General features: G+C 38.3%; 2 protein-coding genes across 51 annotated transcripts; both read left to right on the top strand.

The window, feature by feature from the left end:
• The first annotated feature begins 17,546 nt into the window (after positions 1-17,546).
• LOC104100155 (uncharacterized) lies at positions 17,547-56,000 on the top strand. 50 transcript variants are annotated; one of them, XM_070174903.1, is made up of 24 exons: positions 17,550-17,858; positions 27,053-27,115; positions 29,597-29,665; positions 30,578-30,640; positions 34,031-34,092; positions 36,426-36,494; positions 37,407-37,469; positions 39,940-40,007; positions 40,860-40,922; positions 43,407-43,475; positions 44,389-44,451; positions 47,841-47,903; positions 49,003-49,055; positions 49,422-49,694; positions 50,626-50,834; positions 50,923-51,099; positions 51,189-51,455; positions 52,133-52,414; positions 52,496-52,727; positions 53,275-53,469; positions 53,572-53,664; positions 53,736-53,834; positions 53,914-54,225; positions 55,756-56,000. In XM_070174903.1, exons 14-20 carry the CDS (start codon positions 49,471-49,473, stop codon positions 53,330-53,332), a joined length of 1,449 nt encoding a protein of 482 aa, XP_070031004.1. In that variant the 5' UTR covers positions 17,550-17,858; positions 27,053-27,115; positions 29,597-29,665; positions 30,578-30,640; positions 34,031-34,092; positions 36,426-36,494; positions 37,407-37,469; positions 39,940-40,007; positions 40,860-40,922; positions 43,407-43,475; positions 44,389-44,451; positions 47,841-47,903; positions 49,003-49,055; positions 49,422-49,470; the 3' UTR covers positions 53,333-53,469; positions 53,572-53,664; positions 53,736-53,834; positions 53,914-54,225; positions 55,756-56,000. The 50 variants fall into 50 exon arrangements, with proteins under 50 accessions (XP_070031024.1, XP_070031025.1, XP_070031004.1 ...); XM_070174881.1 differs by adding an exon at positions 46,922-46,989 and having other exon boundaries at positions 52,496-53,469; XM_070174887.1 differs by adding an exon at positions 26,133-26,200 and having other exon boundaries at positions 52,496-53,469.
• On the top strand, positions 20,769-21,761 carry LOC138892342 (uncharacterized). Its single transcript, XM_070176049.1, has one exon. It carries the CDS (start codon positions 20,769-20,771, stop codon positions 21,759-21,761), a length of 993 nt encoding a protein of 330 aa, XP_070032150.1.
• Positions 56,001-72,089: the final 16,089 nt, after the last annotated feature.

Raw genomic sequence — 72,089 nt, 5'->3', positions numbered from 1 at the left:
CTTCCTCATTCAAGAATGTGCTCACACCCTCAAGTCGGTGCCGAATCAATCCAAATTAATCAAATAATATACAAACTAATAAATACGTGCTCAAGAGTTCGTATTCAAACTATTAAAGAGGTTACCCAACCCTAAATGCAAGATTTTAAAATTTTACCCCTGGGCCCACATGCCCCGATTGCGGAAAGTTTCAAAGAAAGTTACCCATAATCTTAGAAACATAAATATATGATTTTCACTAAGTTCAATAACCATTTTCGTGGTAAAATCTTATTTTTATCAAAACCTAAGTTTTTCATCTAAACCCATGATTTTCACAAATATTCATGTTAAAATCTATCCATAATCTATGTATTAAACTCACATTAGGTAGAAATTACTTACCTTCAAAATCTAGGTCCAGATCCCCTCCTTAAAATCTCTCAAATCTCCCAAGAGTGAAAGACAATGTGTTAGAAATGGCCTAAGTCCCGTATTAAATGAACCCTTCTGCCCAGGCTCCGCATCTGCGGATCATTGGGGCCGCTTCTGCGAGCCCGTCCGCTCCTGCGATCAGGTCCCTCGCACATGTGGTCACGCAGGTGCGCCAAATATTTTGCATATGCAGTGGCTAGACTACCCTTAATGGTTTGCTTCTACGTCTCTTGGCTCGCACCTGCGAGCTCGCACCTGCGGCTAGCCAAGCGTAGGTGCGATTATGACAGAACTGGAGCATCATCAGCTGCTTCAAACTTTCAACTTGGTCCGAGCCTCGTCCGATTGACACTTGGGGCCCCCAGGGCCCCGCCCGAACATACCAACAAGTTTGGAATCATAAAACGGACACGCTCGAACTCTCGGAACGCCCGAAACAATATTAAAATTAAGAATCGCACCCAAAACCAATTGAATCAAACTTATGAACTTCAAGTTCTTCAATTTACTCCCAATGCGCCAAAAAATACTTAAACTACTCGGATTGACACCAAATTTTTCGTGCAAGTCTTAAATGACATTACGGAACTATCCTTAGTCTCAGAATTCCGTTTGGACCTCGATATTACCAAAACCCACTCCAAACCAAATTTAAAGAACTTCTAAACCTTCAAAGAACCAACCTTCACTATTAGGCGCCAAAATGCTGCCGAATCATCCAAAACCCGATTCGAACATACGCCCAAGTCCGAAATTATCATACGAACATATTGTGATTGTCAAATCCCAATTCCGAGGTCGTTTACTCAAAATATTGACCGAAGTCAAACTTAGCCTTTTAAGGCCAACTTAAGGAACCAATTGTCCCGATTTCAACCCGAACCCTTCCAAATCTCAAACTAACCACTTTCGTAAGTCATAAAATAATAAAAATATATACGGAGAGTCTTATTTAGGGGAATAGGATTTTAGGAAGTAAAACAACCGGTCGACTCGTTACAATTAGCATGCAGTACATTGCTATTGTTGTTCTTTCTTAGAAGGTAATAAAAAAAACTGATATCTTCTTTTTTTTGGTTGATCTTACACTTCACTTTAACCGACCTAATAGGAATATCAGTATAAACCTTTAGCACAGTTTTGCAAATTGGTACATGGGAGGGTATCGGTTATCCAATTCTCTTTTTCTGTTAAATAATTATATTGTCATACATTATGTCTTTCTTAAAATACTTGTATAATAAAATCATCTAGAATTAAGGATTTTACTCTTCTCAAGAATTTATTTTAAAATATAAAAGCCTAAAGCAAGTTGTCCAAAGATCTCATAAATCCTATTCTAATACATATCTATATTGTACTTGCCAGTCGATACACAACTTGCATCATAAACAATATTAAATAGAGATAATTTTAAAGACCTCCCTCTAGGTTTGGCTTCATAACACTAACCTCCCCTGTGATTCACGATATTACGTTTACCTAACTTCTTTCATATTTGGTATAACAAAACTATTAATTGACTAAAATAGAAAAGTTTGCCCCTAACGAGTTAATTTTGTTTTTCTTCTATTTTCTATGACAAAGCTTCTTTTACTTTTTTTAGTAACCACTTCTACGAACAAATAATACATTCATACTACTCCATTTTTTAAAACGATATCCATGAATATTAAGTGATAAAACATAATCGCATACGTATTTAGAGGCCCTGCAATCGGAAATTCAAAGATTTTAGCGATCAAACATCAACGTGACATTGTTATCGTGCAACGCACGTTCAAAGAAACTAGTTATATTAAAAGCACGAAGGCCCTTAACGAAATATTGTTCGTAGTTTTTACCCTTTAAAAATAAATTTTATAATAAATAAAATAGTCATTTAACTATATTCCTAATTTTTAGGAATGGTCATTTAATTAATTTGTTAATATTTAAGACTTCAAAATCAACTAGATTTAGTGTATTAAATCCTTTCTTATTTAATTTTCCGAGTGTAAAAGAATAACTAATAAGCAAAGTTTGTAAATTTAGTTATCAAATCATTCGACAACTTTCAACTCCTTTTATGCTTAGGAGTATTCTTTGTTCGATCGGTTATAGAATCTTAGGTTACGAAGAGTAAGGCCACTAAACTATTCACTCTTTTTTCTTATTGACATTTATCAACTCTATTACTATATAAAGAAGGGTTATAAATTATTATTTTTTTCAATTGCAATTGATAATTTTTCGTGAACAATCTTAAATTATATTTATTAAATATTTACTGCAACTCATAATATTTGAAACTTTAAAAGAAATTCTGATTTAACCTTATATAAATTCTTTTCTTATTTTGTAACGATCCGACAAGTCGTTTTGAGCTTTATCATGTCGTTCGGCGGTTTGACGTCTTGAGTAGCTTCTCTTCGGGTATTATGACTTGTATGTGTGGTCAGAATTGAATTTCGGGAAGTTCGGAGTTGATTTGGAAAGAAAATTATAAATTCGGAAGCTTTAAGTTGGGAGAGTTGACTAAGGTTTGATTTTTGAGTAAACGACCTCGGAATCGGGATTTGAAGGTTTCAATAGGATTGTGTGATGATTTCGGACATGGGCATATGTTCGGGTTGCCCGGGAGCATTTCAGCGCTTATTATGGAAAATTGGTATTTTGAAGGTTTTAGAATTTCCTAAGTTTGATTTGAGGTGTACTTTGGTGTTATCGATGTCCGCTTAGGGTTCCGAGCCTTGGAATAGGTTCGTATTGTCATTTATGACTTGTGCGTAAAGTTTTGCGTCATTCCAGAATGTTTAAGTATGAATCGGACGCGTTCGTCAAAGTTTGAAGTTCTAAAGTTTATTAAGCTTGAACTTGGGATGAGATTCGTAGTTTTAATATTGTTTGATGTGATTTGAATACTCAACTAACTCTGTATTATATTTTGGGGCGTGTTTGTATATTTGGTAAAGGTCCCGAGGGCCTCGGGTGAATTCCGGATGGTTAACAGTTTGGTTTTTGGACTTGAGAAATGTTGAAGCTGGGCAGCAGCTGGTGTAATCGCTTATGTGATGTCTTGGTCGAAGAAGTGACATCGCAGAAGTGAGGCCGGGCTTGCAGAAGCAAAATGGGAAGGGACAAGGCAGTGGTTACAGGTGCGAAGAAATTCCCGCACCTGCGGAATCGCATAAGCGAGAAATGAAGACGCAGAAGAGGCTGGTCCGCCGATGCGCGATTGGCCATCGCAGAAGCGCCTGCGGAGAAGCGAAAATGCTTTCGCAGATGCAAGGTCTCAACTGGGCAATTTACTCCGCATGTGCGCATTTTAGCTCGCAAAAGCAAGGTCGCAGATGCACAAATAGGTCCGCAGAAGCGGAAACTGGGCAGAACATAAGGGGATCGAACTTGGTCATTTTGTCATTTCTATTTGGGATTTTTGGAGCTCGGTTCTTGGACGATTTTGAGGAGTTTTCATCATGTAACACAAGGTAAGTAATTTCCTACTTGTTGTGAGCTAAATGTAAGGTTTAGATGTGGATTTAAGGAGGAAAATTTAGGAAAATTATGGGATTTTGGTAGAAAATCTAGAATTGATAATTTTGGATTTTGACCACGATTTTGAAATGGAATTAAGAATAAATTATATATATGAGTTAGTAATGTTATGGGTAAGGTTTATCTTCGAAAACCTTTGGAATTCTGGCGCGTGGGCCCGAATGTTGACTTTATTGGTTTTTCGAGCGGAGTTGGGAATTGTCTAAATTGATTAATTATGGGTATTAGAGTATATTTTGATTGGTTTGCACCTTATTTGACTATTTTTAGATAGACGGGCATCAATTTAAGATGTTAGAGAGGCTTTGGAGCCTGTTATAGAGCTTCGGAGCTAGGTAAGTCTCCTATCTAACCTCGTGAGAGAGAAACTACTCCTAGGTGATATTCATTGTTATGTGCAACTAGTTGTGGGTGCTACGTAAGGTGACGAGAGTGCGTACGTAGCTAAAGCATATTCATGTCCGGGTAGAATAAGGATCTTATTTTGTAGTATTTGAATTAGTTGAACTCATGTTTCAGGCTTAATTAATTAAAGTTATAAATGAAATTGATTTAGAAATAAATATATGTATAATAGGTCAAGCCTTAACACTTTGAGTTGTGGGCGAGCTATTTGAGAAACGGTAAAGATTATATTCATTTTGTACCCATGTACGGTATTGTAAATATGTATCTCGTAATTCAGTTACTTCCTTCCTTTTCTTGTGGAGTGGGCCGAATACCTTGGCAGTATATAGATGCATCTATAGTTCGTACTGCACGACCCTCGGCAGTGTACACATTATTCTAGATTGGGCCGAACGACCTCGGCAGTATCGTGCGTTATATCGCTAGTCGCCCGAATATTCACGAGCTAATATTTCCACTAATGCCCGTCATTTTATGGTATTTCTTATTTATTTGGTATTGAAAGCATGTTCTGAGATATTAAGAAAGAATACAAGATTGAAACAATTTATGCTTTAAAGGGAATAAATTGGAAAATTATGAGATTACAAATTTACTTCACTACAGCTGTACACTTCATATCTGCTATGAAATATCATATTATTTATTTGGACCTCTAGTAAGTGTCGATGTCACCCCTCGTCACTACTTCTCCGGGGTTAGGCTAGATACTTACTAGGTACGCGTTAATTTACGTACTCATGCTGCACTTTTGCACTAAATGTGCAGGATCAGACATGTTCATTGATGATCACCTTGGCGCGTAGGCGCACCTGTTGAGGAGAGTTTATGTGAGCTGCATTTCAAGCTACTCATCGCAGTCCACCGAATCTCCATTGTACTATTTATTTTATTCTGCCTTATTACATTCGGGACAGATATTGTATTATTATTATAATCCTTAGAAAATACTCATGCACTTGTGACACCGGGTTTTGGGGGTTCCTACGGGTTGTTCGTTGTTGTAATTGTGTAAATATTATCACTTACTCTATAAACATCTATTTCATATGATTTAATTAGTAAAAGTTAGGACTTTAAAGTACTAGAATGAGTAACTAAATTGATCAATCACTGTTAGTTTGTCTAACGGCGGTGTTAGGCACCATCACGACCTTTAGCGGACTTTGGGTCGTGACAGCTTGGTATCAGAGTGTTAGTTTTACTTAGGTCTCACGGGTCATGAGCTAGACTAGTAGAGTCTTGCGGATCGGTACAGAGACGTCTGCGCTTATCTTTAAGAGGTTACAGGGCTGTTTGAAGAACTTTCCTTCTTGATTTCCTCATCGTGCGGTTTGATTCCATTGAGGCTTGTGCCTTTATTTCCTTCCTACTCAATCTTATGCGACGTGAAGCGCTTGTTATCAATTGGGCGTCGAATAGTTTTGGTATTGATACTGCAGATGTGGTGCAGGATGTTTTTTTCCTACGTGTTCAGGCTAGCTATTATCGTCGCCTTGCGGAAGGATGTTATGTCATTTCAGTTCAGTATATGTGCTTCCTGTGGTTTTGAGGCTATGCATGGATTGCTATGTTGTTCATGAGTTGTTATCGCACCGTGTTGGTGTAATGGTAGAGTGCTTATGTATGGATCGCAATAGTGAATGGCCCGGAAGGAGGATTTCGCAGTACATGATTTAGAGGTTAAACATTTAATTCCAGCAAAGGAAAGGCAATCGTAAGATGGATGTTCAGGTTTTGTTTTATGGAGTAATGAGACTTGGTATCTTCGAGCGTGGTAGAATTTTTGTTGTGATACGGTGTCGTCGTCCTTGTTTGAATGCATTACGGTTCGCCGGTGTTATGGTCTTCTTTGATTTTGCCTTCGGAGTAGGGTGATGTGAAATGGTGCTTGAGGGGCGGTTGTCATAGATAGCGGTGTGCAGCGGTTCGGAATCGAATTGGTATTTCTAATGTTGATGGCTAGAGAAAGATGATCTTCGAAGAGGCTTAGAGTCGGTAACAATTTATTGGTTCAGGTGCTACAGAGATGGATTTTTGATTTGACGCAACATTTGAGTAGCTAAGTATGAGGAAGGACATGGCGGGAAGTGTTTCGCGGTGGTTGATTTACTAGCAGGTCAAGCATGCGAAGCAGAGGTCGAGAGGTTGCTTAAAGGAGATGGTTTGACCGAAGTGGGTATGGCAGAGTAGCATACGGATTCTGTGGTAGGACAACCACGTACCTTGAGGAAGATTAGAGCAATTTGGGAGGTATGGTGGAAAGTGACTAGGTCCATGGATTTTAATTGGAATGGTGGCTACCATACGGAGAAAGATTGAATATGGCAAAAAGGAGTCTGCTTGAAATAAAGAAGGGTGTGAAGATTTGATTATCGTTTCGGATGCAACATGGCTTTGAGTTTGGAAGGCATTGTTGTACTTTCAGTTGATGTCAACGGGGAAGGAACAAACTTGTACAGCTGGCGGACGAGCATGGGCTCGGGAGGGTTTACTGAACTCGTGGTAGTTGTACCCAGTGCAACGTCGTTGGAGGATGTCGATAAGGAATTCCACAGGTGAGTCATCTCCTGTGAGCAGGTTAGCAGCTGCGTGATGTTGATGAAGCTTATGTGAAGAATACTACTTGCTACTCGGTATGAGGTCGAATATGTGATTGTGACTGATTATTCAGAATGTTCATGAAAGGCTTAACAAAATACTTCGAGAAATTTGGTGGGTTAACGGTACGGGATCATGGTAATTGAGAAGGAGGAATCGCTGTGGGCTCTACATTATGTGATGGTAGCTTAAAGCTAAGTGGGGGAGCCCCACCGTCTACGATTGGATCGCATGGTTGTCTGCTTGTGCGGTTTCTAGTTATCAATGCGTTGGTGGATTATTTATGACTAAGAAAAGAAAATATCAGGAGTAATTCGAACAAGGAACTTGATAAATATGTGTTATACTTTGCCTTATCGATTTAGGTACAGGTTTTGGGAAGACTCAGAGTTTATGCTTCTAATGGATGTGATGTAGAAGGGAAGAATTCAACCGGTTGCTTCTTTGAGAGGGTGTTCATGTGTTAGCAGAGCGTTGGCATTTGGTTATGTTCGGGATCAGGTCATAGTGGGTGACTCTCAACAAGCGGTCCTAGTGGGTTCAATAATTTAAGTGCAGTGCCTAAGGATTTCGTATCCGTTGTGTGGTTAAGGACCAAGTTTTCGTAGTGGATTGCGAACGAAACTTGGAATGTTCTATGTCATCAATGGGTATGCGGTGCAGTATTAGAATAAAGGAAGAAATAACATCGGATTCGCAAAAGGTCTTGCAAAATGGGTGTACTAGTTAGAGATGCTATTGTGCGCTTGAGAAGGGTATGAGATGGTTCTTGGGCATTGAAATGATGTGGTCTCACGATTTGGGTCACTCGGGATGAGTGCAGATTTGGTTCATAAGTTTTGAATGGAGAAACTATTATTTCTTAGGCAAGTCCAGAGTAAATGGAAGGAAGTTGGGGCAGTTAGTAGTGGTTGAATTAACATGATTGTGACAATGATCAATTCCTTCAGTGTGTGGAGTTTTACATGTGGTTTGTGGATGTACGTGCGGTCTTGACAACTATCGTAACTTGATTAAATTGGGAGGTATTTGATTCAAATGGCCTTGTTGTGTAAATGGACTCCGGAAGAGTCATGACGGTCTAGATCACGACTTGAGGTTTGTATTTTCTGCGGTTTGGGAATTCGGTTGCGTTTTGCATTGGTTCTTCTGAAATGAGTTAAGTGAAAGGTTTCTAGCCAATGAAGTATTGATTCTACTGGTAATTCAGGGGTTATGATGAATTCTTGTATTCTCGCGTAGCGGCGTGATGGGTGCAGTGAGCGACATGGGAGTTTGAAAGTTGAGGATCAAGGTTGCGGTTCGGTGTCGACAAGAATGTCACGAGCTCGGATAATCAGGGGTGAATTCAGATGTTCAGAGTAAGCTGGCATTTTCTTTAGTGTCACATGAGAATGGTGTTCTGTGGAAGGGACATTGAGTATTGATTTGTGGGTTCTGGAATTTCTTTACAGATTAGAACGGTTGGTGGTATGGGTGTGAAGACTTTGCTACCTGGTGCGAAAGGTCGTGTGAGAGTATCCCATGGGGAAATCTGTATAAGTGTGGCATATTAGTCACTTGATTGTTAAAGATTGAAACCAAGTATGAAGATTATGGTAATATTGTTAATGCGAGAGTTTATGCCTGAGAGGCGTCATGTTCCTTGGCCTGTGGACCGCGTGAGCTTGTTTCGGATTTGACGATTGTTCTTATGTGTCATGAATAAGTCCATTGTGGATCTTTGGAAGATTATTGGCCCAGTATGGTATGATCCGAATTGGTGTGAGATCCGTTGGTGGGCCTAATATGAATGTGTGCTTTACGTCAGGTCAGATGTGTTCATTCATCATAGCATTTCTACGGAGGAGTCGTCGGGCATTGGATGTTATTCCCATCGTCAGCTATTCCATGTAATCTCTATTGTGCCATGTGGGTTGTGAGATGGTTTGGTTATTCGCACATGTGTTCAGGTCCCGTGTAGCTTGTGGTGTTATATGAGCAGGATGGCTCTCGAGATGCATATCATATATCGCACCTTAGTTGTGCTTGGGTTTTGTAGCGTATGGTGCTATCCGTCTCCCCAAGATTTGTAGTGTGCACTTAGCGTGCTTGTGGTCGATATTCGGGCATTTCGTAAGTATAAGCGTTACATCTTGGCGTGTGTTTTCTTCTTAATTGTTATGTGCGGATCAGGTGGCACGCCGCCGAGGGTATATTGTTGGATCGAATTGCATGTTGCAACAGTGAGATGTTGAGCCTAGTTCCTTACACTTATTTTTTTTGTCCCTTGTTTTCATCCTTGAGGTAGGTTCATGGTATCTCTTCGGCCGTTTTATTCGTTCCGCGGGCCGGGTGGTTCTTTTTCCAGAGTTCATTTTCCATGTGTATCGCATTCGAGTTTGTAGCTTGTTGGTGCTTTGATGTCGTCATATGAGATTCTGGACAGTGTTTGAGGTGGCTTATTGCCTGAGCATCTTGTACTATGTGAGACGAGATGTTTGGACCAGAAATTTGTGCAATCAGATTTACATGAGGTACATTAAAGAGAAAATAACATTATTCAGTTCAGAATGAGGTAATGGTTCTTGTCAGAATGAGAGACTATGAATTATTGATTCGGCAGATGGTTATGAGTTTCTACACGTCTTTTTCATCGTGGAAGTATTGCGAGATTTGTAATAGGATTTATATGTGTCGTGAGATGTATTGCGGGCACCGGATTCGTGAAATTACAACTATTGTGGTCGGAGGATGTTATCATGGGCAACCGACTTATGTGGTACATGGTGTGATTTTAGCATAGGTGTATGATCATGTTTTGGTACAGTGTGTGGTGATGGGTACGGTGTTCGTGTGTTAGAATCAGGCCTTGTAAAGAAATTCGAAAGTTGGAACTTGGTTCTTAAGCTTGTTAGCTAAGGTTATAGGGAGGGTTTTCAGTCTGGCTCAAGCTAATGTGTTCAACTTGATTGTGGTGGCACGGGTAGGTGCACGAAGTGTTAAACAGAGATTTTGGACAATTCTGGAGAAGTCCTTAGCACGTTCGAGGATGAAAGTACGTTTAAGTGGGGGAGAATGTAACGACCCGACCAGTCGTTTTGAGATTTAGTGCGTCATTTGGCAGTTTGAGGCCTTGAGTAGCTTCACTTCGGGTATTATGACTTGTACGTGTGGTCAGAATTGAATTTCGGGAGTTCAGAGTTGATTTGGAAAGAAAATTCTAAATTTGGAAGCTTTAAGTTGAGAGAGTTCACTAAGGTTTGACTTTTGAGTAAACGACCTCGAAATCGGGACTCGAAGGTTCCAATAGGTTCGTATGATGATTTCGGACATGTACATATGTTCGGGTTGAGTATCAGGTTGCCCGGGAGCATTTCGGCGCTTATTATGGAAAGTTGGCATTTTGAAGGTTTTAGAATTTTCTTAGTTTGGTTTGAGGTGGACTTTGGTCTTATCGATGTCCGTTTGGGGTTCCGAGCCTTGAAATAGGTTTATATCGTAATTTATGACTTGTCCATAAGTTTGGCGTCATTCCAAAATGTTTAAGTATGAATCGGATGCGTTCGTCGAAGTTTGAAGTTCTAAAATTTATTAACCTTGAATTGGGATGCGATTCGTGATTTTAGCATTGTTTGATGTGATTTGAAGGCTCGATTAAGTTCGTATTATATTTTGGGGCATGTTGGTATATTTGGTAAAGGTTCCGAGGGCCTCGAGTAAATTTTGGATGGTTAACGGATTGATTTTTGGACTTAAGAAATGCTGAAGCTGGGCAGCAGCTGGTGTGCTCGCTTATGCGATGTCTTGGTCACAGAAGCGACATCGCAGAAGTGAGGTCGAGATCACAGAAGCAAAATGGGAAGGGACAAGGCAGTGGTCGCAGGTGCGAAGAAATTCCCGCACCTGCGGAATCGAAAAAGCGAGAAATGAAGACGCAGAAGCGGCTGGTCCGCAGATGCGCGATTGGCCATCGCAGAAGCGCCTACGTAGAAGCGAAAATGCTTCCGCAGATGCGCATTTTGGCTCGCAAAAGCGAGGCCGCAGATGCACAAATAGGTCCGTAGAAGCGGAAACTGGGCAGAACATAAGGGGATCGAACTTGGTCATTTCGTCATTTTTGTTTGAGATTTTGGGAGCTCAATTTTTCGACGATTTTGAGGAGTTTTCATTATGTAACACAAGGTAAGTAATTTTTCACTTGTTGTGAGCTAAATGTAAGGTTTAAATGTGTATTTAAGGAGGAAAATTTAGGAAAATTGTGGGATTTTGGTAGAAAATCTAGAATTGATAATTTTGGATTTTGACCACGATTTTGGAAATAGAATTAAGAATAAATTATATATATGAGTTAGTAATGTTATGGATAAGGTTTATCTTCGAAAACGTTTGAAATCCGGGCACGTGGGCCCGAGAGTTTACTTTATTGACTTTTCGAGCGGAGTTGAAAATTGTCTAAATTGATAAATTATGGATATTAGAGTATATTTTGATTGATTTGCACCTTGTTTGACTAGTTTTGCATCGACAGGCATTGGTTTAAGGTGTTAGAGAGGCTTTGGAGACGGTTATGGAGCTTCGGAGCGAGGTAAGTCTCCTGTCTAACCTTGTAAGGGGGAAACTACCCCTAGGTGATATTTATTGTTATGTGCAACTAGTTGTGGGAGCTACGTACGCACGAGGTGACGAGAGTACGTACATAACTAAAGCATGTTCATGTCCGGGGAGACTTAGGATCTTATTTTACAGTATTTGAATTATTTGAACTCATGTTGTTGGCTTTATTGATTGAAGTTATAAATGAATTGATTTAGAAATAAATATATGTATACTAGGCCAAGCCTTAACAGTTTGAGTTGTGGGCGAGTTATTTGAGAAACGGTAAAGATTATATTTATTTTGTACCCATGTACGGTATTGTAAATACGTGTCTCGTAATTCGATAACTTCCTTGCTTTTCTTGTGGAGCGGGCCGAATGCCTCGGCAGTATATAAATGCATCTATGGTTCATGCTGCACGACTCTCGGCAGTGTACACATTATTCCGAATCGGGCCGAACGACCTCGACAATATCGTGCGTTATATCGTTACTAGCCCGAATATTCACGAGCTAATCTTTCCACTGATGCCCGTCATTTTATGGTATTTCTTATTTATTTGGTATTGACACTTGGCATGTTCTGAGATATTAAGGAAGAATACAAGATAGAAAAAATTTATGCTTTAAAGGGAATAAATTGGAAAATTATGAGATTACAAATTTACTTCACTATAGCTGTACACTTCATATCTGCTATGAAATATCCTATTATTTATTTGGACCTCTAGTAAGTGTCGATGTCGACCCCTCGTCACTATTTCTCTGGGATTAGGCTAGATACTTACTGGGTACACGTTGATTTACGTACTCATGCTGCACTTCTGCACTAAATGTGCAGGATCTGACAGGTTCATTGATGAACACCTTGGCGCGTAGGCGCACCTGTTGAGGAGACTTTATGTGAGCTGCATTCCAGGCTACGCATCGCAGTCCACCGAGTCTCCATTATACTATTTATTTTATTTTGTCTTATTACATTCGGGACAGATGTTGTATTATTATTATATTCCTTAAAAAATACTCATGCACTTGTGACATCAGGTTTTGGGGGTTCCTACGGGTTGTTCGTTATTGTAATTGTGTAAATATTATCACTTACTCTGTAAAAATCTATTTCATACGATTTAATTAGTAAAAATTAGGACTTTAAAGTACTAGAATGAGTAATTAAATTGATCAATCACTATTGACTTGTCTAACGGCGGTGTTAGGCGCCATCACGATCTTTAGCGGATTTTGGGTCATGACATATTTGATCATGAGAACATTCTTTAAAGGAAAACTAGGAAATTATCGTTTTCACATATGGTATTGTAGGTTTCTTAGTTTGTATTATAGAATTATAATAGATTAGTATTCATAGTTGTTATTATTCATAGGTATTTTTGAATGCAATTGAACAAAGTCTCCGTTTTTTAAGTTAAACTCCTAGTTCACGCGCTGCAAACCCTGAGAAAATATTGCTTCTTTTTAGTAATTTGAAGTCAATTATGAACATGCCACTTTGAATTCTATATATATATAATCTTGATCATTAAATCAACACAAAGAAAAATAAGGAAAAGAGGCTCTAAATTAGTTTCCATCCACGTCAGAACTCAGGACTCCTATTCCTATGGTTTTGTTGGCAACTTTGTTAAGTGTCTAATAATAAATAAAATTGAATTAATTTTTTTAAGAAATATATTTGTTGTTAAATACTATCTCCGAATTTTAGCTGCAAATAAAATCCTATTATGATTGTAAAAATGCATATGTCTATAAAGAATTCCAGCGATGGGCGGAATAAAAAAAAACACCTTAAGACCATGCTCAATAATTTTCTCTTTTGAGATTGTATTCTTTTTAAATTATACAATCTATTATAACTTACGTAGACTATGGTTTGCACATAGTTAATAGATCCTTCCATAGATTTGGTTGATTCATGGCACAATAATTCATGCCATAAATTGTATTACTTCGTACTACTAAAGGCAAAGAAAGATTTTTAATCTTTAGAGGTCTATTTGCATACATATCTTTACTTGTACATATTTATTGATATGTATACATACATGTGTAATGCATAAGGCCAATTAGTGAAAGTTGATTGTCAAAATTTTCTTCAAAATATTTACCATGTATTATTCCTCTACATATGAGCAATAATCTTAACATAAATTTATGTATAAACAGAGTTATCACTGTCAAGGATAATATTAATTTTCGTATGTCCCTACTAGAGAAGATTAATTTAATTTCCTCCACTCTCTTTTCTCTCATACTACAGAGACGCGTGCCAGCATTTTTACTTAAAGAAATATGGGAACATGGTCTCTCGTGTTTTCTTATAGATCTTCAAGGCGTCACTATACATTATTTTCTTTTAATCGTATAAGTCAAGGTATTACTGTACTTTTTTTTAATCGTATAATTAAAACTTGAAAGACTTGTCTTAGCCTTTTAATTAGATTGATAGTATTTTTCCTTTCATTTCAGTTGAATATTTTAGGTGCATAATAAAATTTTCTAACATATCAAAAATAGATTACACAATATGTAGAGTTAGCAAGTTGCTATATTCGTTATTAATATCTATAAATCTTTATTTTTAACGAAAGTAGTGCTATAACTTTTTAGAAAGAAAACAAAAAGCTATGCGGAGGTGTTTCGAGTATTTAGTTTTTGATAAGTAGTTCATTATATTTTTTGTGCAGCTTTGTAAAGAATAGAATGCCATAGTGACAATCTCAAAGGTAAGCCTCATAAATTTTCTTCGAGTTGAATTTTGTCATAGCATGTGAACTTATTTCTTTAACTGCTTTTGAGATTCTAAAGTTTGCATAATATGACATGACTTCGGCTTTCAGACTTTTAATCGCTATGCAATACTAATTTACTTTTGGATAATGTCAGTTATTATGAGGAAATTCTAGGACAAAATTGTTAACTGTAAGAATCATGCAATTTCATAGATGAGACTTTTATGTAATTACTGTAGTATAAATATTGTATAACTAATTTAACTAAATACGTCATTTTGATGATATTGAATTCATCTACCGTATCAATGTAATAACATTATATATATATATATATATATATATATATATATATATATATATATATATATATATATATATATATATATAATGTATGTATATGATAAATATGTGCAATGCACCTACACTAAAACTAGTACTATATTAAAAGCACGAAGGCCATTAGTGAAATGTCGTTCGCCTTTTTTACCCTTATAAAATAGGGTTCGCACTATACAAAATAGTAATTCAATTAATTGCCTAATACTTAGGAATAGTCATTTATTATTTTTTTAATACTTAAAAATAATCATTTAATTATTTTTCTAAAATTTAGAAATAGTCATTAAATTAATTTCCTATTATATCGAATTATACAAAGTTTTGCCACTTTGTATTCCTTTTAGGTTTAGACTGTATTAATTAGTTGATATTCTTTTCTATGCTAAATAAAAACATTGTTATTCTATTGGGTATTTAAAAATCAAGTATATTAATTTATAAAGTAAATGTGGTTGATAGTCTAAGAAGAGTAACCTTCTGCCAACGATTAATATATTGTACGAATTATAAAGAAATTTTTGTATTGTTAATGTTTGTTCTAAATCCTTCTAAAATATATAAACACATACATGTGCAACATATATTAGAGTTCTAAATCTTTGATTATGGACACTACTCACTAGACAAAATAGTTGTTTATTATTTTTTAATATTTAAGAATAGTAATTTAATTATTTTTCAAACAATTAAGATTCTAAACCTTTTTATTTGAAAAATGTACGAATACCTAATTTTAAAATTTTAAAATCAAATATGATTTTACTTTTATAAATCCTAATAAACATTGAAAAATTTCTCGAGGTCGGCGGCTTATTATGTCTTCTCGGGGTTTTCCATCAACATTGTTTGGTGTAGATCAGTATTGAAAAATTATTAGTTTCTTTTTTTCTTTTCGTGCTTTCTTACAAAAAATATATGAAATCTGGCTCCAAATAATATATCAATTTAAAGCAAGGTATTGGGCAGAAAAATATTTTTTGACTATTCTTTTCTCTTTCTTCATCTTTTTATTTTCATATGGCCAAATACTAGCAATTTTAATTCTTTTCATTTATTAAAAATTACTTTATCAACAAATATAGACGTTAAGCAAAATACAAAATATCAAATAACATATTCGCCTAATAAAAAAATAATATAATTATAACATCAACATGCGTAATATGTCCTAGAATTTAACATCATTACAAAAAGCTAAGAAAACGTATTTATCACAAGATGATGAGAATTTTAGCTTTTGAAAAAGTTAATTAGTGTGGGTTGAAAGAATTATCTTTGGAAAGCATATTTTTGCTAATTTTTATTTGTCACAAATATCTTTTAAATATACCATTTATATATTTTTTTATTAACATGGGTACACGCGCAACACGCGTATTCTAAGACTAGTATATATATATATATATATATATATATATATTCAAATTTAGGAGTAATAGTTTTCTAATATGATAGTCTATATCAATATCAATATCTATATATTTAGAATATGAGAAGCAAATCAATGTGATGATGTCAAGTGTAATAATAGTTTTTTAATAATTGACATGTTTTAGGACAAACTTCCTACAAATTTGGAGATTCAAAAATTATTTACAAACAAAACAAAAGAGAAAATATAAAAACATACATAAAGAAATTAACTACCTAAAATTAACTACTCAAACATGGTTGAGTGTTGGTTTAAGTTAGTTAATGTCATTATTTCTTTTGTTTAAATCATTTTTCATTTTTAATAAATAAAAAGTGCATTTATTCATTAAAATTCAGACAATATTATTGAAAATAATAAAATAAATTTTAAAGTAAAAACAATTTATATTTATATCTATATATTATTAAAAGCCAAAGAAAAATGTACCACATTAAGCCAAGTGGTAACTTAGATAAAAGCCACGTGTCATAATTAGTTATTAGTTATTTAGTTAAAAATTAGTTATTGGTAATTTATTTTGAATTTAAATATATGTAAAATTTGAAAATAAGAAACAAATAACTACCAATTCAAATTGGGGAGTAGTTTTTTCCTAATATATATATATATATATATATATATATATATATATATTAATGCCAAGTGGCATAACCATACTACAACAAGTGTAGATTTTTAGGACAAAGCTTCGACAAAGCTGGAGTTTTAAAATTATTTTAAAATAAAAGATGAAAAACTAAAAAATAAATCAATTCAAATTGGGGAGTAGTTTTAAGTTGGAGTTTTAAAATTATTTAAAAAAAATAAAAATTAAATCAATGTGATGATGCAAGTGTAACAAAAAATATTTAATAATTGCCATATTTTAGGACAAACCTCCTATAAATGGGAGATTCAAAAAATATTTAAAAAGAAAAAAAAAAGACATGAAAAAATTAACTACTCAAACATAGGTGAGTGTTGACTTAAGTTAGTTAATTTCATTGTTTCTTTTGCTTAAATCATTTTCCTTTTTTATAAATAAAAAGTGCATTTATTCATTAAAGTTTAGACAATATTATTGAGAACAATAAAATAAAATTTAAAACAAATATATATATATATATATATATATATATATATATATATATATATATATATATATATATATAATAGGAAGGGCAAATCAATATAATGATACCAAGTTTAAGAACAAAAATTTAATAAGTGTCACGTTTTAGGACAAATCTCCTATAAATTTGGAGATTCAAAATTTATTTTAAAATAAACTTTTAAAAAAAAATTAATAAATAAATTAACTACTCAAACATGCACTACAAGAAAAAGACTTATTAGGGACCAATATTTAGCGACAAATTTTTTATATGGTACCTAAAAGTGTACTTATAGGGATAAATTTTTATTTTGGTATCTAATACCCAATTTTATTTTCTAAATACACTAGCAGACTTATTCTGGTCTATATAAAATTTAATATATGGTCTCTAATAGTCAATTTTAGCGGGATAGGAGCGGGAATCTGAAAGTAAAGTAAAAAAAACCCTCCAAAAATATATTTTCACTGTGAAATCCCGCTAGAAATTCACTTTCACCCTAAAATCTCCCCCAAAAAATCACTTTCACGCTACAATTCCAGCAACTTCAATTCTCTTCAAAGTTCACAAAGGTTGCAAAATTCATCGGTCAGACCTCAGAAGCTTGCAAGATTCATCACTCCGAACTTTGGCGTCAAAAGTCTAATCTCTCTCCGAGGGACTTTACACAAACTCTACTATTGGATTATCTGCCTAATCAAGAGTAAGTTTAATTTCTTTCTCTTTTATCTGTTTCGTTTCCTTTTTTCTTCTTCTTGCATTTTTTTTTTATTGAGCCAGAAATCGTAAATCGGGTTTTGTAATTTTCTGCTTCTTTAGTTGTTTTCTGCAATTGGGTTGTTTAGAGTACTGATAGTTATTGTGTGAGCGATAAAAGTGAGAGTATTGGTTTAAAGATGGGGCTCGTAGGTCAAGGAGGAGAAATTTGAGTTTTTCTTGTAGTGTTTCGTCTCTGCGATAGTTTTCTCCTTTGCGATTTGCATTATACAATTCTTCCGGGGACTTGCTTGAAGGGTCATGAGTTTGGCTCCCAGTAGGGTCGCTGCTAGCAGCAACCCTACGTTAAAAAATCTTGTTATCCCCTAATTCCATCGCTATGGGCTTATTCAATAAATAAAACCTGCAATTTAAAGAAAAAGATGGAGACTTTAGTTGGAATTCAAATGATTTGAGATAAAATCTAGCAAAAATGGACTGAATCACATTGCAGAATTTAATGATAAAAAAATTTATATGTACACGCACTATGGGAAAGGGATGATAAGACGATCTACTAGTTCAGAAAAAGAGATGAATGGTGGTACTAGAAAAAAGAAAAGGAGAACCTGTGGTTTTGGTGGAAAGATTGATCGATAACTGCATCAAGAAAGATCCTTCACATTGCCCTGGTATGGATGAGATTGTCCAATCTCTTTCAACAATTATGACAGCCACATACTCTTGGGAAATGACATTTAGCATTTCAGTATCACTGCGTAGATTTTCCTAGATCAACTGAATGTAAGGTTTTCTTTTGTTTTTTGTTTTTCCTCCTCCCACGTCTCTCAACGAGTACGATTTGCCATGTTATTACTTTATTTATGGATTTTGAAGAGTTATTGCACCATTTACCCTACATAAATATCAGTTTAACATTTCAATCAAGCCACCTTGTTTTCTCTTGTTATGTTCTTTCTTGCTCTGTGTAATGCATGTAGTCCTCCTCATGTTCTAGAGATATTGCAGGGATAAATAGGTCCTGGTCCAGTAAGGCAGTTCCTTTTGCTTTAAACTAACAAACTAGCGCGACTTCATATATAATAAAGGTCTTGCTAACTGATAAACCCCTCAAACAAAATAGCAAAAAGGACTAAACTTGCCTTAAAACATGGATGTAGGAAGCAACTTGCTGGCTTTCCTTGCAGTGGCAATGTATCACTGGCTCTGTCTTTTGTTTTTTGCATCTCATATTGTTGGTAGCTATACAACTCGTGAACACAATAGAGCAACCTGGTTGTCAAGCCATCGTGTGTTGTGTTGAAGCCGTGGATTCAGTAAAACATCCATCAAGTATAAAGAAATGATAACTACTTAAAGGAATATACCTGTTTGTACGTTCCACTGATGCCACAACAATGGACTAGTCTAGCCGTATGAAAACCATTTATTAATAAGATCATCTTTGGGTTCTAAAATTCGTAGATGAAGAACCATAAGGTATATGAAGACCTTTTGCACATGATGATGGCATAGGTACGGGGTCAACCTGTGGAAAAAGTGGAAACACTGACAATAGCTTTCAAATCCAATGAGTAAATAAATATCTAGGAACACAATGAAGGCAAGGCCGGCTGCCTAGTTGTTTTATTTTTTAAACTTTATTTTATCTTATGTAAAGACCAAAAGGCTAGTGGTATTATTTTATTCATATTATTATTATTATTATTATTATTATTATTATTATTATTAGTAGAAAGCGAGCACCCATGGAAATTTAGGTACCGTAATTAATACATATTCGAGCCTCTTGTAATAATGGATCTATGGGTGGTATATTAAGTTATGATCATTTTGGACTGAGACGGTCTTAAATGGCATGGGATGGATAGTGAGGATACAAATAGCCGATCCTAATTTGGTTGTGACGAAGCGTAGTAGTTTTTTTTACATTAAGTTGTGATAAGTTACAGTCTGCTATCTTTGTTGGCTTTAGTTAAACAGTACCATTTGGCATATAATGATTTCAATTATCAGTTATCTATTCCCGGATTTATTGCAGAGGATGCCTTTAATAAGCAGCTGCATCTTAGTTTCTTGCAAGACTTAACAAAGTAGTAAACATGCACTAGACCCGCTCATCAAGCTAGGTCAACAACTGATGATGCAATTCAAAAGTTTCTTAGACAATATTGCAAATAGACCATGAATCACCATTTTGAAACTTCCTTTATATGCTAGTAATTGTTTAATACTCGTTAAGTGTGGAAGGCTGTAATGGTTGTTAGATGAAAAGATCGTTTAACTAGAAAATTACTCCAGTTTATAAGTGGTCTACATCAGTGTGGTAGCATCAGTTTTTCAATGACATATGATGTTTGAATTTATACAGAAGACCATTTTAAGTTTTCACTTAATTTACAGAGCCCATAAGAGCATGAACCTTAACTTACTCAGTTGCCACTGCATCACTCTGAACCAATAGAATACTATGGAAAATTTTCTGCTTATTCTTTTCTTAAGTTTAAAGCACCTGAAGTAACAAGTATGCACCAATCTATTAAAATAAAAATCACATATCTTTGGCCTTCTAGTTGTACGAACTGACTTATCCTTGCTGCAATGCAAGCTTTCTATGCATCTAACCTTTAAGATAGAAACTCAGTAATTTAGCTATGAAGTATCTTATGTGTTTTAATTTCTCATTTTCTTAAGCAATTGTGTGTTATATGTTATGCATATCAACTTGTAGTTTATCTCATTCTTGTGAAATCGTAGGAAGTTTAATCATAAAGATGAGTGTAACAAGTTTGATAACAAGTAATGTGCATCTTAGTACTCTTTTTTAAAGTAATGTGCATCTTAATACTTTTGTTATCTTAATTATTTAAATTTTTTTTTATTTACTTCCAAGGTTATGTCACCAAGTAAGCAATGGATGCAACTTGTTGATAATCGACTTGATGAACCCTATTTAATTGGGGTGCAAAAATTTTTGGATTATGCCTTTAGAAGAACAGGAGAATTGTATGAAATACGTTGTCCGTGTGTCAAATGTTGTAACACAACATTGGGAACACGTGAGACAGTCGAGATACATTTAAAAGTCTATGGAATAATTCGAAATTATACCTTTTGGTATTATCATGGTGAAGTTTTGGGTGAGCCACAGTCGGAATGCGAAGTTGAAGATGATAATGAAGTAGAAGATTATGAGGATGAGGATGAAATACATGAAATGCTGAGGGATTTGTATCCTAATCATGATGGAGGTACTGCAGACGTTAATTATAATAATTTACTTGTAGAGGAACAGAATGTTGAAGCCAAAAAGTTTTACAACCTATCGAAAGATTTCGAAAAGCCACTATACCAAAATTCGAAAATTTCAAAACTTTCCACTTTGATTAAACTGCTTCACATAAAAAGTATGGGTCGTTGGAGCAATGAGTTATTTACAATGTTATTAAAAATGTTGAAGGATGAGTTGTTGCCTGATGGAGCGAATGTGTCAAATTCATATTATAAGGCAAAGAAGGTGATTCGGGACCTTGGGTTGTCCTACAAAAAAATTGATGCTTGTATAAATGATTGCATGTTATATTGGAAGGAAAATAACTTACTTAATTCCTGTAGAGTCTGTGGTGCATCCAGATGGAAAACAGATAAACATAGCGGGGAAGCAAAGAATAAGAATGGTAAAAAAATAGCATCAAAGACGTTACTCTATTTTCCATTGAAGCCTAGGCTTCAAAGGTTGTTTATGTCTACAAAGACATCTTCTCTAATGACATGGCATCATAATGAAAGAGTTGATGATGGAACAATGAGGCACCCAGCTGATTCAATGGCATGGAAATCATTTGATGAATTTCATTCTTCATTTGCGGCCGAGCCTCATAATGTTTGACTTGGACTTGCTAGTAATGGATTCCAGCCATTTAGGAATTCAAAAACCTCATATAGTATTTGGCCTGTGGTACTTATTCCTTATAATTTACCACCTTGGTTGTGTATGAAACATGAAAATTTTATTATGTCCATGCTTATTCCTGGTCCCGATAGTCCAGGTGATGTAATTGACACATATCTTCAACCCTTGTTAGAGGAATTAAATGAGTTATGGGAAATTGGTATTGAGACATTTGATGCATCAACTCGACAGAATTTTAAGTTACATGCTTCTTTGTTATGGACCATCAATGACTTTCCAGCATATGAAAATTTATCTGGATGGAGTACAAAAGGTAAATTGGCATGTCCATGTTGCAACATTGACACTTCCTCAATCAGATTGAAAAATGGTAAGAAACAATGTTTTATGGGTCATCAGCGTTACCTTTCTCTTAATCACAAATGGAGGAATGATAAGGAATCATTTGATGGCACAAAAGAGAAAAGGCTCCCATCAAAAATGCGTTCTGGTATTGAGATACTTAATCAAGTTGAAGATCTTAAAGGGTTCCAATTGACAAAGGATCCAAAGAAAAGGATCAAGATATCACATGATGTTCGAAAAGATAATTGGAATAAGAGGAGTATCTTTTTTGAACTTCCATACTGGAAATCTCTCTTGTTGCGATATAATTTGGATGTTATGCATATCGAAAAAAATATTTGTGATAATATTTTGGGGACGATAATGAATGCCAAAGGAAAGACCAAGGATACCATTAAAACTCGACTAGATTTGCAAGAAATGAACATTAGACCGGAATTGCACCCTATTAAAAATGGAGAAAAATATGAAGTTCCAACTGCATGTTATATATTATCTCCCCAAGAAAAGCACAACATATGCCTTTTCTTAAAGAATTTAAAGGTTCCATATGGATTTTCATCTAATATTTCTCAATGTGTTAACTTGAAAGAGCATAAGATTTCTGGCTTAAAGAGTCATGATTGTCATGTTCTTCTACAACATTTACTCCCTCTTGCACTACGTGGTATGTTGTCTAAAACTGTGTGTGAACCCCTTATCGAGTTGTCTTTATTTTTTAATGTGTTGGGAGCAAAGGTATTAAGGACTAATGACTTGGATCAGATTGAAGCTCAAATTCCTATAACTCTTTGTAAGTTAGAAAAGGTCTCCCCTCCTTCATTTTTTGTTATCATGGTGCACTTGCCTACTCACTTAGCTAATGAAGCTAAGCTTGCTGGACCTGTTCAGTATCGGTTGATATATCTGTAATGACCCGATCGATAGTTTTAAGCATTTATACTCCTTTCAACTATTTGAGGTCTTGCATAACTTCCCATGAGGTATTATGACTTGTGTAAATTATCGGTTTTGGTTTTAAGGTATTTCGGAGTTAGCTTGAAAGAATGAATTTCATGTTGGAAGCTTAAGTTGAAATAGTTGACCGAATATCGACTTATGTGTAAACGATCTCGGATTTGAATTCTGATAGTTCGGTTAGCTCCGTTAGGTGATTTTGGACTTGGGAGTGCGTCCGGAATGTGATTTGGAAGTCCGTAGTAGAATTACGCTTGAATTGGCGAAATTGGAAATTTGGCAATTTCGGTCGGCAGTGAAAAAAAAATTAATATCGGGGTCAGAATAGAATTCCGGAAGTTGGAGTAGGTTCGTAGTGTCATTTGTGATGTGTGTGCAAAATTTGAAGTCATTCGGACGCGGTTTGGTTGGTTTCGGCACCGGGTGCCGAATTTGAAAATTTAGAAGTTCTTAGGCTTGAATCCGAGGGTAATTTGATGATTTGGTGTTGTTTTGAGTGATTCGAAGGTTCGACTAAGTTGGTATGTTGATATATGACTTGTTGGTATTTTTGGTTGAGGTCCCGAGGGGCTCGGGATGATTTCGGATGGGTATCGGGGAGTTTGGAAGTTGGAAAATACAGCTGGAGCTGCTATTCTGGTGTGTCCGCACCTGCGGATTGGGAACCGCAGGTGCGATGATCGCAGGTGCGTGGGAGGCTCGCAGATGCGGAGATGGTCGCAGATGCGAATAGTGGATCGCACCTACGGGCTCGCAGGTGCGAGGAGACTTCCGTAGGTGCGAAGTCTGGCCAGTTAAGTGGAATGCGCAGGTGCGCACCGGAGTCCGCAGATGCGGAAGCGCAGGTGCAAGAAAGGGTCCGCAGGTGCGGAATCCCTGGGGCAGACCCTATATATCACACTTCGCGAATTTTGGTGCGTTCTTCACCATTTCTATTCGGTTTTTGGAGCTTTTGGGAGAGATTTGAAGAGGGAATCAAGGGGGTTTCGTAGAGGTAAGTTACTTGAGCCCTAATACTTTAGCTTTGGGAGCCCCTCCGGAGTCATGATTCAACTTGAAGTGTAACTCTTTGAATTCTTTCACGCATTCGTATGCGCACATGAGCGCTCAGTATCAGTTGTGCCTCGATGGCTTGTGAGTCCCTGGATGAGGTGCGAGATGTGATTTCTGTGTGTTGATGTTGGGCCAGTCTGGAGGACTCGAGGCCGGGGTTTGACTATAGCTTGAGCACTTAGGTGTTGATTGTGTGAGCGCATGCTTGTGGTACTTTTGGGGATATTTAAGAGAGTATTCAGCGGCTTATGAGCCTTAGGACGGTGTGATTTTATGCTTGGGTCTCATGTGGTGAGTCTGGGTTGAGGATTGTGGTGTTATGGCGGGGAAAAGTATCAATTTGAAGGTAATTTAGAAGGAACTCGGATAGATAGGATATCTTGGTGGCAGGTTGGATTGGCATGATAATGGGTATGATTAGTTCTTTGGGTGTGTATGAGGTAATGAGTTTTACAGGTATTTTCTGGCAATGTCCTTGGGTTTTTGGTGGTCTGCGTAGCTTGGTTGAGTTAGAAGGATTCAGTCCTGACGGATTTATTTTGTGCCACTGGGGTTCGGAGAGAGTTCTTGATGGTTTTGAGAACAACTCTTGGCACGTTCGAGGACGAACGTATGTTTAAGTGGGTTAGATTGTAACGATCCAACCGGTTATTTTAAGCATTTACACTCCTTTCAACTATTTGAGGTCTTGCATAACTTCCTATGAGGTATTATGACTTGTGTAAATTATCTGTTTTGGTTTTAAGGTATTTCGGAGTTAGCTTGGAAGAATGAATTTCATGTTGGAAGCTTAAGTTGAAATAGTTGACCGGATGTCGACTTATGTGTAAACGATCTCGGATTTAAATTCTGATGGTGCCATTAGCTCCGTTAGGTATTTTGGACTTAGGAGTGCGTCCGGAATGTGATTTGGAGGTCCGTGATAGAATTAGACTTGAATTGGCGAAATTGAAAATTTGGCGATTTCGGTCGGCAGTGGAAACAAAATTTGATATCGGGGTCGGAATGGAATTCCGGAAGTTGGAGTAGGTTCGTAGTGTCATCTGTGATGTGTGTGCAAAATTTGAGGTCATTCGGACGCAGTTTGGTTGGTTTCGGCATCGGGTGCCGAATTTGGAAATTTAGAAGTTCTTAGGCTTGAATCCGAGGGTAATTTGATGATTTGGTGTTGTTTTGAGTGATTCAAAGGTTCGACTAAGTTGGTATGTTGATATATGACTTGTTGGTATTTTTGGTTGAGGTCCCGAGGGGCTCGGGATGATTTCGGATGGGTATCGGGGAGTTTGGAAGTTGGAAAATGCAGCTGGAGCTGCTATTCTGGTGTGTCCGCACCTGCGGATTGGGAACCGCAGGTGCGATGATCGCAGGTGCGTGGGAGGCTCGCAGATGCGGAGATGGTTGCAGATGCGAAGAGTGGATTGCACCTGCGGGCTCGCAGGTGCGAGGAGACTTCCGCAGGTGCGAAGTCTGGCCAGTTAAGTGGAATGCGCAGGTGCACACCGGAGTTCGCAGATGCGGAAGCGCAGGTGAGAGAAAGGGTCCGCAGGTGCGGAATCCCTGGGGCAGATCCTATATATCACACTTCGCGAATTTTTGTGCGTTCTTCACCATTTCTATTCGGTTTTTGGAGCTTTTGGGAGAGATTTGAAGAGGGAATCAAGGGGGTTTCGTAGAGGTAAGTTACTTGAGCCCTAATACTTGTATATATGGTGATTTTCCGTTGTTTAATCATGGTAATTAGTATAAATGAGGGGTTAGGGCTTCGAAATTTTAGAAAGTAATTTAAGGATTTTGAGGGACCAAACGGAGTCCGATTTATGGTTAGACTCGGGCGAGGACAAGGTTATTATTCTGCCATTTTTGACTAATTTCGAGATGTGGGCTCGGGGGTCAGGTTTTGGTCGGTTTCAGATTTTTGGCATATTTTGTAGTTTTTCTTGTGGAATTCATTCCATTATCGTATATTGATGGTATTGTACTGATTGCGATTAGATTCAGAGCATTTGGAGACTGGGTCCAGAGACGAGGGCATTCCGGAGTAGGATGTTTACGTTGTTAAGGTAAGTAACAGTTTTAACTCTGACTTTGAGGGTATTAACCCGGAGATTTGACATCACGTGATTGTTTGGAAGTGATACCCACACTAGGTGACAAGCGTGTGGGTGTGCACCGCGAGTGATTGAGACTTGGTCCGTTCTGTGAGGCTATGAGGCCTAATTGGCTATTATCTGTGGTTATGTGTTTCTTTGTTGTTGAACTTGTTTGCCTTCATGTTAGAGATAATGCTTAGGCTTTAATTCATGCTCACATTATTTGTACTGAGTTATAGAAATTATTGTACATGTTACCTCAATCCTTATTATTTGCTAATATGCGGTGGTACTTGATGTGGGCTATGTTCCCTTATTTGTTGGTGATGATGAGGCTAGTGAGGTACATGATTGAGTGAGGCTGAGGGCCTGGTTGTGAGGATATTAATACCATAGCGCGTGAGTTGTCCGCGTAGCACGTGAGTTGACCGTGCGGATCCAGGTATTGATATGATGGCATGTGAGTTGTCCGTGCTTAGCGCTTGGGCTTTGGGAGCCCCTCCGGAGTCTGTACACACCCCCAGTGAGCGCAGAGTGTTGAGTGTTTTGAGTATTGAGTGCTGAGTACGAGTGATGAGTGATGGAGTGACACTGCTGTGAGGTTGTATTTATTTGTGTTGTTGCTGCATTTATCTGTTAAACTTCTTTGTGGCATTTAATGAGTAATGGAATTTACCCGTTTATTTCTATTTATTTTTAAATTGTGAAAAATAAATAATTGAACTGTTTTACTTAGCTCGTCACTATTGCTCAGTTCCTTAGTTATTTCTGTTACTTGCTGAGGTGGTTGTACTCATGCTACACCCTGCACTTTATGTGCAGATTCAGGTGAGTTAAAGCGCGACGATCATTGAATTCAGGCCGGCTATCTGTGGAGATTGCAAGGTAGCTGCTAGCATCCGCAGGACCTTGTTACTCCTTTTATTATTTCTTCTTTTGAATTGTATTGACAGTTAGACAGTTTTATTTCTTAGTTCATAGATTTAGACGCTCATGACTTAGTGACACCCCGATGTTTGGGTTCGTTTCCGTATTTTCTATAATTATATTTAGAGTTAATTTAGTTTATGAAAAATTCAAATATTGAAATGTTTTATTAAATTCTTATAATCGGTTTAGTAGAAATATTTTGGGAAGTAGGCTTGCCTTGTAACACGATAGGTGCCATCACGGCCATGGTTAGATTTTGTGTCGTGCCAAGTTAGTAACAGAGCTCTAGGTAACATAGGTCTCACGAGTCATGAGCAGGTTTAGTAAAGTCTTACGGATCGGTACGGAGACGTCTGTACTTATCTTCGAGAGGCTGCAGAACCCTTACGAAATTTCACATTCTTGGATTCTTATCGTGCTGTAATGATTCAACTTGAAGTGTAACTCTTTGAATTCCTTTCACGCATTCGTATGCGCACATGAGCGCTCAGTATCAGTTGTGCCTCGATGGCTTGTGATTCCCTGGATGAGGTGCGAGATGTGATTTTTGTGTGTTGATGTTGGGCCAGTCTGGAGGACTCGAGGCCGGGGTTTGACTATAGCTTGAGCACTGAGGTGTTTGTGTGAGCGCATGCTTGTGGTACTTTTGGGGATATTTAAGAGAGTATTCAGCGGCTTATGAGCCTTAGGACGGTGTGATTTTATGCTTGGGTCTCATGTGGTGAGTCTGGGTTGAGGATTGTGGTGTTATGGCGGGGAAAAGTATCAATTTGAAGGTAATTTAGAAGGAACTCGGATAGATAGGATATCTTGGTGGCAGGTTGGATTGGCATGATAATGGGTATGATTAGTTCTTTGGGTGTGTATGAGGTAATGAGTTTTACAGGTATTTTATGGCAATGTCCTTGGGTTTTTGGTGGTCTGCGTAGCTTGGTTGAGTTAGAAGGATTCAGTCCTGACGGATTTATTTTGTGCCACTGGGGTTCGGAGAGAGTTCTTGATGGTTTTGAGAACAACTCTTGGCACGTTCGAGGACGAACGTATGTTTAAGTGGGTTAGATTGTAACGATCCAACCGGTTATTTTAAGCATTTACACTCCTTTCAACTATTTGAGGTCTTGCATAACTTCCTATGAGGTATTATGACTTGTGTAAATTATCTGTTTTGGTTTTAAGGTATTTCGGAGTTAGCTTGGAAGAATGAATTTCATGTTGGAAGCTTAAGTTGAAATAGTTGACCGGATGTCGACTTATGTGTAAACGATCTCGGATTTAAATTCTGATGGTGCCGTTAGCTCCGTTAGGTATTTTGGACTTAGGAGTGCGTCCGGAATGTGATTTGGAGGTCCGTGATAGAATTAGACTTGAATTGGCGAAATTGGAAATTTGGCGATTTCGGTCGGCAGTGGAAACAAAATTTGATATCGGGGTCGGAATGGAATTCCGGAAGTTGGAGTAGGTTCGTAGTGTCATCTGTGATGTGTGTGCAAAATTTGAGGTCATTCGGACGCAGTTTGGTTGGTTTCGGCATCGGGTGCCGAATTTGGAAATTTAGAAGTTCTTAGGCTTGAATCCGAGGGTAATTTGATGATTTGGTGTTGTTTTGAGTGATTCAAAGGTTCGACTAAGTTGGTATGTTGATATATGACTTGTTGGTACTTTTGGTTGAGGTCCCGAGGGGCTCGGGATGATTTCGGATGGGTATTGGGGAGTTTGGAAGTTGGAAAATGCAGCTGGAGCTGCTATTCTGGTGTGTCCGCACCTGCGGATTGGGAACCGCAGGTGCGATGATCGCAGGTGCGTGGGAGGCTCGCAGATGCGGAGATGGTCGCAGATGCGAAGAATGGATCGCACCTGCGGGCTCGCAGGTGCGAGGAGACTTCCGCAGGTGCGAAGTCTGGCCAGTTAAGTGGAATGCGCAGGTGCGCACCGGAGTCCGCAGATGCGGAAGCGCAGGTGCGACAAAGGGTCCGCAGGTGCGGAATCCCTGGGGCAGACCCTATATATCACACTTCGCGAATTTTGGTGCGTTCTTCGCCATTTCTATTCGGATTTTGGAGCTTTTGGGAGAGATTTGAAGTGGGAATCAAGGGGGTTTCGTAGAGGTAAGTTACTTGAGCCCTAATACTTGTATATATGGTGATTTTCCGTTGTTTAATCATGGTGATTAGTATAAATGAGGGGTTAGGGATTCGAAATTTTAGAGAGTAATTTATGGATTTTGAGGGACCAAACGGAGTCCGATTTTGATGAATTTTATATGGTTACACTCGGGAGAGGACAAGGTTTATTATTTTGTCATTTTTGACTGATTTAGAGACGTGGGCCTGGGGGTCGGATTTTGGTCGGTTTCGGATTTTTGGCATATTTTGTAGTTTTTCTTGTGGAATTCATTCCATTAGCGTATATTGATGGTATTGTACTGATTGTGATTAGATTCGAAGCATTTGGAGACCTGGGTCCAGAGACGAGGGCATTCCGGAGTAGGATTTTTACGCTGTTAAGGTAAGTAGCAGTTTTAACTCTGGCTTCGAGGGCATAAACCCGGAGATTTGACATCACGTGATTGTTTGGAAGTGATACCCATGCTAGGTGACGAGCGTGTGGGTGTGCACCGCGAGGGATTGAGACTTGGTCCATCCCGTGAGGCTATGAGGCCTAATTGGCTATTATCTGTGGTTATGTGTTTTTTTGTTGTTGAACTTGTTTGCCTTCATGTTAGAGATTATGCTTAGGCTTTAATTCATGCTCACATTATTTGTACTGAGTCGTAGAAATTATTGTACATGTTACCTTAGTCTCTATTATTTGCTAATATGCAGTGGTACTTGATGTGGGCTATGTTCCCTTATTTGTTGGTGATGATGAGGCTAGTGAGGTACATGATTGAGTGAGGCCGAGGGCCTGATTGTGAGGATATTAATACCACAGTGCGTGAGTTGTCCGCGTAGCACGTGAGTTGACTGTGCGGGTCCAGGTATTATTACCATATCGCGTGAGTTGTCCGCATAGCACGTGAGTTGACCGTGCGGATCCAGGTATTGATATGATGGCACGTGAGTTGTCCGTGCTTAGCGCTTGGGCTTTGGAGCCCCTCCGGAGTCTGTACACACCTCCAGTGAGCGCAGAGTGTTGAGTGTTTTGAGTATTGAGTGCTGAGTACGAGTGATGAGTGATGGAGTGACACTGCTGTGTAGTTGTATTTATTTGTGTTGTTGCTGTATTTATCTGTTAAACTTCTTTGTGGCATTTATTGAGTTATGGAATTTACCCGTTTATTTCCATTTATTTTTAAATTGTGAAAAATAAATAATTGGACCGTTTTACTTAGCTCGTCACTATTGCTCAGTTCCTTAGTTATTTTTGTTACTTGCTGAGGTGGTTGTACTCATGCTACACCCTGCACTTTATGTGCAGATTCAGGTGAGTTAAAGCGCGGCGATCATTGAATTCAGACCGGCTATCTGTGGAGATTTCAAGGTAGCTGCTAGCGTCCGCAGGACCTTGTTACTCCTTTTATCATTTCTTCTTTTGGATTGTATTGACAGTTAGACAGTTTCATTTCTTAGTTCATAGATTTAGACGCTTATGACTTAGTGACACCCCGATGTTTGGGGTTCGTTTCCGTATTTTCTATAATTATATTTAGAGTTGATTTAGTTTATGAAAAATTCAAATATTGAAATGTTTTATTAAATTCTTATAATCGGTTTTGTAGAAATATTTTGGGAAGTACGCTTGCCTTGTAATATGATAGGTGCCATCATGACCTTGGTTAGATTTTGGGTCGTGCCAAGTTGGTATCAGAATTCTAGGTAACATAGGTCTCACGAGTCATAAACAGGTTTAGTAAAGTCTTACGGATCGGTACGGAGACATCTGTACTTATCTTCGAGAGGCTGCAGAACCCTTAGGAAATTTCATATTCTTGGATTCTTATCGTGCGGTATTGATTCAACTTGAAGTGTAACTCTTTGAATTCCTTTCACGCATTCGTATGCGCACATGAGCGCTCAGTATCAGTTGTGCCTCGATGGCTTGTGATTCCCTGGATGAGGTGCGAGATGTGATTTTTGTGTGTTGATGTTGGGCCAGTCTGGAGGACTCGAGGCCGGGGTTTGACTATTGCTTGAGCACTGAGGTGTTGATTGTGTGAGCAACGCTTGTGGTACTTTTGGGGATATTTAAGAGAGTATTCAGCGGCTTATAAGCTTTAGGGCGGTGTGGTTTTATGCTTGGGTCTCGTCTGGCGAGTCTGGGTTGAGGATTGTGGTGTTATGGCGGGGAAAAGTATCAATTTGAAGGTAATTTAGAAGGAACTTGGATAGATAAGACATCTTGGTAGCAGGTTTGATTGGCATGGTAATGGGTATGATTAGTTCTTTGGGTGTGTATGAGGTAATGCGTTCTACAGGTATTTTGTGGCAATGTCCTTGGGTTTTTGGTGGTCTGCGTAGCTTGGTTGAGTTAGAAGGATTCAGTCCTTACGGATTGATTTTGTGCCACTGGGGTTCGGAGAGAGTTCTTGATGGTTTTGAGAACAACTCTTGGCACGTTCGAGGGCGAACGCATGTCTAAGTGGGGGAGATTGTAACGACCCAATCGGTTGTTTTAAGCATTTACACTCCTTTCAACTATTTGAGGTCTTGCATAACTTTTTATGAGGTATTATGACTTTTGTAAATTATCTGTTTTGGTTTTAAGGTATTTCGGAGTTAGCTTGGAAGAATGAATTTCATGTTGGAAGATTAAGTTGAAATAGTTGACCGGATGTCGACTTATGTGTAAACGATCTCGGATTTAAATTCTGATGGTTCCGTTACCTCCGTTAGGTGATTTTGAACTTAGGAATGCATCCGGAATGTGATTTGGAGGTCCGTGATAGAATTAGGCTTGAATTGGCAAAATTGGAAATTTGGCGATTTCGGTCGGCAGTGGAAACAAAATTTGATATCGGGGTCGGAATGGAATTTCGGAAGTTGGAGTAGGTTCGTAGTGTCATATGTGATGTGTGTGCAAAATTTGAGGACATTCGGACGTGGTTTGGTTGGTTTCGGCATCGGGTGCCGAATTTGAAAATTTAGTAGTTCTTAGGCTTGAATCTGAGGGTAATTTGATGATTTGGTGTTGTTTCGAGTGATTCGAAGGTTAGACTAAGTTGGTATGTTGATATATGACTTGTTGGTATTTTTGGTTGAGGTCCCGAGGGGCTCGGGATGATTTCGGATGAGTATCGGGGAGTTTGGAAGTTGGAAAATGCAGCTGGAGCTGCTATTCTGGTATGTCCGCGCCTGCGGATTGGGAACCGCAGGTGCGATGATCGCAGGTGCGTGGGAGGCTCGCAGATGAGGAGATGGTCACATATGCGAAGAGTGGATCGCACCTGGGGGCTAGCAGGTGCAATGAGACTTCCGCAGGTGCGAAGTCTGGCCAGTTAAGTGGAATGCGCAAGTGCGCACAGGAGTCCGCAGATGCGGAAGTGCAGGTGCGAGAAAGGGTCCGCAGGTGCAGAATCCTTAGGGCAGACCGTATATATCACACTTCGCGAATTTTGGTGCGTTCTACACCATTTCTATTCGGTTTTTGGAGCTTTTGGGAGAGATTTGAAGTGGGAATCAAGGGGGTTTCGTAGAGGTAAGTTACTTGAGCCCTAATACTTGTATATATGGTGATTTTCCGTTGTTTAATCATGGTAATTAGTGAAAATGAGGGGTTGGGGCTTGGAAATGTTGGAAAGTAATTTAAGGATTTGAGGGACCAAACGGAGTTCGATTTATGGTTAGACTCGGGCGAGGACAAGGTTTATAATTCTGCCATTTTGACTAATTTCGAGATGTGGGCCCGGGGGTCAGGTTTTGGTCGGTTTCAGATTTTTGGAATATTTTGTAGTTTTTCTTGTGGTATTCATTCCATTAGCGTATATTGATGGTATTGTACTGATTGTGATTAGATTCAGAGCATTTGGAGACTGGGTCTAGAGACGAGGGCATTCCGGAGTAAGATGTTTACGTTGTTAAGGTAAGTAACAGTTTTAACTCTGACTTTGAGGGTATTAACCCGGAGATTTGACATCACGTGATCGTTTGGAAGTGATACCCACACTAGGTGACAAGCGTGTGGGTGTGCACCGCGAGTGATTAAGACTTGGTCCGTTCCGTGAGGCTATGAGGCCTAATTGGCTATTATCTGTGGTTATGTGTTTCTTTGTTGTTGAACTTGTTTGCCTTCATGTTAGAGATAATGCTTAGGCTTTAATTCATGCTCACATTATTTGTACTGAGTCATAGAAATTATTGTACATGTTACCTCAATCCTTATTATTTGCTAATATGCGGTGGTACTTGATCTGGGCTGTGTTCCCTTATTTGTTGGTGATGATGAGGCTAGTGAGGTACATGATTGAGTGAGGCTGAGGGCCTGGTTGTGAGGATATTAATACCATAGCGCGTGAGTTGTCCGCGTAGCACGTGAGTTGACCGTGCGGATCCAGGTATTGATATGATGGCATGTGAGTTGTCCGTGCTTAGCGCTTGGGCTTTGGGAGCCCCTCCGGAGTCTGTACACACCCCCAGTGAGCGCAGAGTGTTGAGTGTTTTGAGTATTGAGTGCTGAGTACGAGTGATGAGTGATGGAGTGACACTGCTGTGAGGTTGTATTTATTTGTGTTGTTGCTGCATTTATCTGTTAAACTTCTTTGTGGCATTTAATGAGTAATGGAATTTACCCGTTTATTTCTATTTATTTTTAAATTGTGAAAAATAAATAATTGAACTGTTTTACTTAGCTCGTCACTATTGCTCAGTTCCTTAGTTATTTCTGTTACTTGCTGAGGTGGTTGTACTCATGCTACACCCTGCACTTTATGTGCAGATTCAGGTGAGTTAAAGCGCGACGATCATTGATTCAGGCCGGCTATCTGTGGAGATTGCAAGGTAGCTGCTAGCATCCGCAGGACCTTGTTACTCCTTTTATTATTTCTTCTTTTGGATTGTATTGACAGTTAGACAGTTTTATTTCTTAGTTCATAGATTTAGACGCTCATGACTTAGTGACACCCCGATGTTTGGGTTCGTTTCCGTATTTTCTATAATTATATTTAAAGTTAATTTAGTTTATGAAAAATTCAAATATTGAAATGTTTTATTAAATTCTTATAATCGGTTTAGTAGAAATATTTTGGGAAGTAGGCTTGCCTTGTAACACGATAGATGCCATCACGGCCATGGTTAGATTTTGGGTCGTGCCAATTTAGTATCAGAGCTCTAGGTAACATAGGTCTCACGAGTCATGAGCAGATTTAGTAAAGTCTTATGGATCGGTACGGAGACGTCTGTACTTATCTTCGAGAGGCTGCAGAACCCTTACGAAATTTCACATTTTTGGATTCTTATCGTGCTGTAATGATTCAACTTGAAGTGTAACTCTTTGAATTCCTTTCACGCATTCGTATGCGCACATGAGCGCTCAGTATCAGTTGTGCCTCGATGGCTTGTGATTCCCTGGATGAGGTGCGAGATGTGATTTCTGTGTGTTGATGTTGGGCCAGCCTGGAGGACTCGAGGCCGGGGTTTGACTATAGCTTGAGCACTGAGGTGTTGATTGTGTGAGCGCATGCTTGTGGTACTTTAGGGGATAATTAAGAGAGTATTCAGCGGCTTATGAGCCTTAGGGCGATGTGGTTTTATGCTTGGGTCTCATGTGGTGAGTCTGGGTTGAGGATTGTGGTGTTATGGCGGGGAGAAGTATCAATTTGAAGGTAATTTAGAAGGAACTCGGATAGATAGGATATCTTGGTGGCAGGTTGGATTGGCATGGTAATGGGTATGATTAGTTCTTTGGGTGTGTATGAGGTAATGAGTTTTACAGGTATTTTCTGGCACTGTCCTTGGGTTTTTGGTGGTCTGCGTAGCTTGGTTGAGTTAGAAGGATTCAGTCCTGACGGATTGATTTTGTGCCACTAGGGTTCAGAGAGAGTTCTTGATGGTTTTGAGAACAACTCTTGGCACGTTCGAGGACGAACGTATGATTTGGGTTAGATTGTAACGATCCAACATGTTGTTTTAAGCTTTTACACTCCTTTCAACTATTTGAGGTGTTGCATAACATCCTATGAGGTATTATGACTTGTGTAAATTATCTGTTTTGGTTTTAAGGTATTTCGGAGTTAGCTTGGAAGAATGAATTTCATGTTGGAAGCTTAAGTTGAAATAGTTGACCGGATGTCGACTTATGTGTAAACGATCTCGGATTTAAATTCTAATGGTGCCGTTAGCTCCGTTAGGTGATTTTGGACTTAGGAGTGCGTCCGGAATGTGATTTGGAGGTCCGTGGTAGAATTAGACTTGAATTGGCGAAATTGGAAATTTGGCGATTTCGGTCGGCAGTGGAAACAAAATTTGATATCGGGGTCGGAATGGAATTCCGGAAGTTGGAGTAGGTTCGTAGTGTCATCAGTGATGTGTGTGCAAAATTTGAGGTCATTCGGACGCGGTTTGGTTGAATTCGGCATCGGGTGCCGAATTTGGAAATTTAGAAGTTCTTAGGCTTGAATCCGAGGGTAATTTGATGATTTGGTGTTGTTTTGAGTGATTCGAAGGTTCGACTAAGTTGGTATGTTGATATATGACTTGTTGGTATTTTTGGTTGAGGTCCCGAGGGGCTCGGGATGATTTCGGATGGGTATCGGGGAGTTTGGAAGTTTGAAAATGCAGCTGGAGCTGCTATTCTGGTGTGTCCGCACCTGCGGATTGGGAACCGCAGGTGCGATGATCACAGGTGTGTGGGAGGCTCGCAGATGCGGAGATGGTCGCAGATGCGAAGAGTGGACCCTATATATCACACTTCGCGAATTTTGGTGCGTTCTTCACCATTTCTATTCGGTTTTTGGAGCTTTTGGGAGAGATTTGAAGAGGGAATCAAGGGGGTTTCGTAGAGGTAAGTTACTTGAGCCCTAATACTTGTATATATGGTGATTTTCCGTTGTTTAATCATGGTAATTAGTATAAATGAGGGGTTAGGGCTTCGAAATTTTAGAAAGTAATTTAAAGATTTTGAGGGACCAAATGGAGTCTGATTTTGATGAATTTTATATGGTTACACTCGGGAGAGGACAAGGTTTATTATTTTGTCATTTTTGACTGATTTCGAGACGTGGGCCTGGGGGTCGGATTTTGGTCGGTTTCGGATTTTTGGCATATTTTGTAGTTTTTCTTGTGGAATTCATTCCATTAGCGTATATTGATGGTATTGTACTGATTGTGATTAGATTCGAAGCATTTGGAGACCTGGGTCCAGAGACGTGGGCATTCCGGAGTAGGATTTTTACGCTGTTAAGGTAAGTAACAGTTTTAACTCTGGCTTTGAGGGTATAAACCCGGAGATTTGACATCACTTGATTGTTTGGAAGTGATACCCACGCTAGGTGACGAGCGTGTGGGTGTGCACCGCGAGGAATTGAGACTTGGTCCGTCCCGTGAGGCTATGAGGCCTAATTGGCTATTATCTGTGGTTATGTGTTTTTTTTTTGTTGAACTTGTTTGCCTTCATGTTAGAGATCATGCTTAGGCTTTAATTCATGCTCACATTATTTTTACTGAGTCGTAGAAATTATTGTACATGTTACCTTAGTCTCTATTATTTGCTAATATGCAGTGGTACTTGATGTGGGCTATGTTCCCTTATTTGTTGGTGATGATGAGGCTAGTGAGGTACATGATTGAGTGAGGCCGAGGGCCTGGTTGTGAGGATATTAATACCACAGTGCGTGAGTTATCCGCGTAGCACGTGAGTTGACTGTGCGGGTCCAGGTATTATTACCATAGCGCGTGAGTTGTCCGCGTAGCACGTGAGTTGACCGTGCGGATCCAGGTATTGATATGATGGCACGTGAGTTGTCCGTGCTTAGCGCTTGGGCTTTGGAGCCCCTCCGGAGTCTGTACACACCCCCAATGAGCGCAGAGTGTTGAGTGTTTTGAGTATTGAGTGCTGAGTACGAGTGATGAGTGATGGAGTGGCACTGTTGTGTTGTTGTATTTATTTGTGTTGTTGCTGCATTTATCTGTTAAACTTCTTTGTGGCGTTTATTGAGTTATGGAATTTACCCGTTTATTTCCATTTATTTTTAAATTGTGAAAAATAAATAATTGGACCGTTTTACTTAGCTCGTCACTATTGCTCAGTTCCTTAGTTATTTTTGTTACTTGCTGAGGTGGTTGTACTCATGCTACACCCTGCACTTTATGTGCAGATTCAGGTGAGTTAAAGCGCGGCGATCATTGAATTCAGACCGGCTATTTGTGGAGATTTCAAGGTAGCTGCTAGCGTCCGCAGGACCTTGTTACTCCTTTTATCATTTCTTCTTTTGGATTGTATTGACAGTTAGACAGTTTCATTTCTTAGTTCATAGATTTAGACGCTTATGATTTAGTGACACCCCGGTGTTTGCGGTTCGTTTCCGTATTTTCTATAATTATAATTAGAGTTGATTTAGTTTATGAAAAATTCAAATATTGAAATGTTTTATTAAATTCTTATAATCGGTTTTGTAGAAATATTTTGGGAAGTAGGCTTGCCTTGTAACATGATAGGTGCCATCATGACCTTGGTTAGATTTTGAGTCGTGCCAAGTTGGTATCAGAATTCTAGGTAACATAGGTCTCACGAGTCATAAACAGGTTTAGTAAAGTCTTACGGATCGGTACGGAGACGTTTGTACTTATTTCGAGAGGCTGCAGAACCCATAGGAAATTTCACATTCTTGGATTCTTATCGTGCGGTATTGATTCAACTTGAAGTGTAACACTTTGAATTCCTTCCATGCATTCGTATGCGCACATGAGCGCTCAGTATCATTTGTGCCTCGATGGCTTGTGATTCCCTGGATGAGGTGCGAGATGTGATTTTTGTGTGTTGATGTTGGGCCAGTCTGGAGGACTCGAGGCCGGGGTTTGACTATTGCTTGAGCACTGAGGTATTGATTGTGTGAGCAACGCTTGTGGTACTTTTGGGGATATTTAAGAGAGTATTCAGCGGCTTATGAGCCTTAGGGCGGTGTGGTTTTATGCTTGGGTCTCGTGTGGCGAGTCTGGGTTGAGGATTGTGGTGTTATGGCGGGGAGAAGTATCAATTTGAAGGTAATTTAGAAGGAACTTGGATAGATAAGACATCTTGGTAGCAGGTTTGATTGGCATGGTAATGGGTATGATTAGTTCTTTGGGTGTGTATGAGGTAATGAGTTCTACAGGTATTTTGTGGCAATGTCCTTGGGTTTTTGGTGGTCGGCGTAGCTTGGTTGAGTTAGAAGGATTCAGTCCTTACAGATTGATTTTGTGCCACTGGGGTTCGGAGAGAGTTCTTGATGGTTTTGAGAACAACTCTTGGCACGTTCGAGGGCGAACGCATGTCTAAGTGGGGGAGATTGTAACGACCCAACCGGTTGTTTTAAGCATTTACACTCCTTTCAACTATTTGAGGTCTTGCATAACTTTTTATGAGTTATTATGACTTTTGTAAATTATCTGTTTTGGTTTTAAGGTATTTCGGAGTTAGCTTGGAAGAATGAATATCATGTTGGAAGATTAAGTTGAAATAGTTGACCGGATGTCGACTTATGTGTAAACGATCTCGGATTTAAATTCTGATGGTTCCGTTAGCTCCATTAGGTGATTTTTAACTTAGGAGTGCGTCCGGAATGTGATTTGGAGGTCCGTGGTAGAATTAGGCTTGAATTGGCGAAATTGGAAATTTTGCGATTTCGGTCGGCAGTGGAAACAAAATTTGATATCGGGGTCGGAATGGAATTCCGGAAGTTGGAGTAGGTTCGTAGTGTCATATGTGTTGTGTGTGCAAAATTTGAGGACATTCGGACGTGGTTTGGTTGGTTTCGGCATCGGGTGTCGAATTTAAAAATTTAGTAGTTCTTAGGCTTGAATCTGAGGGTAATTTGATGATTTGGTGTTGTTTCGAGTGATTCGAAGGTTAGACTAAGTTGGTATGTCGATATATGACTTGTTGGTATTTTTGGTTGAGGTCCCGAGGGGCTCGGGATGATTTCGGATGGGTATCGGGGAGTTTGGAAGTTGGAAAATGCAGCTGGAGCTGCTATTCTGGTATGTCCGCGCCTGCGGATTAGGAACCGCAGGTGCGATGATCGCAGGTGCGTGGGAGGCTCGCAGATGAGGAGATGGTCGCATATGCGAAGAGTGGATTGCACCTGGGGGCTAGCAGGTGCAAAGAGACATCCGCAGGTGCGAAGTCTGGCCAGTTAAGTGGAATGCGCAGGTGCGCACAGGAGTCCGCAGATGCGGAAGTGCAGGAGCGAGAAAGGGTCCGCAGGTGGAGAATCCCTAGGGCAGACCGTATATATCACACTTCGCGAATTTTGGTGCGTTCTTCACCATTTCTATTCGGTTTTTGGAGCTTTTGCGAGAGATTTGAAGAGGGAATCAAGGGGGTTTCGTAGAGGTAAGTTACTTGAGCCCTAATACTTGTATATATGGTGATTTTCCGTTGTTTAATCATGGTAATTAGTGAAAATGAGGGGTTAGGGCTTGGAAATGTTGGAAAGTAATTTAAGGATTTGAGGGACCAAACGGAGTTCGATTTATGGTTAGACTCGGGCGAGGACAAGATTTATTATTCTGCCATTTTTGACTAATTTCGAGATGTGGGCCCGGGGGTCGGGTTTTGGTCGGTTTCAGATTTTTGGCATATTTTGTAGTTTTTCTTGTGGAATTCATTCCATTAGCGTATATTGACGGTATTGTACTGATTGTGATTAGATTCAGAGCATTTGGAGACTGGGTCCAGAGACGAGGGCATTACGGAGTAGGATGTTTACGTTGTTAAGGTAAGTAACAGTTTTAACTCTGACTTTGAGGGTATTAACCCGGAGATTTGACATCACGTGATTGTTTGGAAGTGATACCCACACTAGGTGACAAGCGTGTGGGTGTGCACCACGAGTGATTGAGACTTGGTCTGTTCCGTGAGGCTATGAGGCCTAATTGGCTATTATCTGTGGTTATGTGTTTCTTTGTTGTTGAACTTGTTTGCCTTCATGTTAGAGATAATGCTTAGGCTTTAATTCATGCTCACATTATTTGTACTGAGCCATAGAAATTATTGTACATGTTACCTCAATCCTTATTATTTTCTAATATGCGGTGGTACTTGATGTGGGCTGTGTTCCCTTATTTGTTGGTGATGATGAGGCTAGTGAGGTACATGATTGAGTGAGGCTGAGGGCCTGGTTGTGAGGATATTAATACCATAGCGCGTGAGTTGTCCGCGTAGCACGTGAGTTGACCGTGCGGATCCAGGTATTGATATGATGGCATGTGAGTTGTCTGTGCTTAGCGCTTGGGCTTTGGGAGCCCCTCCGGAGTCTGTACACACCCCCAGTGAGCGCAGAGTATTGAGTGTTTTGACTATTGAGTGCTGAGTATGAGTGATGAGTGATATAGTGACACTGATGTGAGGTTGTATTTATTTGTGTTGTTGCTGCATTTATCTGTTAAACTTCTTTGTGGCATTTAATGAGTTATGGAATTTACCCGTTTATTTCTATTTATTTTTAAATTGCTAAAAATAAATAATTGGACTATTTTACTTAGCTCGTCACTATTGCTCAGTTCCTTAGTTATTTCTGTTACTTGCTGAGGTGGTTGTACTCATGCTACACCCTGCACTTTATGTGCAGATTCAGGTGAGTTAAAGCGCGGCGATCATTGAATTCAGGCCGGCTATCTGTGGAGATTGCAAGGTAGCTGCTAGCATCCGCAGGACCTTGTTACTCCTTTTATTATTTCTTCTTTTGGATTGTATTGACAGTTTGACAGTTTTATTTCTTAGTTCATAGATTTAGACGCTCATGACTTAGTGACACCCCGATGTTTGGATTCGTTTCCGTATTTTCTATAATTATATTTAGAGTTAATTTAGTTTATGAAAAATTCAAATATTGAAATGTTTTATTAAATTTTTATAATCGGTTTAGTAGAAATATTTTAGGAAGTAGGCTTGCCTTGTAACACGATAGGTGCCATCACGACCATGGTTAGATTTTGGGTCGTGCCAAGTTAGTATCAGAGCTCTAGGTAACATAGGTCTCACGAGTCATGAGCAGGTTTAGTAAAGTCTTACGGATCGGTACGGAGACGTCTGTACTTATTTTCGAGAGGCTGCAGAACCCTTACGAAATTTCACATTCTTGGATTCTTATCGTGCTGTAATGATTCAACTTGAAGTGTAACTCTTTGAATTCCTTTCACGCATTCGTATGCTCACATGAGCGCTCAGTATCAGTTGTGCCTCGATGGCTTGTGATTCCCTGGATGAGGTGCGAGATATGATTTCTGTGTGTTGATGTTGGGCCAGTCTGGAGGACTCGAGGCCGGGGTTTGACTATAGCTTGAGCACTGAGGTGTTGATTGTGTGAGCGCATGCTTGTGGTACTTTTGGGGATATTTAAGAGAGTATTCAGCGGCTTATGAGCCTTAGGGCGGTGTGGTTTTATGCTTGGGTCTCATGTGGTGAGTCTGGGTTAAGGATTGTGGTGCTATGGCGGGGAGAAGTATCAATTTGAAGGTAATTTAGAAGGAACTCGGATAGATAGGACATCTTGGTGGCAGGTTGGATTGGCATGGTAATGGGTATGATTAGTTCTTTGGGTGTGTATGAGGTAATGAGTTTTACAGGTATTTTCTGGCAATGTCCTTGGGTTTTTGGTGGTCTGCGTAGCTTGGTTGAGTTAAAAGGATTCAGTCCTGACAGATTGATTTTGTGCCACTAGGGTTCGGAGAGAGTTCTTGATGGTTTTGAGAACAACTCTTGGCACGTTCGAGGACGAACGTATGTTTAAGTGGGGGAGATTGTAACGATCCAACCGGTTGTTTTAAGCATTTACACTCCTTTCAACTATTTGAGGTCTTGCATAACTTCCTATGAGGTATTATGACTTGTGTAAATTATCTGTTTTGGTTTTAAGGTATTTCGGAGTTAGCTTGGAAGAATGAATTTCATGTTGGAAGCTTATGTTGAAATAGTTGACCGGATGTCGACTTATGTGTAAACGATCTCGGATTTAAATTCTGATGGTGTCGTTAGCTCCGTTAAGTAATTTTGGACTTAGGAGTGCGTCCGGAATGTGATTTGGAGGTCCGTGGTAGAATTAGACTTGAATTGGCGAAATTGGAAATTTGGCGATTTCGGTCGGCAGTGGAAACAAAATTTGATATCGGGGTCGGAATGGAATTCCAGAAGTTGGAGTAGGTTCGTAGTGTCATCTGTGATGTGTGTGCAAAATTTGAGGTCATTCGGACGCGGTTTGGTTGGTTTCGGCATCGGGTGCCGAATTTGGAAATTTAGAAGTTCTTAGGCTTGAATCCGAGGGTAATTTGATGATTTGGTGTTGTTTTGAGTGATTCGAAGGTTCGACTAAGTTGGTATGTTGATATATGACTTGTTGGTATTTTTGGTTGAGGTCCCGAGGGGCTCGGGATGATTTCGGACGGGTATCGGGGAGTTTGAAAGTTGGAAAATGCAGCTGGAGCTGCTATTCTGGTGTGTCCGCACCTGCGGATTGGGAACCGCAGGTGCGATGATCGCAGGTGCGTGGGAGGCTCGCAGATGCGGAGATGGTCGCAGATGCGAAGAGTGGATCGCACCTGCAGGCTCGCAGGTGCGAGGAGACTTCCGCAGGTGCGAAGTCTGGCCAGTTAAGTGGAATGCGCAGGTGCGCACCGGAGTCCGCAGATGCGGAAGCGCAGGTGCGAGAAAGGGTCCGCAGGTGCGGAATCCCTGGGGCAGACCCTATATATCACACTTCGCGAATTTTGGTGCGTTCTTCACCATTTCTATTCGGTTTTTGGAGCTTTTGGGAGAGATTTGAAGAGGGAATCAAGGGGGTTTCGTAGAGGTAAGTTACTTGAGCCCTAATACTTGTATATATGGTGATTTTCCGTTGTTTAATCATGGTAATTAGTATAAATGAGGGGTTAGGGCTTCAAAATTTTGGAAAGTAATTTAAGGATTTGGAGGGACCAAACGGAGTCCGATTTTGATGAATTTTATATGGTTACACTCAGGAGAGGACAAGGTTTATTATTTTGTCATTTTTGACTGATTTCGAGACGTGGGCCTAGGGTCGGATTTTGGTCGGTTTCGGATTTTTGGCATATTTTGTAGTTTTTCTTGTGGAATTCATTCCATTAGCATATATTGATGGTATTGTACTGATTGTGATTAGATTCGAAGCATTTGGAGACCTGGGTCCAGAGACGAGGGCATTCCGGAGTAGGATTTTTACGCTGTTAAGGTAAGTAACAGTTTTAACTCTGACTTTGAGGGTATAAACCCGGAGATTTGACATCACGTGATTGTTTGGAAGTGATACCCATGCTAGGTGACGAGCGTGTGGGTGTGCACCGCGAGGGATTGAGACTTGGTCCGTCCCGTGAGGCTATGAGGCCTAATTGGCTATTATCTGTGGTTATGTGTTTTTTTTGTTGTTGAACTTGTTTGCCTTTATGTTAGAGATCATGCTTAGGCTTTAATTCATGCTCACATTATTTGTACTGAGTCGTAGAAATTATTGTACGTGTTACCTTAGTCTCTATTATTTGCTAATATGCAGTGGTAATTGATGTGGGCTATGTTCCCTTATTTGTTGGTGATGATGAGGCTAGTGAGGTACATGATTGAGTGAGGCCGAGGGCCTGGTTGTGAGGATATTAATACCACCGTGCGTGAGTTGTCCGCATAGCACGTGAGTTGACTGTGCGGGTCCAGGTATTATTACCATAGCACGTGAGTTGTCCGGGTAGCGCGTGAGTTGACCGTGCGGATCCAGGTATTGATATGATGGCACGTGAGTTGTCCGTGCTTAGCGCTTGGTCTTTGGAGCCCCTCCGGAGTCTGTACTCACCCCCAGTGAGCGCAGAGTGTTGAGTGTTTTGAGTATTGAGTGCTGAGTACGAGTGATGAGTGATGGAGTGACACTGCTGTGTAGTTGTATTTATTTGTGTTATTGCTGCATTTATCTGTTAAACTTCTTTGTGGCGTTTATTGAGTTATGGAATTTACCCGTTTATTTCCGTTTATTTTTAAATTGTGAAAAATAAATAATTGGACCGTTTTACTTAGCTCGTCACTATTGCTCAGTTCCTTAGTTATTTTTGTTACTTGCTGAGGTGGTTGTACTCATGCTACACCCTACACTTTATGTGCAGATTCATGTGAGTTAAAGCGCGGCGATCATTGAATTCAGACCGGCTATCTGTGGAGATTTCAAGGTAGCTGCTAGCGTCCGCAGGACCTTGTTACTCCTTTTATCATTTCTTTTTTTGGATTGTATTGACAGTTAGACAGTTTCATTTCTTAGTTCATAGATTTAGACGCTTATGACTTAGTGACACCCCGATGTTTGCGGTTCGTTTCCGTATTTTCTATAATTATATTTAGAGTTGATTTAGTTTATGAAAAATTCAAATAGTGAAATATTTTATTAAATTCTTATAATCGTTTTTGTAGAAATATTTTGGGAAGTAGGCTTGCCTTGTAACATGATAGGTGCCATCATGACCTTGGTTAGATTTTGGGTCGTGCCAAGTTGGTATCAGAATTCTAGGTACCATAGGTCTCACGAGTCATAAACAGGTTTAGTAAAGTCTTACGGATCGGTACGGAGACGTCTGTACTTATCTTCGAGAGGCTGCAGAACCCTTAGGAAATTTCACATTCTTGGATTTTTATCGTGCGGTATTGATTCAACTTGAAGTGTAACTCTTTGAATTCCTTCCACGCATTCGTATGCGCACATGAGCGTTCAGTATCAGTTGTGCCTCGATGGCTTGTGATTCCCTGGATGAGGTGCGAAATGTGATTTTTGTGCGTTGATGTTGGGCCAGTCTAGAGGACTCGAGGCCGGGGTTTGACTATTGCTTGAGCACTGAGGTGTTGATTGTGTGAGCGCATGCTTGTGGTACTTTTGGGGATATTTAAGAGAGTATTCAGCGGCTTATGAGCCTTAGGGCGGTGTGGTTTTATGCTTGGGTCTCGTGTGGCGAGTCTGGGTTGAGGATTGTGGTGTTATGGCGGGGAGAAGTATCAATTTGAAGGTAATTTAGAAGGAACTTGGATAGATAAGACATCTTGGTAGCAGGTTTGATTGGCATGGTAATGGGTATGATTAGTTCTTTGGGTGTGTATGAGGTAATGAGTTCTACAGGTATTTTGTGGCAATGTCCTTGGGTTTTTGGTGGTCTGCGTAGCTTGGTTGAGTTAGAAGGATTCAGTCCTTACGGATTGATTTTGTGCCACTGGGGATCGGAGAGAGTTCTTGATGGTTTTGAGAACAACTCTTGGCACGTTCGAGGGCGAACACATGTCTAAGTGGGGGAGATTGTAACGACCCAACCGGTTGTTTTAAGCATTTACACTCCTTTCAATTATTTGAGGTCTTGCATAACTTTTTATGAGGTATTATGACTTTTGTAAATTATCTGTTTTGGTTTTAAGGTATTTCGGAGTTAGCTTGGAAGAATGAATTTCATGTTGGAAGATTAAGTTGAAATAGTTGACCGGATGTCGACTTATGTGTAAACGATCTCGGATTTAAATTCTGATGGTTCCGTTAGCTCCGTTAGGTGATTTTGAACTTAGGAGTGCGTCCGGAATGTGATTTGGAGGTCCGTGGTAGAATTAGGCTTGAATTGGCGAAATTGGAAATTTGGCGATTTCGGTCGGCAGTGGAAACAAAATTTGATATCGGGGTCGGAATGGAATTCCGGAAGTTGGAGTAGGTTCGTAGTGTCATATGTGATGTGTGTGCAAAATTTGAGGACATTCGGACGTGGTTGGTTGGTTTCGGCATCGGGTGCCGAATTTGAAAATTTAGAAGTTCTTTGGCTTGAATCTGAGGGTAATTTTATTATTTGGTGTTGTTTCGAGTGATTCAAAGGTTAGACTAAGTTGGTATGTTGATATATGACTTGGTATTTTTTTAGTTGAGGTCCCGAGGGGCTCGGGATGATTTCGGACGGGTATCGGGGAGTTTGGAAGTTGGAAAATGCAGCTGGAGCTGCTATTCTGGTATGTCCGCGCCTGCGGATTGGGAACCGCAGGTGCGATGATCGCAGGTGCGTGGGAGGCTCGCAGATGAGGAGATGGTCGCATATGCGAAGAGTGGATCGCACCTGGGGGCTAGCAGGTGCAAGGAGACTTCCGCAGGTGCGAAGTCTGGCCAGTTAAGTGGAATGCGCAGGTGCGCACAGGAGTCCGCAGATGCGGAAGTGCATGTGCGAGAAAGGGTCCGCAGGTGCAGAATCCCTAGGGCAGACCGTATATATCACACTTCGCGAATTTTGGTGCGTTCTTCACCATTTCTATTCGGTTTTTGGAGCTTTTGGGAGAGATTTGAAGAGGGAATCAAGGGGGTTTCGTAGAGGTAAGTTACTTGAGCCCTAATACTTGTATATATGGTGATTTTCTGTTGTTTAATCATGGTAATTAGTGAAAATGAGGGGTTAGGGCTTGGAAATGTTGGAAAGTAATTTAAGGATTTGAGGGACCAAACAGAGTTCGATTTATGGTTAGACTCGGGCGAGGACAAGGTTTATTATTCTGCCATTTTTGACTAATTTCGAGATGTGGGCCCGGGGGTCAGGTTTTGGTCGGTTTCAAATTTTTGGCATATTTTGTAGTTTTTCTTGTGGAATTCATTCCATTAGCGTATATTGATGGTATTGTACTGATTGTGATTAGATTCAGAGCATTTGGAGACTGGGTCCAGAGACGAGGGCATTCCGGAGTAGGATGTTTACGTTGTGAAGGTAAGTAACAGTTTTAACTCTGACTTTGAGGGTATTAACCCGGAGATTTGACATCACGTGATTGTTTGGAAGTGATACCCACACTAAGTGACAAGCGTGTGGGTGTGCACCGCGAGTGATTGAGACTTGGTCCGTTCCGTGAGACTATGAGGCCTAATTGGCTATTATCTGTGGTTATGTGTTTCTTTGTTGTTGAACTTGTTTGCCTTCATGTTAGAGATAATGCTTAGGCTTTAATTCATGCTCATATTATTTGTACTGAGTCATAGAAATTATTGTACATGTTACCTCAATCCTTATTATTTGCTAATATGTGGTGGTACTTGATGTGGGCTGTGTTCCCTTATTTGTTGGTGATGATGAGGCTAGTGAGGTACATGATTGAGTGAGGCCGAAGGCCTGGTTGCGAGGATATTAATACCATAGCGCGTGAGTTGTCCGCGTAGCACGTGAGTTGACCGTGCGGATCCAGGTATTGATATGATGGCATGTGAGTTGTCCGTGCTTAGCGCTTGGGCTTTGGGAGCCCCTCCGGAGTCTGTACACACCCCAGTGAGCATAGAGTGTTGAGTGTTTTGACTATTGAGTGCTGAGTACGAGTGATGAGTGATATAGTGACACTGCTGTGAGGTTGTATTTATTTGTGTTGTTGCTGCATTTATCTGTTAAACTTCTTTGTGGCATTTAATGAGTTATGGAATTTACCCGTTTATTTCTATTTATTTTTAAATTGTGAAAAATAAATAATTGGACTGTTTTACTTAGCTCGTCACTATTGCTCAGTTCCTTAGTTATTTCTGTTACTTGCTGAGGTGGTTGTACTCATGCTACACCCTGCACTTTATGTGCAGATTCAGGTGAGTTAAAGCGCGGCGATCATTGAATTCAGGCCGGCTATCTGTGGAGATTGCAAGGTAGCTGCTAGCATCCGCAGGACCTTGTTACTCCTTTTATTATTTCTTCTTTTGGATTGTATTGACAGTTAGACAGTTTTATTTCTTAGTTCATAGATTTAGACGCTCATGACTTAGTGACACCCCGATAATTGGGTTCGTTTCCGTATTTTCTATAATTATATTTAGAGTTAATTTAGTTTATGAAAAATTCAAATATTGAAATGTTTTATTAAATTCTTATAATCGGTTTAGTAGAAATATTTTGGGAAGTAGGCTTGCCTTGTAACACGATAGGTGCCATCACGGCCATGGTTAGATTTTGGTTCGTGCCAAGTTAGTATCAGAGCTCTAGGTAACATAGGTCTCACGAGTCATGAGCAGGTTTAGTAAAGTCTTACGGATCGGTACAGAGACGTCTGTACTTATCTTCAAGAGGCTGCAGAACCCTTACGAAATTTCACATTCTTGGATTTTTATCGTGCTGTAATGATTCAACTTGAAGTGTAACTCTTTGAAATCCTTTCACGCATTCGTATGCGCACATGAGCGCTCAGTATCAGTTGTGCCTCGATGGCTTGTGATTCCCTGGATGATGTGGGTTGTGTTCCCTTATTTGTTGGTGATGATGAGGCTAGTAAGGTAGATGATTGAGTGAGGCTGAGGGCCTGGCTGTGAGAATATTAATACCATAGCGCGTGAGTTGTCCGCGTAACACATGAGTTGACCATGCGGGTCCAGGTATTAATACCATAGCGCGTGAGTTGTCCGTGCTTAGCGCTTGGACTTTGGGAGCCCCTCCAGAGTCTGTACACACCCCTAGTGAGTGCAGAGTGTTGAGTGTTTTGAGTATTGAGTGCTGAGTACGAGTGATGAGTGATGGAGTGACACTGATGTGAGGTTGTATTTATTTGTGTTGTTGCTGCATTTATCTGTTAAACTTCTTTTGGCATTTACTAAGTTATGGAATTTACCCATTTATTTCTGTTTATTTTTAAATTGTGAAAAATAAATAATTGGGCTGTTTTACTTAGCTCGTCACTATTTCTCAGTTCCTTAGTTATTTCTGTTACTTGCTGAGGTGGTTGTACTCATGCTACACCCTGCACTTTATGTGCAGATTAAAGCGCGACGATCGTTGAATTCAGGTCGGCTATCTGTGGAGATTGCAAGGTAGCTGCTAGCGTCCGCAGGACCTCGTTACTCCTTTTATCATTTCTTCTTTTGGATTGTATTGACCGTTAGACAGTTTCATTTCTTAGTTCATAGATTTAGACGCTCATGACTTAGTGACACCCCGATATTTGGGGCTCGTTTCCGTATTTTGTATAATTATATTTAGAGTTGATTTAGTTTATGAAAAATTCAAATATTGAAATGTTTTATTAAATTCTTATAATCGGTTTAGTAGAAATATATTGGGAAGTAGGTTTGCCTTGTAACACGATAGGCGCCATCACGACCATAGTTAGATTTTGGATCGTGACAGTATCCTATAGAATGATGGTTATATTTTTTGAAATCTCTCATTGGTAATAGGGCTTGTCCAGAAGGTTCTATTGCAGAGGGTTACCTTGGAAATGAATGTATGACCTTATGTTCAAGGTATCTGCATAGAATCGACACAAAGTTTAATCGGCCAGAACGAAATTATGATGGTGGTTTAAAAAATTCTGATGGAGGTTTATCTTTACTTTGTAAATCTGGTAAAACTTTAGGAGCTCCAAAACATCATGATCTTGAAGCAGATGAATTGGAGCAAGCACATATATACATACTGAAGAATTGTGATGAAGTTCTACCATTTCTAGAGTATGAAATTTTTCCTTCATATCATATTTTGTTTTCCTTGTTTCGTGTAGGATTATTTCTCCTTTATGTATGACATTTTTGGTTCGATTAAAATTTGTAGAGAGTTTGCACAAATTCATGTAGATTTTTCTCAACACTTGTCTTATACAGAATGGAACTGACAATTTATCGAATGGTTTAAAGATAGGGTGAGTAATATATACATATCAAATTTGAAAATCAAATATTATATTTCTCATTCTAAAGTAATTAACTTTATCTCATTGATAGGTTGCACAATTGTATAAAGGAGATGATAGTCAGCTCATGGAAGATCTCCTTGCACTTTCACGTGGTCCTACCCAATATGTATTACATTATAATGGCTACATTGTTAATGGATATAGATTTCATATAGAAGATTATGATAAACATTTAAGGACTCAAAATTGTGGTGTGGTTGTTGTCGATGAGACTGGTGAACATAGTGAGAATATTGATTACTATGGAGTTTTAACTGATGTTCTTGAATTGCAATTCACCGGAAGAAGAGTGATTTTATTTCAATGTAATTGGTTTGATGCGTATGATAAAAAGAAAGGAATTACAGATGAATATGGCATTGTCAGTGTTAATTGGGAATGGTTTTTGAAAACAAATGAGCCTTTTGTATTAGCAGACCAGGCACATCAAGTATTTTATGCTAATGATAATTCCAATAAGGGTTGGCGTGTAGCAAGAAAGACGCAACCTCGTGATTCCTATTAGATTTTGCAACAAATGGTTGGTGATGTTGCAGATTTAAAAAATCCTACACAAAATAAACGAAAAAGAACAACTGAGGTGAAGTATCTCTTTATGCCATTACCATATTCATATTGGTATGCATTCTGATTACATGATCTTTTTGTTAGTACATTATTGTTATAATGTCTTAATTTGTTTTTTGTAGGTTTGATATGAAACCTTCAAAGAATGAAAATGAGGTGGCATCCATTGTGAAAGCTACTACCAAATATGCATTTGTTGCACCAGGTGCTATAGGGAAGGGACGAGGGAGAGGGCTTAAATCTATATACTCTTTAGGGGTATCTGGACCAGATATTCTATCCTCTCAATCTACTGATCAAGTTATGCAGTACAATCAAATTGTTGAAACGAGTATGGTTTCTCAAATTTATTTTGTTATCAATTTGTACACTTAAATTTTAGTGCTAAACTTTTTACTAATATGATTTTCTTATACCAGGTGCAGTAGCGAAGGGACGAGGGCGAAGGCTTAGATCTATGTGTTCTTTAGGGGTATCTGGACTGGGACCAACGAATAAAAATTCATTGGTTCTTAAGAAAGGGCATGTGCAAACTGATATTCCATCTTTTTCATCTATTGATGATGTTATGCAATACATCCAACAAAATTCAATGAGTAGGGTTTCTAAAAGCTATTATCTTTTAGAATAAAAATTGTAATTATTTAGATTTGATTTTCTTTACTAATGTGATTTCCTGCACCAGGTGCTCCGGGGAAGGGACGAGGGCAAGAACTTAGATCTATGTGCTCCCTTGAAGAGTATGAAAATGAGGAGCGATCCTTCCATCAGAATGCTCATTATGCCAGTCAAAGTATGTCAAGACCTTCTAAGAGCACCATGTTTGCTGCTCAAGGATTGCGAACAATGAATAAAAACCCTTTGGTTCATGACAAAGAGAATATGAAAACTAATATTATGTTTTCTCCTTCTGATGATCAAGTTATGCAATCCACCCAAAAAGTGGAAACAAGTATGTGTTTTTTTCGATTGAGACATTTAGTATAGTTGTGAATGTAGATTGTTTAGTTGATGATAATGACTGCTTGGTGTATGTCTTTTTCTGTATTCTGTTGTTTGCGTCATGCTTTTACATCACTCTGGACTGGCCAAAATTTGTCGAAGTACATGACTGTTAGGATGCCAAATGATCCACATTCCTATGAATGATATAATATATGTTGACCAATGGTTTCTCAGTTCATTTTAGGAGTTACTTCCTATTGGCATGTTGAGGATCAGAACCAGAATAGAGAAAAATGGTCTCGTTCACTTCTCATCTGTCTATGTGGACAACACCAAAGATATGTCAAAATTGTTCATTGATAGATGGTTTTTATAGTTCTTGTACTTGGTAATTATATTGCTTTGCTAAGGTGTTGAGTACATGATATCTTGTGGTTGTCCTAGTTATTAAGATAGTTATAGGCTATGCATCAGGTTAAAGGTTGTAGGATCTATTTAGTACACTGACTGACCTTTTTCCATAACAATGCTTTCCTATTTCAAGTGTTGGTGTTGAAAATGTTCTGTAGTAAAATAATGAAAACAGCTTGCGGCGTAATATGCTGTAACTTCTCAATTCAATTCTTTTTTTTAACTGAATTTACTTTAATACCAAACTTTTAGTAATATGATTTCTTACATCAGGTACTCTAGGGAAAGGACGAAGGCGAGAGCTTAGATCTATGTGCTCCTTTGAAGAGTCTGAAAATGAGGAACGATCCTTTCATCATAATGCTCATTATGCAAGTCAAAGCATGTCAAGACCTTCTAAGAGTACAAGATTAGACACAACCATGTTTGCCGCTCAAGGAGTGCAAACAAAGAATAAAAATTCTTTGGTTCATGACAAAGAGAATATGCAATCTGATATTCCATTTTCTCCTTCTATTGATCAAGTTATGCAGTCCACCCAAACAGTTGAAACAAGTATGGTTTCTCAAATCTATTTGATCACATGTTTATCATTTTTATAATATTTTCTGATATTTATAAATTAAGCAAATGTAGGTTCATGTGCTGCTGAAAAGGTAAAAAAGGTTCGAGGAAGTAACAAATGCAAAGAAGTTGCATCACTTGAAGTTGGAGAGAAGCTAAAAGTAATATTTTACAATAATCGAACAGTTGGAAAGAATAGCAATCTATTTTCGAGGCACTTGGGAAAAATAGTTCATGACTGTAATATATGTCCACTGGGAGTATCATCGTGGGATCGCATTAAGGAGGAAAAGTTAAATCACATGTGGGCAGCTGTTACGGCAACTGGATGGATTATTCTAATTTATTCTTTGATTCCTCTTTTCTTACCATTCTTGGAACTTAATTATTGAGTTCTTATCACGTTTTTCACTAAAATATACTCCCTCCGTTCTAATTTATGTGAACCTGTTTGACTGGGCACGGAGTTTAAGAAAAAATGAAGACTTTTGAAATTTATGGTCCTACGCAATTCAAAAAGGGCCCAGAGTATTTGTGTGGTTATAAAAGCTTCTCATTAAGGGTAGAATTATAACTTTAAGCAAAATTATTTTCAAATTTAGAAAGGGGTTATTCTTTTTGGAACGGACCAAAAAGGAAATAGGTTCACATAAACTGGAACGGAGGTAGTAATAAAATTGTGAGTTCTATGTTTTAAATTCACAAAAATGAAATAAAGCTAATTTTTTTTTAAAAAATAATTTGGCTAGATCATTTCAAGACTGATTGTAGAACTATATTTTCTTCTATCACATGGAGTTTCTGTGATGATATTGGCTATCAACCTATACTATCCTCATGATATATTGCAGGATAAATTTGAGAGTGATGACATGGATATTCATCGCAATCATATTTTGGGATGGATGAAAGAGTTATGGAACAAATGGAGAGGACAATTGCATGCAAAGTATGTACAAGAGGCTCTTAAGCATGTGCCCAAGGGGGTAGACAAGAAACAATGGGAGTGATTGGTAAAGGAACATTTTTCTACTGAAAGTTTTCAGGTTTGACATAATACTTAGTTGTGTAATTTTATTTTATACTATTATCTTTTAACTGACAATTTATTTATAGCATTTAAATTTAATATTGTTACTCAAATATAGGCGAGAAGTAACAGGAATGCAGCAAATAGAACTAAGTTGAAGATGCTTCATCATATTGGTCGCAAGCCAATTAGAGAGATTATTTATCAAAAGGTGTTATCATCAAATCTATTTTTTCTTAATATTGACGAGACATTATTTGACATATGTACTTTTATGTAAAGGGCGAGAAAGATGGCAAACCAATAGATTTGGCAACTATTTTCTTCGAGACTCGCAAGAAGAAGAACATACTTGTTGATTCTGAAATAATCGAGAAACATGTGCGTTTGGTTAATTGAACAAGTTCATTATTTTTAGTTATTATGGGATCTAACAAAAATCTCTCTATATACTTTGTAGGCTCAAATCAAGGAATTGGTGCAGTCCGAACCGTCACTTCCTAGCATAGAGATTGTAGAAAAATGCTCTGGACCTCAAAGTCATAGTCATGTATTTGGCTTCGGGGGTGGGTTTAAGGCGAAAGATTTGAAAGGTGGAACTTGTTCAAAAGCTGAATTATTGGCTAAGCTACGTTCAACTCAAAACGAAAATCAGTCTTTGAAGGATCATTTGTCTAACTTTGAAAATGAGATGAAAGAACTGAAGCAATTATTTTTAGCGGAACAGCCTCCATTTCAGGAGAATGACTATTCGGATCCTTGATGATACCAAGTGAGTAACAACTTACCCGAAACATCAATTTATTTTGTTTATTTAAGTGTATGTTATTATATATCATTTGCGGAATTTATATCTTCCATTGATTACGAGTTTGCTGGTTGTGCATAGGGAAACAGTTTGCAATAATAATTATAATTATATGCAACAATATTTGCTAAACATTGGTTGAAGGAGAGATTTCCCCCTTCAACTCTTAAAAACAACTCAAAGAAGGAAAAGGAAGTAGGTTGAAACTACTACTAGCAATCAACTGTACAGTTAACAAGGATCAATATCCATCAGTCTCTATCTTGTATATTATCGCTGCCAGAATCTGTTAAGATGGTAAGCCTTCTAGCGGTCTTCACAAACTGACTGCAATAGCAAAAAGCTCGCGAAAGGACAATATCAATAACTGCCCATGTGAACATTATTAAAACGAACATAAAGGAATATGTGGCTTAGAACTTCACCTGAATGGTTCGTCTCCAACACTGATAGGTTAGTTTTTCTACAGGATAGTTCTCCATACTTGTCAGGAGCTTTTACATTTGGCATCTGTTTGTTACTGTATAGCTCTTCATTGATTTAGGATATGAATTTGGTCAACATCGTAGTGATGTATTTATACTGTATATTAGACAACCATTAAGTGCACTAAACAAATTAATTCATGTTCTGAAATTACTAGAAATACTAAATTTATTTCGAAAAGGCTCCCTTCCTATTAGGAAACTGACGTCATAAATATTAAATATCATTCTAGCAATTGAAATACTCAGCTCATTGGCAGTGCAGTGCCAACTAAATTAAACAACTACCCTATTGAATGTCATTGAGCTTCTTAACAGTCGGAACAGAATCTTATACAATAACATCTTCCTAACCATTTTGAAATGCAAAAGTATTTTCATCCTGCATCTTTTCAGTAATTTCTAAGCATGTTTCTTTTATTTACATAGTTTCCATACAAGAAACTGGTCAAAGATGCCATCAAAAGAAAAAGTAGGATAAATTCTGGAAGGAGGTTAAAAAAGAAAAACAGGACATTAAGCATCGCAAAGTTCACACAGAAAAATTGAGACTTTACTTTCATACTTGATCAGATAACATGTATCAACATTCACCAAAGGGTAAATCATTTTCTAGCCTTTTGACTTGATGGCTGAGAAAGGGTAAATCATTTTCTCTAAGGTGCTTCACTGGCAATATAATGATGTATTAATTTGTCCGCCGCCAGATATTTACTGGGAGATCTTAATTGGCAGATTAAGTGCTTCTAGCCGTTAAAAATATTTACCACATAATTCTCACTATTGCTTTGATTAGTCCAACCAATGCATACACTAGGCACCAAACATACAAAGTTCTTGCTGATGGAAGTTTGCTAGGGATGATGAAAGAGAATCAACACTCTGCTCCTTTTTCTCCCCTTTTAAATATGCTTGTTTACAAGCATACAGAAAGATGCGTATAACAACTGCAGATTTTGTTCCAACCACAGTGTTATAATTTTTCTAAATGATTTTTTTTCTTCTACAGGTTTTGGATGTTGAAGTTTACAAGAAGAAGATTTTTGACGACATACAGATTGACCATCTTTTTGATGGGAATGTCAAGAAAATTTTACATTACAATCGAGGGATATTAGTGATATGTAGTTTTTTTACTAAGGGTTTAAGAACACAATATTATGACTAGCTTACATCATTGATGTAATGTGCAAGTAACTGATGTTAATCATTTTTGATAATTATTATATGAAAAAAATATCAACTTTATATTAATTACCAGATTTTCTAGTTGCAAGTTGAATGTGATTTAGGGACTCGACTTGTTTCTTTAGGGACTAGACTATTAGTCCTTAAATCATTTTTAGAAGTAAAAAATTTGGTTGTTAAATCTGTAGCTTTGTAGTGCTGGCATGTTCGACTTAAGGACCAGTCGCGAAAGATGTAACGTCCAGTTTTTAAATGGTCGCAAAACGTTTTAACGACCAGCTTTAAGCTATTTGCAAAAACATTTTAAGGACCAGGAATTTAGTCCCTAAAATATGCAAATAGGCACTAGAAACATGGTCCTTAAAAAATATTTAAGGGCCAGTTTTAAACTGGTCGCGAAATAGTTTTAATGACCAACTCTCTATCTCGTCCTTGATGACCTTTAGCAGCAGAAGCTATAAGGGCCAGATTGGTTGGTCGCTATTGAACATTAGGGACCAATTCCTTACTTTTATGGACCAGTTTTCCCTTCGCTATTAAGCATTTTTCTTGTAGTGATGGGTGAGGGTTTAGGTTAGTTAATTTCTTTGTTTCTTTTGTTTAAATTATTTTTTGTTTTTTATATATAAAAAGTATATTTATTCATTAAAATTCAGACAATATTATTGAGAACAATATAATAAAATTTAAAATAAAAAAATATTTTAAGAGTCATAAAATATGTATCTTCTATTATATTAGAAAAGAAAAGTAGCGGACAAAAATATTAAACAAAGTAATATGCTAATAAAATTTTTATTAAGAATGTAATAATACTAAAAATTGAATAATATAATAAAGAAATATACATAACAAAAGAGTTATTATATGACTATATAAGTCCCTTCTATTTAATAGAGATTTTATTCATTAAAATTCAGATAATATTAGTTAGAATAATAAAATTGTAATGACCCAACCGGTGATTTTGACTTTTAGAACACCGTTCCCCTAAATAAAACTCTCCATATGTGCTTTGACTAATTTATGACTTGCGGGAATGGTTGGTTCGGGATTTGGAAGTGTTCGGGTTGAAATCGGAATACTTAGTTCTTTAATTTGGCTTTAAAAGGCCAAGTTTGACTTCGGTCAACATTTTGAGAAAATGACCTCGGAATCGGAATTTGACGGTTCTAATTGGTTCGTATGATGATTTTGAACCTGGGCGTATGTTCAAATCGGATTTTGGATAACCCGGGAGTGTTTCGGCGCCTAATAGTGAAAATCAACTATTTGAAGGTTTAATGTTCTTTAAATTTGGTTTGGAGTAGGTTTTTGTAACGACCCGACTTGTCGTTTTAAGAATTTATGCCCCGTTCGGTGACTTAAGGTCTCGAGCAGCTTCGTAATATGTATTATGAACCGCGGGTGTGGTCGAGTTTGATTTTCGAAAGAATCGGGATTAAATTGAAAGAACAATTCTCATTTTTGAAGCTTAAATGAAAAGAGTTGACCAGAGTTTAACTTTTGAGTAAACGACCCCGGAATAGAGTTTTGATTATTCTAATAGTTTCGTATGGTGATTTTGGACTTAGGAGTGTGTCCGAAAAATTATTTGGAGGCCCGTAGTTAAATTAGGCTTGGAATGGCAAAAATATGAAGTTTTAGTTGGAAGTTTGACCAGGGAGTTATTTTTTAATATCGGGGTCGGAATCCAGTTCTGAAAATTTTTATAGGTCCGTTATGTCATTTATGACTTGTGTGCAAAATTTGAGGTCAATCGGACTTGATTTGATAGGTTTACATTACACTTGAATTAGGGTATGATTCGTAGTTTTACCGCTGTTTGATGTGATTTGAGGTTTCGACTAAGTCCGTAATATGTTTTGAGACTTGTTGGTATGTTCGGACGGGGTCCCGAGTGGCTCGGGTGAGTTTCGGGGTTGTTTCGGACCATTTCTATGCCATTTTTAGTTGCTGATTTTTGGCTACAGAGGTATGCATCGCGATCGCGAAGAGCAATTTTGCTGTTTGGACACTGTGAATCACGATCGCGGAAACCTTTTCGCGATCGTGTAGAGGAAAATCCTACTACACTGACTCGACTTTGGGAGCTTATATCTCAATCTATAAGGAACTAGGAAATGAACAAAACATGAAAGTTGTAGCCCTTGGTGTCTAGTTTTCAGAAAGTTAAACTTTTTGCAATTTGAACCTTTGTACAAAGGTTATGACCATTATACTAGAGGCTGTCTGGAAGAGCTGGGCACTTGTTCTTCGCGATCACGAAAGGAGAAAAGTTGTGCTTCGCGATCACGAAGCATTTTCCGAGATCGCGAAGAGTAAATACCTAGGCAGTAGCTATATTTCGAGGTTTCAGCTATTTTTAACATATTTTGTGCTATGGAGCTCAGATTGAAGCGATTTTAAGGCGATTTTTACCATATGGATTAGGATTTGAGCGGTCCGAAGGTCAATTCAAGCAAGAAGACGATTTTGGAATACCGGCATAACTTCAAAAATGTAAGTATCTTATCTAACCTCGAGTGGGAGAATTACCCCTTAGGCATCGAGTCTTATGTGCCGTTTGTGAAAAATAAAAAGTCGTGTACGCGAGATGACGAGTACGTACTCGAGCTTATATGTGCAAAATATATTGGGTTAAGGTCTTAGGCATATTGTGCAGTAAATTGGATAATTGATGGCATTTATTAAATCATCTATTTTTCCATGCCTCAATTCGTGTTTGTTGAATTTATTTTTATATGACAATTTGATGTGATTATTACTTATATATTTATGTGGATTCCGTGAATTGATGATTTGATATTTCTTGAAAATTAATTTTATTATGGATTTTTCATCTGCAAATAATTAATTAAATAAGCTTAATAAGAGGTATTTATATAATTATTAAGAATTTAGATTAATGAAGGCGTTGTCCTACACTGAGTATTTTCCATCTCTGTTGATTGTTTTGAGGTTTTATATACGTTGCGTGGAGCCTTGGGCTATTTGTTATTGATTCTGCTACATATTTGAAATTTGATTGTGGTCAGTGGCAAATTGTGATATGAATTGTTGTGGTTTAAACACTCTCCTTGATGTTATTTATGCTTCCTTCCTTGCTTGTTAATGATATACATGTGCTTGATAAGGAAGAGTGTAAAGCACGAAGGGTGATGCTGTGCCATTTGAGAGTGTAAAGCACGAAGGGTGATGCTGTGCCATTTGAATTATATTATCATGTGAGGGAGAGTGTAAAGCACTAAGGGTGATATTGTGCCATTTGAGAGTGTAAAGCACGAAGGGTTGTCGTGCCATTTGAGAGTATAAAGCACGAAGGGTGATGCCGTGCCATTTGAATTATATTATCATGTGACGGAGAGTGTAAAGCACGAAGGGTGATGCCGTGCCACTGAGAGTGTAAAGCACGAAAGGTGATGCTGTGCCATTGCATTTATATTATCAGGTGAGGATGAGAGTAAAAGAACGAAGGGTAATGTCGTGCCATTAGTAAAAGAACGAAGGGTGATGTCGTGCCATTATTTTTATATTATCATATATTCTGGCACGAAGGGTGTTTTCGTGCAGGCGAGGACGAGAGACATACATTATATTATGATATCGTTTTGTTGTGTATACATTCATGCGTTTATCTTGAGATGTTATTGTGCATCTATGTTTTCTATGTGACTTGTAGTCGTTGTTGCTTCCTGTGTGCCTCCACTTTATTTCTTTTATTGTTATTGGCATTTCTCCCACCTAGTTGGTACTGTTATATGTATGCACGGTGAGAAAGATATAAGTGCACGAAGGGTGTTGCCGTGCCAATTGATTTGATCTACATATATATTGGGTGAGAAAGAGACAAGTGCACGAAGGTATTGCCGTGCCATTGGATGTGATATGTTGAATATATTTCTCATGCCAGGAAAGTTAAATGAGGTGTCACATAGTGACTTTTATTTGAAAGAATTATATTAGAAAGATATTTATTTGAAAGAATTATATTAGAAAGATATTTACTTGAAATAGGTATATTTGTAAGATATTTACTTGAAAGAATTATATTTGAAAAATATTTACTTGAAAGAATTATATTCAGACGATATTTATTTAAAAGAATTATATTCGAAAGATATTTATTTGAAAGAATTATAATGGAAAGATATGTATTTGAAGGAAGTATATTCAAAATATATTTATTGAAAAGGATTATATTCTAGAGACTTTTATTGAAAAACTTAAAGATAAAAATTGTATATTTTGAAGGACTTCATTAATTGGTTGTACATGTGTTTATTATTCGTTTGAGCAATATTTATGGTGTTCCTATTGCCTTATTGTTTAAATCACTAGTTGATTGGTTTTGCTATCACTGCAATTTGTTTTCTATTATTTTTGTATGCTATATTGCACAGATTATTTGACTAGTATGTGTCTTGACTGTACCTAGTCACTACTCCACTGAGGTTAGTCTTGATACTTACTGGGTACCAACCGTGGTGTACTCATACTACACTTTTGTACATTTTTGTACAGAGCCAGGTATTGAAAATATCGGATTCAGACAGAGATTAGAGTACGATCGCAAGGATTCAAGGTAGGACTGCTTGGTCATCACAGTCCCTTGGAGTCTTTTCATTTTATTGTACTGTTAATTTCTTATTCGATTAGTACTGTATATTTGATCCTCGAGATAATTCCATGTATTCAGTTAGAGTTCGTAACTCAGTATTACCAGTTTTGGGAGGTTGTATTAAATTATATGTTTTAAAAAAAGGCTTGAATTACGATTATAATCGGCTTACTTAGTCTTAGAGACTAAGTGCCATCACGATGCTTGGGGTGGGAGTTTTGGGTCGTGAAAAGTTGGTATCAGAGCTCTAGGTTCATAGGTTCTGCGAGTCACGAACGAGTCTAGTAGAGTCTTGTGGATTGGTACAGAGACGTCTGTACTTATCTTCGAGAGGCTACAGAACTGTTAGAAAATTTCCACTTCGTTCATTCCTGTCGTGCGGAATTTGTTGATTTTGGAATTTGAGCCTTTGTATCTCTATTCTCTCACAAATGGTGAGGACACGTGCTACCGGGTCAGCTGAGCAGACCCCCGCACATACTGCTAGAGCCGTAAGAGGCCGGGGCCAAGGTAGAAGCCGAGTAAGGGCACGTGTCGCAGTTAGAGCACCTGTCAGAGTAATAATTGAGGAGCCGCCAGTAGCTCTGGTCAGGGGACAAGTACCGGAAGCACCTGTAGTTACCTTAGGATTTCAGGAGTCTTTAGCACATTTCCTGAACATGTTTGGTATATTAACTCAAGCAGGGTTGATCTCTGTTGCACCAAATATTTCACAGATTGGGGGAGGGGGGAGGGTGGGGGAGCTCAGACTCCTACCGCCCGTACTCCAGAGCAGCATGTCTACATTGGTCAGGTTCTGGTGTGGTGCCGGTACAACCTGTTATTTCGGTCATGTCTGAGGTCAGGCCACATGCATTAGAAGAACAAAAAGGGCTTGAGAGGTTTAAGAGATATAGCCAACCTATTTTAGTGGCACAACTATCGAGAATGCCCAGGGATTCCTAGAAAAGTGTCACCGTATTCTCCGCACCATGGGTATTGTAAAAGTGAGAAGAATTTCCTTTACTATATTTCAGCTGTCACGAGCAGCGTATCAATGGTGGCAAGTTTATGACGAGGATAGACTAGTCGATGGAACACCACCAACTTGGACTCAATTTTCAGAGATGTTTTGAAAGAGTTTGTTCCCCAGACTCTCCAGGATGCGTGGCGTACAGAGTTTGAAGGGTTGTGTCAGGGCACCATGACGGTGTCAGAATATGCCATCAGATTCAGTGAGTTAGCCCGTCATGCACCTATCTTGGTTTGTACAGTTAAAGAGCGAGTCCGCAGATTCATTAAAGGGCTCGATTATGATTTTAAAATATGTATGGCTCGAGAGTTGCGGACTGACATTCCATTTCAGCAAGTAGTAGAGATTGCTAGGATGCTAGAACGTGTTCGAAGTGAGGTGAAGGAGGCCAAAAGGTCTCGAAACTCTGGAGGATTCTACTCTGCAGCTATGACTCATCATGGCAAAGGCTCGGGTAGTCTGTCAACCCAGTCCGCAATTCAGAATACTCGTAGTGCTTCAGTTAATACTTTTAGTGCACCACCGACACGAGGTTCTTACAGTGATTATTCTAGTTATCCGGTAGAGATTCAATATGAGTAGCTGCGCCCGCAGAGGGGTTGTTATGAGAGTGGTGATACTAGACACATCAAGAGAAATTGTCCCAGACTTGGGAGGGGTGGATTTCATCAAGACACTCAGGCTACAAGCTTTATTCCAGTTAATACTCTACGTGCATAGCCAGTTAGGGGTGGAGGACAGGCGGGTAGAGGGCGCCTAAGAGGTGGAGGCCCGACCCGTTGATATAATTGCTACGAATTGGCTGAGGCCGATACACTAGATGGTGTAGTTACAAGGTATGATTTAATTTATAATAAAAGGAGTACCATTCTTATTTTGATTCGATTTCAATTATCGAGGGGAGAACTCCTTTCATGCTCTTTATATATGGTGGATTAGTGAATTTGTACTCCACTCCCGTATTTATCCCTGTTGGGAGATTTTATGGTGTTAGTCCGTGTGTATTATTTTTGTTTTGTACATTATTGTGGGCTATGAGTCCAAAAGTGACTTTCTATTACTCTCTACAGTGGGTTTCGATGTGATTTCGGAATAATTGAATTCAAATTTAAGAATTATATGCCCTACCGGTATGAGGGTTCATTATGTGTTGAGAAAAAAATAATTGTTTACGAAATTTATTGAAAAGAAGAAAGAAAGGAAATTAAAAATTTCAGTTGGCACAATGTGCAAAATAATTGTGATTCGGAGTTGAGGACGAGATCCTCGCATTTTTATATGATGTGAAATATTTAAATTGGGCTACAAGCCGCGGTGAAAGTTATATAAGGACAAGATCCTTGTGATGAAAGTTTATGTGTTTAAATTCTCCCTTTGTCAAATTAAAACTTATACTATAGTATTAATAAGGAGTCATGCCTGTTAGGCTTATTTGATAATTTTTTTTTGTGTTTCTGTGCATATTTATCCATAATTGTAAGGCAAATATTGAGTTTTAGCCTACGAGGTGAGTGCCCAGGCGGCGTTAAATGTGACTCGTTAAGTCGGGTAAATAGTTATGAGGTCTTCATGCCTCACATTTTGCTGTCAGTGTTGTGAAAAGTCAAAACAAGGTTTTGGTTAATATGAGGTTAATTGGCGATGTTATAATCGATTATGAACAACTATTAAGACCATAGAAATGGTGATGGGCATACATATGATGTGCTTCATGTCCTGATATCATTATAATAATACGGTGCTTGTAATGCTGAGATTAGTGTTATTGATATATATATTGTGGTGCTTTGTTGGGTTGTGGATGTGTTGTTAGGAGTTGTTTCGGTGTTACTCTGTCAGGTGGATAGGCCGCATTTACAGGGGAGACTCTACCGAAATTTCTAAAAATTTGGGAGTCAGTAAAATTTGGGGGATTGAGACGTGCGAAAGAAGAGTTAAGTTATGTTATGTATTTGAGGGTGGACTCTACTTCTCATTCAAGGGCGAATGATCCTAAGCGGGGGAGAATGTAACACCCCGGAAATTTTTTGAAGTACTTCAACACTATCAAGAAAGTTGATGTGTGTGTAGGCACGAGTTGCTATAGCCAGTTGAGACTAATATCGTGCGTTGATGTGAAAATCTGGCCTTTTGGAAATGTTTGGAGTGTTAGAAATTGGTTTTAAAGTTTATAAGTATGGATAAAAGAAATAATCTCAACTGAGATGGTGTTGTCGGACCCATGTTAAATTGCGGAACATAGAATCACCCGCGAGTATGTGTGTAAGAATACACTCAGTAATCTAATGTCCTCAAAAAGATTCTTGGCACGTTCGAGGACGAACGTATGTTTAAGAGGTGGAGAATGTAACGACCCGACTTGTCGTTTTAAGAATTTATGCCCCGTTCAGTGACTTAAGGTCTCGAGCAGATTCGTAATATGTATTATGACCCGCGAGTGTGGTCGAGTTTGATTTTCGAAAGATTTGGGATTAAATTGAAAGAACAATTCTCATTTTTGAAGCTTAAATGAAAAGAGTTGACCAGAGTTGGAATTTTGAGTAAACGACCCCGGAATAGAGTTGTGATTATTCCAATAGCTTCGTATGGTGATTTTGGACTTAGGAGTGTGTCCGAAAAATTATTTGGAAGCCCATTATTAAATTAGGCTTGAAATGGCGAAAATATGAAGTTTAAGTTGAAAATTTAACCGGGGAATTGACTTTTTCAAATTAGGGTCGGAATCCAGTTCTGAAATTTTTTATAGGTCCGTTATGTCATTTATGACTTGTGTGCAAAATTTGAGGTCAATCGGACTTGATTTGATAGGTTTCGGCGTCGAATGTAGAAGTTAAAATTTGTTAGTTTCATTAAACTAGAATTGGGGTATGATTCGTGGTTTTAGCGTTGTTTGATGTGATTTGAGGTTTCGACTAAGTCCGTAATATGTTTTGAGACTTGCTGGTATGTTCGGACGGGGTCCCGAGTGTCTCGGGTGGGTTTTGGGATAGTTTTGGACCATTTCTAGGCCATTTTTAGTTGCTGGTTTTTTTTCATAGAGGTATGCATCGCGATCGCGGACAAACAGTCACGATCGCGAAGAGCAATTTTGCTGTTTGGACACTATGAATCGCGATCGCGGACGCCTTTTCGCGATCGAGTAGAGGAAACTACTACTGCACAGACCCGACTTTGGGAGCTTATATCTCGGAATCTATAAGGAACTAGGAAATGAGCAAAATATGAAAGTTGTAGCCTTGGTGTCTAGTTTTCAGAAAGTTAAACTATTTGCAATTTGGAGTTTAGTACAAAAGGTTATGACCGTTATACTAGAGGATATCTGGAAGAGATGGGCACTTGTTTTTCGCGATTGCGAAAGGCAAATTTTGGGCTGATAAAAGTTGCGCTTCACGATCGCGAAGCATTTTCCGCGATTGCGAAGAGTAAATACCTCGGCATAACTTCAAAAATGTAAGTATCTTGCCTAACCTCGAGTGGGGGAATTACCCCTTAGGCATCGAGTCTTATGTGCCGTTTGTGAAAAATGAAAAGCCGTGTACGCGAGGTGACGAGTACGCACTCGGGCTTATATGTGCAAAGTATATTGGGTTAAGGTCTTAGGCATATTGTATAGTAAATTGGATAATTGTTGGCATTTATTAAATCATCTATTTTTTCATGCCTCAATTCGTGTTTGTTGAATTTATTTTTATATGAAAATTTGATGTGATTATTACTTGTATATTTATGTGGATTCCGTGAATTGATGATTTGATATTTTTTAAAAATTAATTTCATTATGGATTTTTCATCTGCAAATAATTAATTAAATAAGCTTAAGAATAAGTGTTTATATAATTATTAAGAATTTAGATTAATGAAGGCGTTGCCCTATACTGAGTATTTTGGAGCCTTGGGCTATTTATTGATAAATTTATTTTCTGCTACATATTTGGAATTTGGTTGTCACGACCCAAAATCCATAAAGGCCGTGATGGCGCCGGACACCGCTGTCAGGCAAGCCAACAATAACTGTTAAATAAGTTCTCATTTATATATTTTTGAAATCATAGTTGTTTCCCCGATTAAATAGTAGAAGATGAAATTTACAAAATACGTAACAATATCTTTAAAATTTTCCAAATACAGTGCAACCCATAATCATCCCAAAATCCGGTGTCACAAGTGCATGAGCATTTACTAGGGAATTAAAAATAAAATACAGCATCTGTCCAGAATACAAATTAGATAGGAAAATATAATATTTCTGAAGGAGACTATGTTGGTTACGGATCGTAATACATAATGCAGCTCACCTATGTCCACACAATTATCAACCACACCTCTGCGCCCACAAGGCCGCTAGACATATATGTACCTGCATAATAAAATATGCAGCAAGTGCAATATGAGTACGAAAATAATGTGTACCCAGTAAATATCAAGTCTAATCTCGAAGAGGTAGAGACGAGATAGCCGACTTTGATACTCATTATGGATCAATAATATTAAATAATCATGAAAATAGAAATATTTATATCAACGTGATTCACAGAGTTAACAAAATTTTTATTGAACCAGCAGAAGTAATTAAATTCCAATAATTCTCAATATATTAATTAAATTCATTCAATTAAAATAATTTCCAATTTATCAATTAATCTCATTTACAGAAATAACAATTAATTCCTTAACAAGCAGGAATAATAATTTATTAAATTCCAAGGATTCTCCAATTTATCAATTAGCTTCGCAAGCTGAAATAAACTATTAAAGTATTGTGTAATTATTATTATTAAGCACGATTTCTACCGAGGACGTACGACCCGATCCAGAGTGTCGTGTACACTGCCGAGGGACGTGTGGCATGATCCATAGATGCATCTATCCTGCCGAGGCGTTCGGCTCACTCCACAAGAAAGGAGGACATTTTCTTATGTACCTCCGGAAGGAGAGTATATTTATTATAAGATCAATTCGAGAGGATGAACAATTTCTTTTAACAATTAATCAATTAAAACAGAAATTATTTAAGCATATGAGACATTCATCTTTTAATATTTTTACCTAACAATTTCACAATATATATATATATATATATATATATATATATATATATATATATATATCAAATAATATTAATTAAACAAAGAATACAATTTGCACAGGTAATTCATGCTTTGTGTCCTAAACTACCCGGACTTTAGCATTAATAGTAGCTACGCACGGACTCTCGTCACCTCGTGCATACGTAGCCTCCACAATTAGCAAAAATTTATTAATTTAATCACCTATGGGGTAATTTTCCCCTCACAAGATTAGACAAGAGACTTACCTTGTCTCAAAGTCCAATTTCCGATTACTGCGTCGCGTAAAATTCTCGATTCAACGCCAAAAAATCTAAAACTATCCAAATATTATACAAAATAATTAATATAACTCAATAATTCGAAATTCATCTTTTAACTAAATTATCCTATCCAAAATGGTAAAATTCCTAAAATTCACCCCGAGCCCACGTGCCCGGGTTTCAGAAATGTTTAGATGAAAACGTTACCCTTAACTTCAAGAACTCAAATATATAATTTCTATCAAATTCCATAACCCTTTTTGTGGTTAAAATCTCACTTTTATAAAAATTTAGGTTTTTCATCTAAACCCTTGATTTCTAAGATTTACTAGTTATAATCTACCTATAATCTATGTATTTAACTCGAGGTGTGCAGAATCAACTTACCTTCCGATTGCTAGTTGAAACCCCCCTCTTAAAAGCTCTGAAATCGCCCAACAATGGATGAAAAATAGAAAGAAATGGACTGAGTTTTCATCCGTTTTAAGGTTCTGCCTAGACAGGTTTTTTCGCACCTGCGGAAGAAGTACCGCACATGCGGCTTTCGCACCTGCGGAAATTCCTCACAGGTGCGCATTTTCCCTCTTTTTCCTGGTTCCGCACCTGTGGAAGAAGTGCTCGCTTCTGTCAAGTGCATGTGCGCCCATTCCTTCGCACTTGCGCATTCCTTCGCACCTACGCATCAGTCCTTCACACCTGCGCGTTCCCAGGTGCGCCAAATGCTTCGCATCTGCGATGGCTGGGCAGGCTCCTCTCGTTCGCACCTGCGAGCTGGCACCTGCAGCTGTCCAAGTGCAGGTGCGATTATGACAGTAGCTGGATGCTTCAGTCTTTGCTCAAATTTCCAAAATTGGTCCGAGCATCGCCCGGTTAACACTCGGGGCCCCCGGGACCCCACCCGAACATACCAACAAGTTTAAAATCATAAAACGGACTCGCTCGAACTCTTAGAACACGTAAAACAACATCAAATCTAAGAATCATACCCTAAACCAAATTGATTCAAACTTAAGAATTTCAAGTTCTTTAATTTACTTCCAATGCGCCGAAATATATTTAAACTACTCGGAATGACACAAAATTTTGCGTGCAAGTCTTAAATCCCTGTACGGAACTATTACTAAACTCAGAATTCCAAACGGACTTCGATTACTCAAAAACCTACTCTAAACCAAATTTAAAGAATTTTAAACCTTCAAATAGTTAATTTTTACTATTAAGCGTCAAAACGCCCCCGGGTTATCCAAAAACAGATTCGGACATACGCCCAAGTCCAAAATTATCATACGAACCTATTGGAGCCGTCAAATTCCGATTCCAGGGTCATTTTCTCAAAATGTTGACCGAAGTCAAACTTGGCCTTTTAAGGCTAACTTAAGAAACCACGTATTCCGATTTCAATCCAAATATTTTCAAATCCCGAACCAACCATCCCCGCAAGTCATAAGTCATTAAAAGCACATACAGGGAGTTTTATTTTAGGGAACGGGGTTCTAAAAGTCAAAACGACCGGTTGGGTCGTTACATTGGTTGTGGTCAGTGGAAAATTGTGATATGAATTGTTGTATTGTGTTGTGGTTTAAACACTCTCCTTGATGTTATTTATGCTTCCTACCTTGCTTGTTAATGATATACATATGCTTGGTAAGTAAGAGTGTAAAGCACGAAGGGTGATGCCGTGTCATTTGAATTATATTATCATGTGAGGGAGAGTGTAAAGCACAAAGGGTGATGCCGTGCCATTTGAAAGTGTAAAGCTCGAAGAGTGATGTCGTGTCATTTGAGAGTGTAAAGCACGAAGGGTGATGCCGTGCCATTTGAATTATATTATCATGTGAGGGAGAGTGTAAAGCACGAAGGGTGATGCCGTGCCATTGAGAGTGTAAAGCACGAAGGGTGATACCGTGCCATTTCATTTAAATTATCAGGTGAGGATGAGAGTAAAAGCACGAAGGGTGATGCCGTACAATTATTTTTATATTATCATATATTCATGGCACGAAGGGTGTTTTCATGCAGGCGAGGACGAGAGACATACATTATATTGTGTAGACATTCATGCCTTTATCTTGAGATGTTATTGTGTACCTATGTTTTCTATGTGACTTGTAGTCATTGTTGCTTCCTGTGTGCCTCCACTTTATTTCTTTTATTGTTATTGGCATTTCTCCCACCTAGTTGGTACTGTTATATGTATGCACGGTGAGAAAGATATAAATACACGAAGGGTGTTGCCGTGCCAATTTATTTGATCTATATATATATATATATATATATATATATATATATATATATATATATATATATATATATTGGGTGAGAATGAGACAAGTGCACGAAGGTATTGCCATGCCATTTGATGTGATATGTTGCATATATTTCTCATGCTAGGAAAGTTAAATGAGGTGTCACATGGTGAGTTTTATTTGAAAGAATTATATTAGAAAGATATTTTTTTGAAAGAATTATATTAGAAAGATATTTACTTGAAATAAGTATATTTGAAAGATATTTACTTGAAAGAATTATATTTGAAAGATATTTACTTGAAAGAATTATATTCGGAAGATATTTATTTAAAAGAATTATATTCGAAAGATATTGTTTTGAAAGAATTATAATGGAAAGATATTTTTTTGAAGGAAGTATATTCGAAATATATTTATTGAAAAGGATTATATTCTAGAGACTTTTATTGAAAAACCTATAGATAAAAGATGTATATTTTGAAGGACTTGATTAATTGATTGTACATGTGTTTATTATTCGTTTGAGCAATATTTATGGTGTTCCTGTTGCCTTGCTGTTTAAATCACTAGTTGATTAGTGTTGCTATCACTGCTATTTGTTTTCTATTATTTTTGTATGCAATATTGTACAGATTATTTGACTAGTGAGTGTCTTGATTGTACCTCGTCACTACTCCTCTGAGGTTAGTCTTGATACTTAATTGGTATCGACCGTGGTATAATCATACTACACTTATGCATAGTTTTGTACAGAGCCAGGTATTGAAGATATCGGATTCAGACAGAGATTAGAGTATGATCGCAAGGATTCAAGGTAGGACTGCTTGGTTATTGCAGTCCCTTGGAATCTTTCCATTTTATTGTACTGTTAATTCTCATTCGATCAATACTGTATATTCCATCCTCGAGATAATTTCATGTATTCAGTTACAGTTCGTGACTCAGTATTACCAGTCTTGGGAGGTTGTATTAAATTATATGTTTTAAAAAAAGGGCTTGAATTATGATTATAATCGGTTTACTTAGTCTTAGAGACTAAGTGCCATCACGATGCATGTGGTGGGATATTTGGGTCGTGACAGTTTTGGAGTAATTGAGGTCCGTTTGGAATTTTAAGCCTGAGAATAGCTCAGTATGGTGATTTAAGACTTGCACGCAAAATTTGGTGTCATTTCGAGTAGTATAAGTATATTTCGGCGCGTTCGGAGTAAGTTTGAAGAATTTAAAATTTCTAAGTTGAATCAATTTGGTTTGGGGTATGATTCTTAGTTTTGATGTTGTTTTACACGTTTCGAGGGTTCGAGCGAGTCCGTTTTATGATCTCAAACTTGTTGGTATATTTGGGCAGGGCCCTGGGGGGCCTCGGGTGTTAACAGGATGATGCTCGGATCAATTTTGGACTTTGGAGTAGCAGCTGAAGCTTCTAGCATCTGCTGCAACCGCACTTGCACTTGGCCAGCCGCAGGTGCGAGCCCGTAGGTGCGTGGACAACACCGCAGAAGCGGAAGGGGCGCAGATGCGCAGGTACAAGCCGTAGAAGCGCATCGCAGATGTGATGTACAAGACGCAGAAGTGGATGGGGCCGGCTTAGGGGGAAGCCGCATCTGCGATGACTTTTCCGCAGATGCGAAGCCGCAAATGTGAAAGGGTTGTATGGCAGAACCCTTAAAGAATGGAAAAACAACCATTTTTGCCCATTTCTCTCCATTCTTGGGCGATTTCTGAGCTTTTTGAGAGGGGATTTCAACTAGCAACTTGAAGGTAAATTAATTCCACACACTTTGAGTTAAATATATAGATTATGGGTAGATTATAACTTGTAAATTGTGAAAATCAAGGGTTTTAATGAAAAACCTGGATTTGTATAAAAATGAGATTTTAACCACGAAAATGGGTATGGAATTGGATGAAAATTATATATTTGAGTTCTTGAGATTATGGGTAACGTTTTCCTCCGAAAATTTTCGGAATCCGGACACGTGGGCCCAGGTTGAATTTTAGGAATTTTACCAATATGGGTTGGGTAATTAGTTTAATCGTCTAATTTTGAAGTATTGAGCATGTATTAATTATTTTATATAACAATTGGATAGTTTCGGATTTCTTCGGCACCGAATTGGGATTTTTACGCGACATTGTGCTCGGGAAGTGGACTTTGAGACAAGGTAAGTCTCTTCTCTAACCTTGTAAGAGAGAATTTACCCCATAGGTGATTTTAACTAATAATTGTTGTTAATTATGGGGGCTACGTACGCACGAGGTGACGAGAGTCCGTACGTAGCTACTAATTATGCTATGTCCGGGTAGTTTTAGGACTCATATCATGAATTACTTGTGATAGTTATATCTTTTATTTAATTAAACTATTGGAATTATATTGTAAATTGTTAGAGGATATAGTAAAAGATCGAAACTTCATCTACTTGAATTTTGTGTAAATTATTTAATTGTTAATAGAAATTGTACAACCTATGTGTAAGCTTTACAATAACTTCTCATTCCGGAGGTTCATAAAAAAATGTCCTCCTTTCTTGTGGAGCGGGCCGAATGCCTCGGCAGTATAGATGCATCCATTAATCGTGCCACAAGTCCCTCGGTGGTGTACGACCTCGGCAGAAATGATATCTAATAATAATAATTACACGATACTTTGATAATTTAATTGTAGCTTGTGAAGTTAATTGATAAATTGGAAATTATTGAAATTTAATGAATTAATTATTTCTGTTGTTAAGGGAATTATTGTTATTAACATAAATCATGCTTATTAAATATTCTATATTTTAAAAATTTATTGACCCATAGTGAGTGTCAAAGTCAACCTCTCGTCATTACTTTTTCGAAATTAGGCTTGATACTTACTGGATACACATTTTTTACGTACTCATGCTACGCTTGCTGCACTTTTTGTGCAGGACCTGAGACAGGTGCTATCGGAGGACCT

Source organism: Nicotiana tomentosiformis, chromosome 5 (assembly GCF_000390325.3).
Source record: "Nicotiana tomentosiformis chromosome 5, ASM39032v3, whole genome shotgun sequence".
Taxonomy (NCBI): domain Eukaryota; kingdom Viridiplantae; phylum Streptophyta; class Magnoliopsida; order Solanales; family Solanaceae; genus Nicotiana; species Nicotiana tomentosiformis.
Note: the sequence above shows the minus strand (reverse complement) of the source record. Positions and strands in the feature narration are given on the sequence as shown.

Excerpts from the sequence above, each read along its gene's own strand:
- LOC138892342 (XM_070176049.1), top strand. The coding sequence starts at position 20,769 with ATGTCACCAAGTAAGCAATGGATGCAACTTGTTGATAATCGACTTGAT.
- LOC104100155 (XM_070174901.1), top strand. The coding sequence starts at position 49,471 with ATGACCTTATGTTCAAGGTATCTGCATAGAATCGACACAAAGTTTAAT. Across the intron at positions 50,835-50,922 it reads CAATCAAATTGTTGAAACGA|GTGCAGTAGCGAAGGGACGA; the intron begins GTATGGTTTCTC and ends TTCTTATACCAG. Across the intron at positions 51,456-52,132 it reads CACCCAAAAAGTGGAAACAA|GTACTCTAGGGAAAGGACGA; the intron begins GTATGTGTTTTT and ends TTCTTACATCAG.